Source organism: Anabrus simplex, chromosome 3 (assembly GCF_040414725.1).
Source record: "Anabrus simplex isolate iqAnaSimp1 chromosome 3, ASM4041472v1, whole genome shotgun sequence".
Lineage (NCBI taxonomy): Eukaryota > Metazoa > Arthropoda > Insecta > Orthoptera > Tettigoniidae > Anabrus > Anabrus simplex.
In genome coordinates this window covers 221846900-221918988 of record NC_090267.1, presented here as the reverse complement: position 1 = coordinate 221918988, position 72089 = coordinate 221846900, and positions in this window count along the sequence as shown.

The following is a 72089-nucleotide window of genomic DNA, read 5'->3' as shown; positions in this document are numbered from 1 at the left end:
AATATAGTAAGCAAGTACAGTATAGTGCTGAATCTGAACGTTAGATGACGCATAGGAAAACAGTTCATAGAATGAAGTCCAGATGGAAGCAGCAAGCATTGAATGTTGTTGCTGCTGTCTTATCAGTACACACTACACAGATGCAGTAGGATTGATGACTAATGAAGCGTGAATCGGATAAGTATATCGATTCAGTAACGTGTACGGAATCAAGTGAATCGATTCATTCATTAAAATGAGTTGAATATCCCATCACTACATGAAAGCCCTTGCGGGAGTTATCCGTAGCCTCGGCTTTACGTGGGATAGAATTATTAGCTCTATGCCCAGCCGCCTTCGCCCCCAGAAATTAACGTGGCAGTCACTTTTGGTGTGGGTCAGTAAGCAATATATACAGTACCGGTATATTTAGAATGGGTCACTTAATTCCTGAAATATGTTAAATTAACTGATAACATCTAAAAGAGTGTTAAACTGTCAACAATTCTCCTTCTAGGATCTTACACCAAGAAGTAAACGTGACCACCTTGGAGATCGAATGAACCCCGCATCGCTTCCAGTTACTAGTGGACCGGGCGAGTTGGCCGTGCGCGTAGAGGCGCGCGGCTGTGAGCTTGCATCCGGGAGATATTAGGTGCGAATCCCACTATCGGCAGCCCTGAAGATGGTTTTCCGTGGTTTCCCATTTTCACACCAGGCAAATGCTGGGGCTGCACCTTAATTAAGGCCACGGCCGCTTCCTTCCAACTCCTAGGCCTTTCCTATCCCATCGTCGCCATAAGACCTATCTGTGTCGGTGCGACGTAAAGCCCCTAGCAAAAAAAAAAAAAAAAAGTTACTAGTGGCTGTTCCCAGTTCTTCATATCTCATTTTCGACTTATCTTGGTCAATTAGTGCTCTGTCAGATCCCGCTGGCAATGGATTTGCGAATACTATGACATCTTCCTTTATCCAGTTCCCTCGCTTCTCGAAGAATTGAATCTCTTTATTTCTTCGCTGGACTAATTGGCTCAGACGGTAGAGTCCTGCCTTTCTGAACTCTTGTTGACGAGTCAAACAAAGTCAGAATTAGAGTGTGTGGGCCCCCTCTTCCGCTGTTGTTGCAGAGTTTTCTCTACACAATATCTTCTTGGTGGTCGTGATAAATTGAAGAGGAAGTACAGCTTGGCATCCATCTTCTCTTAATAATCATCAGATAGAAATAACAAGAGGTCCGAACATTCTAAGAATTAAGGTATCGGCAATAGAAAGAAAATGGCCACGAAGGGCCAGAAAATGAAAAACTCACTCGGCCTCACAAACCTAATACCGTCGGGGCCGGAAAAGAAGAAGAGTTGACCAAGAGAGGGTTGACAGGTGAAATGAAAGTAAGGAAGCTCGCACAAGTAAGGGGAAGCAATGCCAGACTCAGCTAGGATCACCGTGGTCGCCTACTCACGCTTTCAAGTCGATAATCCCAGGGGCACGTTTAGTCGCCTTTTTCGTCAGGCAGAGAATACCATGGATGTATTCTATCACCGTTACCCCCAAGTCCCTTTTAATCCTGTTCTCAAAAGTGGCTTAATTTTTCTGGAAATTGATCATCTTAAAATTGTAACAAATAAAATGTAATGTTAAATAATTGAAGGCGATTTGTTTGAAATGAGAGTGCTGAAAATCAACATATGAATTCATCAATTAACTGTGAACAGTTTATCAATCACTTCACGTTTGTACAGTATTTGGTTTGTCACTGTACTTATCTAGATCTAATAATAATCATATGGAAGAAATAATAATTCGTTATTAGTACAGTGAGGAAAAGTAGATTTATTATACGTGATATTGATTGAAACTTTGTGATATACCTTGCGTGATACTTGAGATTAAACACTATAATAATGGCGTGTGGCCTCCGGAGAGGCCTGGTGCAGGTCTTTTTCTAGTAGACGGCCTATTAGGCGACCTGCATGTCTGTGAAGATGAGGGCCCCACCTGGGATGATTTCTAAAGTTGAATACGCCACACACACCCAGCCCTCGTGCCATTGGAATTAACCAATTAAGGTTAAAATCCTTGACCCGGCCGAGAATCGAACCCGGGACCCTCTGAACCGAAGTCCAGTACGCTGACCATTCAGCCAGCGAGTCGGACGATTAAACACTAATAATTTTTATTGATATTGAGACTATTGCATAATCTGATGTAAAGAGACTTCGCTACATTTCTTATTAGCAAATGAGTTAAACATAACCTCAAAATATATATTCCTTAAAATGTCGCATTTTACTCTAATAATAGCTAGATAGTTGTGTCTATCTTCATTCATGGTGATTCGAAACCTATTTTTAATTTAATTAATTTTAATTTAGAGAAAAACATTTCACTACTGCTATTAGTCACCATAACTTAAGAATATTTTCAATTTTTATTATTTTTTTACTCACTCTTTCAAGTCGAGAATCCCAGCTGCCACGTTTAGTCGCTTTTTACGACAGGCAGAGAATACCATGGATGTATTCTACCACCGTTACCCACAAGTCCCTATTAATCCTGTTCTCAAAAGTGGTTTAAATTTTTTAGGGGCCGATGACCTTCGATGTTAGGCCCCTTAAACAACAAGCATCATCATCATCATGGTTTAAATATTTTTGGAAATTGATAATCTTAAATTTGTATCAAATAAAATGTAATGTTAAACAAAAAGGCGACTTGTTTGAAATGTGCTCTACTGCACCGTAGTAAAGCTACCCAAAATCCGGCCGTGGGTTGGATGTTTACTCACGCGGAACGTTTCACACTTTGAGGATGAAAAAGCATGTTGCTGATGCCATTGAAAGCCGAACACAACATGCACTTCGCATGTAAAATATTAGCTGGTAATGGAGAATCTTGTCTACCAGAGAGCGACGGAAATATCTTCGGATGATATGGAACGCATCAGCTTCTGAATATGAACATAAATGGGGTATAAATTGGTCATCGCCAGAGTTCACACAGTGATAAAGCAGGCTGTTAACTTGCACCTTGAACAATGAATGAAAAACGAGTCACTGCGTTTGACAAAATAATAATAATAATAATAATAATAATAATAATAATAATAATAATAATAATAATAATAATAATAATAATAATAATAATAATAATAAAATAAAAAATCATTCCATCTAAACCAAGAACAAACTCCTTCCGTGTGATATGCCATTGTAAACTGGTAGGCCTACTCCTCGAGAATGCGTATTGAATCACAAGTATGTAAATATGATTTACTGTAGTGAGCGTAGGATTACCGTACAGTTAGTTTTGTTACTCAGGAGGGGTTCTCCAAGTTTAATACGCTGATCATTGTTATTCATTAACTAGCAAATATACATGGAGTAAATAAAATTGGTTTAAAATTGAATGTCTCTTAGGGTTATCCAAGAAACAGCATGGGGAGGTCCCCATACGTTGTTTCCAATGTAAAGTGTGGGTTGCGGAGTTGTGATGATAACGGCAGGCTCACTTGCCTACTAACATTCACAATCGAGTTGGGAAAATTACATTATCATTGCAGGCCGCATTGCCTACTGTGCGGTCACAATCGATCTGGGGAGTTTTCGTTACAATGGCAGGCCCCCTTTCCTACTTCCAGGCAGATTGCAGTTGAGGAGTTTTTATTATAATGGCATGCAACTTACCTACTACCAATCAAAATTGAGTTGTGATGTTATCAGTATAATGACAGTCCCCTTTTCCTATTGACGGCCAGCTTACTGTCAGTCACACAAATTTCGTTTCCATTAAAATAGCAGGCCTCTATGCCTAATGCCAGTCATATTTTAGATTGTTTATAATGGCGGGCACCCTTGCCTACAGCCAAACACAATCGGGTAGGGGTGTTTTGAACAATATCGAATGCTCCCTTGCCTTCTGCAAGTCAAATCGAGAAATGAATTATTCATTACAATGGTAGGCCCTCCTTACTAATGCCAGTTACACGAGTTGGAGAAGAACCCCATTCCTACTGCCAAAGTCGGTATGGAGTACTGATTACAATAGCAGACACACGCTTTCTCGATCGCTAAAAATCTACATCAATGAATATATATAGACCTATATACAAAAGTATATGCATGTTTACAATATTGCAGACCTTCATTTACAGATTAACTGCTGCTAAACGGTACGTCATATCGACAAAGAATTGTACATACGACGCCTTATTTAGCGGCCTAAAAGGCTGGTCCTGTGATATTTTCTCGCCATGGGCGCCCGCAGGATCTTTTCCAAGGGGGGGCACATTAACAATTTTCTTGAATATAAATACCAATATCTAACGCCAGCAACATTAAATTGTTTACAGAAATTTGCGAATATAACAGATGCTAGATGACTGTCAGTAAGTTCAGTTTATGAAATAATCTGGTATGATATTAAACAATTGAACATCAACTTTTTAGAATTCCAGGGGGGGGGGGCAAACGCTCCCCCTTGCCCCCCTTGCGGGCGCCCATGTTTCTCGCATCTCATCTATTCTTGGGTCAGATTGAGTTAGAAACGTTGAGTAGGGTGAACTTTGTGTAAGATTATCTCACATTGTATTAATTTTCGGATATTTATGTGACAACTACATACATGGCATTTGGCTCAAATATGGCTACTGGGTGGGCCAATGTTCGTGTAGAGTTTGATGATTTTATATTTCCTATAAGTGACTGAAAGTATGAATTATGCATGTAAAAAGTCCAAACTTACTTAAAATCGAGAAGTAGGGACAAATCTAACGTATAAGTGATACAGATACGACAAAATGTCATAAGACCAAGGTTGTAGATTACTTCAAATTGAACGGAGATTGTGCCTTCCGTTATGTGATGTTTATCTCACGAAATACCTAGACACCAAGGTCTGCACCATCATTAAAGTTGTCTCCATATTTCGATATTCTTCGGGGATAAAAAGTTGAAAATGTAAAGATCTTGGAAATTTTCCTTCCGTTACGGGCTAAATTTTTCCAAATTTCAATTTGCTTGCTCGTCTAGCAGATTTTCGCCAGGGGGTAAAAACTAGAACATTCAGGAGACTAAACCAAAAAATATGCAGATGTTCATTATTACCGCTTAGACGGGTATCTGTACGAAAATTTCGCCAAAATAGTCAATGTACAGACAGACAGCCGTTACGATTTTATGTATATACACTGACTGACAGTGACAATGCAACACCAAGGAGGAGTGGTTCGAAAGGGATGAAAGTTGGGGAAAAAACAGAGACGGCACGGACGAATAATTGATGTTTATTTCAAACCGATATGCAGGTTACACAATGCGCACGGCATCGACTCAGTAGGATGTAAGACCACCGCGAGCGGCGATGCACGCAGAAACACGTCGAGGTACAGAGTCAATAAGAGTGCGGATGGTGTCCTGAGGGATGGTTCTCCATTCTCTGTCAACCATTTGCCACAGTTGGTCGTCCGTACGCGGCTGGGGCAGAGTTTGCAAACGGCGTCCAATGAGATCCCACACGTGTTCGATTGGTGAGAGATCCGGAGAGTACGCTGGCGACGGAAGCATGTGTACACCTCGTAGAGCCTGTTGGGAGATGCGAGCAGTGTGTGGGCGGGCATTATCCTGCTGAAACAGAGCATTGGGCAGCCCCTGAAAGTACGGGAGTGCCACCGGCCGCAGCACATGCTGCACGTAGCGGTGGGCATTTAACGTGCCTTGAATACGCACTAGAGGTGACGTGGAATCATACGCAATAGCGCCCCAAACCATGATGCCGCGTTGTCTAGCGGTAGGGCGCTCCACAGTTACTGCCGGATTTGACCTTTCTCCACGCCGACGCCACACTCGTCTGCGGTGACTATCACTGACAGAACAGAAGCGTGACTCATCGGAGAACACGACGTTCCGCCATTCCCTCATCCAAGTCGCTCTAGCCCGGCACCATGCCAGGCGTGCACGTCTATGCTGTGGAGTCAATGGTAGTCTTCTGAGCGGACGCCGGGAGTGCAGGCCTCCTTCAACCAATCGACGGGAAATTGTTCTGGTCGATATTGGAACAGACAGGGTCTCAGGGTGTCTTGCACATGCTGAAGAATGGCGGTTGACGTGGCGTGCGGGGCTGCCACCGCTTGGCGGCGGATGCGCCGATCCTCGCGTGCTGACGTCACTCGGGCTGCGTCTGGACCCCTCGCACGTCGCACGTGCCACATGTCCGTGCGCCAACCATCTTCGCCACAGGCGCTGCACCGTGGACACATCCCTATTGGTATCGGCTGCGATTTGACGAAGCGACCAACCTGCCCTTCTCAGCCCGATCACCATACCCCTCGTAAAGTCGTCTGTCTGCTGGAAATGCCTCCGTTGACGGCGGCCTGGCATTCTTAGCTATACACGTGTCCTGTGGCACACGACAACACGTTCTACAATGACTGTCGGCTGAGAAATCACGGTACGAAGTGGGCCATTCGCCAACGCCGTGTCCCATTTTTCGTTCGCTACGTGCGCAGCACAGCGGCGCATTTCACATCATGAGCATACCTCAGTGACGTCAGTCTACCCTGCAATTGGCATAAAGTTCTGACCACTCCTTCTTGGTGTTGCATTTTCTCTGTCAGTCAGTGTAGATAGATAAGGAATCTGCTCAACGTACAACACCTTTTGGACTATGTCCGCTGGACTTAACCTGAAAACTGACCGTTCATATTATCTCAGTTATCAATACTCCTGTCGAAAAAATGCACATGAGAAGAAAGTTTTAGAAATGGATTTCTATTACAATTTCCATTCATTTTGGAGGTGCATATTTTGAGGGAGTGCAAAATCATGGTTTCGGATTCGGATAAACCCCCAGTAAATGTAGGTATTCAGAAATAGTATTGGCCATGAAAACTACCCAAGGACAGGTGGATTATAAATATCAAGTTTGGTAGAAATATATTCAGTAGTTTTCAAGTTATAAGGACTCAAACAAGCAGACACCAAAGCTAAGAAACATGCAGATGGTCATTAATACACCTGAAACGAATAACTATGTGGAAATTCCGCCAAAATAGCCAATGCACAGACACACGGCCGTTACGGTTATATTTATATAGATGGCAGATAAGCTTGGGCACGTTTGTAAGTGCAGACCTTCATTTCGTGATTTACTGCTCCTAAACGGAAGATCATATCAACAAATGGTTTGCACCCTCAGACGTCCCTTTTATCGCCCTATAAGTTTGGTCTTAAAACATTTTCTCGTATCTGCCATGAGTTCGATTGAGTTACGATATTTCAATGGGGTGAAATAAATTTGGGAACATTTTAACATTTTTCACTACTTTTCACATACGTATGTGGAAGCTAGAATCATGAAATTTGGTTCGCATGTAAGTATTGGTCGTGTCAATGTGTGTGCCAAATTCGATGACTATCTTTCTTATAAGTGTGTCAAACTATGTAATATGCGTGTAAAAAGTACAACATTTACGAACAATCGGAAAATACAGCCAAATCTAACGTATAAGGGAGAGAGAGAGAGACGACAAAATGTCACAGGACTAAAGTTGTAGATCACTCCAAACTGAACGGACTTTATGTCATCCGTTTTGTGATAGGACTTACCGTTTAGCCGCGAAATACCTCGAAATGAAGGTCTGCACCGTCATTAAATTTGCCTCCATATTTCGATATTCTTCGGCATACAAAGTGAAAGATTTAACGATCTTGGAAGTTTTCCGTATGTTACCGGATGAAACGTCTAATTTTCCTAATTTCAATTTTCCAGATCGTGTGAAAGATTGTGAGGCAATCTTGATATTGGGCGAGGGGGTAAAATTTAGGACTTTCAGGAAACTATAGCTAAAAAATATGCACATGGTCATTATTGCCCCTCAACGGAAAGCTGTACGAAAACGCCAAAATAGTCAATGCAGACACACTGTCGTTACGATTTGATTTATATAGATAATTAAGAAATCTGCTCCACGTACAACACATTTTCAGCTGTGTCTGCAGGACTTAGCTTGCAAAACCGACCTTTCGTAATATCTCCGTTATTAATCCTCCTGTGTAAAAAATGCACATGAGAAAAAGTTTAAGAAATGGATTTCCATCAAGTTTAGTCGATTTCCAGTCAGGTTGGTCTTGTATATATTGTGGGAGAGTAAAATCACCATTTCGGTTCCCTATAAACCCCAGTCCGTTCTGGGAATTCGAAATGGTATTGACCTTAAGTCCTACCTATGGACAGATGGATGCTAAATATAAAGTTTGGTTCAAATATCGAGTAGTTTTCAAGTCATAAGAAATACGCTTTACACGCACCCGCTCTTGAGTTAAGTCCGGTGGGACTTGTACCGATAAACGGTCCGTTAATGATATCTCCCTTATTAAACCTCGTATCGAAATGATGCACATGATAAAAAAAGGTTTAGAAATTAATTTCCCTTAAGTTTGGTTGTGTATATTTTGTGGGAGTGCAAAATCACGGTTTCGGTTTAGAATAAACCCTCAGTGAATTCAGTGATTTAGAAACAATATTGGCCCTAAGACCTACCCAAGGACAGGTGGATTCCAAATATGAAGTTTGTTGGAAATATATCCAGTAGTTTTAAAGTTGTCCGCCTCTGTGGTGTAGTGGTTAGTGGGATTAGCTGCCACCCCCGGAGGCCCAGGTTAGATTCCAGGCTCTGCCACGAAATTTGAAAAGTGGTACGAGGGCTGGAACGGGGTCCACTCAGCTTCGGGAGGTCAAGTGAGTGGAGGGGTGTTTGATTCCCTCCTCAGCCATCCTGGAAGTGGTTTTCCGTGGTTTCCCACTTCTCCTCCAGGCAAATGCCGGGATAGTACCTTACTTAAGGCCATGGCTGCTTCCTTCCCTCTTCCTTGTCTATCCCTTCCTTTCTTCCCATCCCCCCGCAAGATCCCTATTCAGCATAGCAGGTGAGGCTGCCTGGGCGAGGTACTGGTCCTCCTCCCCAGTTTTATCCGTGACCCAAAGTCTCAAGCTCCAGGACACTGCCCTTGAGGTGGGATCCCTCGCTGAGTCCGAGGGAGAAAGCAACCCTGGAGGATAAACAGATTAAGAAGAAGAAGGAGAAGTTTTCATGTTATAGACAAAGAGGCAAACAAACAGACAAACAGACAACAAAGCTAAAAATATGCAGATGGTCATTATCATACGTGAAACGGATAACTGTACGGAAATTTCGCCAAAATAGTCGATGTACAGACACACAGTAGTTACGATTTTATTTATATAGATTCCTTTTGTGCATGGAAGAGAGCAGACGATTTCGTGAACTGTTTTTACCTAAACTAGTCTAATTTCACTTAGGTCTTCTCTTAGCACTAAAGAAACAAAGAACCAAGTGAGGTACAGACGTTTGAATACCCAATACCTCTCCACTAAAGCTCATCTTGCTTTGCCATTCAGGATCAAACAGCAGGCAACAAGGTGCGTTACTAAGGAAAAAGTCCTCCTCTATGAACTAATAATGCTTTTTCAGTATTTTATTAAGTTAAGGTCAACGTGACCTATGGGAATTGAGCATAGTGCAAGTATTAGTAGAAAGACATAGCCTATAAACTATCGATATATTTACGTCATTCTTCGAACCAGTGTCCGACTCGTAGGCTGAATGGTCAGCGTATTGGACTTCGGTTCAGAGGGTCCCGGGTTCGATTCCTGGCCGGGTCGGGGATTTTAACCTTAATTGGTTAATTCCAATGGCTCGGGGGCTGGGTATGTGTGGCTTATTCAGCATTAGAAATCATCCTAGGTAGGTCCTCATCTTCAAAGACATACAGGTCGCCTAATAGGCCGTCTACGAGAAAAAGACCCGTACCAGGCCTCTCCGGAGGCCATACGCCATTATTATTATTATTATTATTATTATTATTATTATTATTATTATTATTATTATTATTATTATTATTATTGAACCAGTGCAGACTGATATTATTACCGATCATAACTTCTAGCCATGCAGAAGTGCCTAGAGCCCACTATCGCTACCATGCGAATAGGCGACGTAGTTTAAATGGGATATGAGTCACAGTAAATTGTTCATTTATACAACTGGAATGAACTGTTCGACAACCATCGCCGTGAAATAGGACGATAATTGTACGTGGGAGTAAAGCCCTTTAAAGGGATGCATCCTTTCCAGGTAGGTAGGTTCTCGTTTGTTCTGTTCACTGGCTTTGCAAATTATATTGTCACAATATGGTTAATTTTAAACACGGTGACAATACACGGATGACAGCGAGAATTTTTACACCATTCTATTTTACTGCCAGTGCCTGTTTTATGTGGCTGATAGGTGTGAAAATTGCAAAACCTCATACCCTCTTTCACGCGTAGTGGTGAAAGTTTAATTATGGCACTGGCGCTGAAGTTTTTTAGTTACCTTCAATTGGTGCCGAAAGAATGAGACAGATATTCTGAAATATCTACCATCAAGTTGACGATTTAAGACACTTATCAGTCTTGAATTATGTTAACTTTGTATGACTGCTCCGTGAGAAGAATTCTATGGCTACCCCTCCCTCCATAGTCAGATACACATACACAGAGTCAGTGTGCATCGAATTAAGAATTTGAATGCGTTTTAATAGTAAAAGTGAAAATTGTGTGCTTTGTTAGAAAATTTGATTCGGATCTAATGACGAACTCAGAACTAGAAAAACAAGGATATTGTAGTTATGCTTCAGACCATTACATTAAATCTTGCGATAGCTTTCATACAAGGATGAATAATATGGGCCCTCCTATACTCCCAGTCAGCCCCACATTGATGAAGACCCGATGATTATATTGGTTTATAAATTTGTTATTCCTTTTACAACAACAGCGTTCAAAATTTAAGCAAAACTTGATTTGCTTGCTTTGTCTGTTGTTCACAATCCATGGGTACATTATTTTTAGCAATACATAATCAATCTCTCTATGTAAGACGTAACTCCAAAGTATTAAAAGAATTAAGAACGGTGGCGGTGCTTGACCTTCATCAAATTATTAGCACACTTGTTTGTAGAAACATGATAAAAAATATGAGTATTAAATATTAAATAGAAACCTGCATTTTTAAACTTACACAAATCAATCCTCCCCGTACATCTGCAGATATTACGTCTTGTAACACAGCTCTATCCGGCGATTTTTGGCAGAAAAGAATATCTATAACTGAATGAAAGAACTACGGATTCATCTTACGAGTTTTTTTCAGTATATTTTTCTCATCGAGCGAATTGGCCGTGCGGTTAGGGTAGCGCAGCTGTGAGCTTGCATTCGGGAAATGGTGGATTCGAATCCCACTGTCGGCAGCTCTGAAGATGGTTTTCCGTGGTTTCCTATTTTCACACCAGGAAAATGCCGGGGCTGTACCTTAATTAAGGCCATGGCCGCTTCCTTCCACTCCTAGTCCTAGAGCAAGAGACTCCAGCTTATACAGTTCGGAAAATGGTTGGTTATATGCCTGACAATTGTATCAAGTACTTTACGATACAGTCTGCAGTATGATGTCTTTTTGTCAATTTCCACATCACATATTCGCTGCCTTTTAACTATAACTTCATTTTCATTTGAGGAAACTGATCATCTGTGCACTTATTCCAAAACAAATCAAGTTTATCATGTCTATAAGTCAGAAATCTCTTGAATTCATCGATCTCTACAGCACAATATCTTATGTAATTTTTTTGACTCGTAAAATGTTGAAAAAGATTTTTGCTCGAGGAAGTACTGATGGGAATAAATTCAAAAGAAAAATTAATTCAAAATCATTCAAAGTGGCAAAGAAACCTCTTGAGCAGATTCTTGTTTCACTGACCCATTCTTAGGTGTTGCTTATGACTGACTTCAAGTATTTCTTCAGATCCCCTTTTATTTCTGCTTTTACTTAAACCAAACGCCCTGTACAATATATATCCAGCGGTGAACAAATAAGGCTGAATGATATTTGGCAAGAATAATTTGTTTTAGACCGCTATATGCTCCAGCCATAACAGAGCACCCATCGTACGTTTAAGCGACTAATTTGCCACCAAACTGGAATTCATTGATTAAACTGAAAACATTGCCAGCCAGAGAAACAGCAGAGCGATCAGAACTTACGTCAACGAACCTAATAAATCTTTCATGAATATCACCACGTGTAACATAACGAATTACAGAAAAAAGCTGGGATGTTTGTGTGGTCTCATCCCCTATCGCAGCTACAAATGGTGCTTCAATGATCTCTTCTCTTATTTCATTTAACAAAACAGCTGAGACTGAATCAATTAAGTCGTTTTAGATATCATAGGAAGTGCCAAGAAAAGGAGCAGAGGTTTCTAAATGGTTCTATAACTTTTCATCTTTTCGGTTCTGCAATGGTGCAATCCAACAAAATTTCCTCTATTAATTGAGTCGTGGTTTTCAGTATGGCCGCTAAAAGTCAGCTCTTGCTCCACCTGGAAACAAGCAGCATCTATTAGACAACTAACTATATACCGGTTTTCTTTATATTTTTCATTATGCTTGTCCCTATTGATTTTGAAGGCAAGACTTAGGAATTCCCCTATTCTAATGCTACCGAACATCAGTAAAGCTATTTTGGAATTACCGGTACCGTAATTTACAGACTGTCCAAATCGTTTCTTCAGTGCATAATAACTGTTAACATCACAAATTTCCTCTGTTATCGAAACATTTGTGTTTGTTGAAAGTTATCATTTGCGTACCAGGAATTATTAAAACGACGCACTTTTCCTCTTTTCTCTGTTACCATAGATGATATACGAGTACTAGGAGTGACTCCCCATTCTCTCTGATTTGTTTCTTAGCAGGAAGAGTTCAACTAGAGAATGAATGTGTTAATAAGTCCTCAAAACAGCCACATTCGTTCTCAATCATAAGTGAATCTTCCTTTAACTAAAACAAAGCCGTTGCAGGCACATGACACTCTCGTAACAATCACCACTGTTTTGTTTTTGAGGGCAAGTTCACGAGAGTCCCGGGACGAAATCTATGCCTCTCTACTAATCTGTTCCTGAGAGTGCTGATTAGGCGGAAAAGTCCTTGGTACTACACTGGCAGGGGAGAAACGATCTGGCTGAGAGGTGGCATTTTCCTCTCGTCAGAAAAGAAACCTCCTCTTCGCTTGTGGAATAAATCAAGTGTTGAGTCGGAGGCTATTTTTTTGGGGTGCTTCTAGGGGTTTAATTTGTAATTTATTTAGTGAGAGATGTGTTTAATAATTTGGAAAAGGCTTAAACAGATTCCTACTTCATATTAAAACAGATCGTAAGTGAGCCAAGGGCCGCGATGCTTCAGACGCTTCTTGGTTCTCACGACGTGCTTTAAGAGTAGGATGCCAGGGTCGGTTGAGTACTAGCTTTGGTTAACTTTACTATTGTATTTATCTGAGATCTAATAGTCGGAATACCGAGCTCGATAGCTGCAGTCGCTTGAGTGCGGCCAGTATCCAGTATTCGGGAGATAGTAGGTTCGAACCCCACTGCCGGCAGCCCTGAAGATGGTTTTCCGTGCTTTCCCATTTTCACACTAGGCAAATGCTGGGGCTGTACCTTAATTAAGGCCACGGCCGCTTCCTTCCCACTCCTAGCCCTTTCCTGTCCCATCGTCGCCATACGACCTATCTGTGTCGGTGCGACGTAAAACAACTAGCAAAATAAAATGTCGGAGTACGAAGTTTAGTTGGTATCCACCTGTTAGATCTCATCATTCTTAAGGTCTTATTTTGAATCACTTGTAATTTTGAAAGCGGAGTTTTAGCAATATAGCCCCAGGCCGCACAGCCACACAGCAGGATGGGCCTGATACATGCCAGGTAAATATTTCTCTTAATACTATAGATATATTTATTTCCTAGCAGAGGTCTCAAAGCTTTCACCCGTGCCATGGAACACTGTCGGGGCTGTTCAATATTCTACCTCGAGGACATATTTCTGTCCATAGTTAGGCCGAGTTATTCGATTTTGTTTGTCCAAGACAGGGGGACATTGTTAATGGTAAGGTGACCAAATCTAGGCTGACGTTTGGTGAAAATAATTACCTGAGTTTTTGTGGCATTTATTTTCACCTTGTTTCGGATGCACCACTTCCAGAAGGATAAGATCCATTGTTGCAACGCACGTACAACCTAGTAATTTCTTTTAATACTGGTATAAATGGCTATGTCGTCCGAGTATTGTTGGACTTCCACTCCTCGACGGGTTGGAAGGTCGTTGACATAAAGGCCGTATAGGGTAGGGCTCAGCACTCCACCTTGTGGGACTCCAGCTCTGAGCACCCTGTTTCCTGTTCGTCAAATATGCCTGTAAAAGTTTAACTAAATATTTTGGAACTTCGTATTGTTCCAGGAGTTTAATAATCAGATTATATAGTAGAAACGGTGGCCTCTCAATGCTTTAACTATTGCCAGCTAACCTCAAGACATCGGACTCCACAATGAGATTATCGTAATCAACACTGCAAATGATTACTGTTAAGTTAGCTTCTCGACTGGGACAAACACGCGAGCCTACTAGTCAGCATGTTATGTTTTCGAGTGGATCGAATGCGCAAGCGCGCCCCGAGCACACAGTCGGCATATCTTCATCGTTCGACGGATGCGAAGCTTTCGACACTTAATATGTTGAAATGGAAATGGCGTATGGCTTTTAGTGCCGGGAGTGTCCGAGGACATGTTCGGCTCGCCAGGTGCAGGTCTTTTGATTTGACACCCGTAGGTGACCTGCGCGTCGTGATGAGGATGAAATGATGATGAAGACGGCACATACACCCAGCCCCAGTGCCAGAGAAATTAACCAATTTTGGTTAAAATTCCCGACCCTGCCGGGAATCGAACCTAGGACCCCTGTGACCAAAGGCCAGCACGCTAACCATTTAGCCATGGAGATGGACACTTAATATGTTATTTATATGAAAGAGAATTAGGCTTTTTTGTGGTTATTATACAGTATACGGTATGAAATAAACAATTTACATCCCGTAATATTATGCAGTCATACTCGTTCATTTTTCGTTTTGGAAAGTGTTAGCCCCGCTAACACGGCAAACATAAGGCTGCCACGCCTAATTCAGAATAAGATTAAGTTGGATGAAATGGTCACTTTTCCTAAACATGTAAATTGCATATATCAAAGTGGACCTAAGGAACAGCTGCTGCAAGGATATCTACGAGAGACAGCTGTCTGCGGCGTCGACACACTGGACCTTCACCAGGAGTAATGGTCTGGGGAACGATTTCCTTTGACAGCAGGAGCAGTCTGATGGTTATCCCAAGAACCTTGAGAGCGGATTTGTACGTCAGACAGTGAATGAACCGGTTGTGCTGCCATTCATTCGTAGTATTCAAGAGAGTATTGTCATACAGGATAATGCTCGTTCTCATACCGCTGCTGTCACCCAACGTGCTCTACAGAGCGTCGGCCAGTTGCCTTGGTCTGCGAGATCACCAGACTTTTCGCCCATTGAGCACGTATGGGAGATTACGGGACGACAAATCTAGCGTCAACTAATATCGGTATTAACCGTTGCTGATTAGACTGACCAAGTGCTACAGGTGTGGAACTTCATCCCATAAAATGACATACGGCTCCTGTACGACACAATGCAGGCACGTTTGCAAGCTTGGATTCAAAATTGTGGCGACTTCAGTGATTATTAATGTACCACCATGTCGTTCTTGCGCATATTTGAACCTATGATCTGGAAACTTAAATCGAATAAAAACGGTATGTTACCTAGAGAATTGCTTAGCCTTAATTTCATACCCCTAAACTAATGTCTTGTTCGAGTTGGGAATTCATTTTCAGCCAATGTATACATAGATACATCATAATTGCTACAGTGCGTCTGCAAACTCACTCCGTGGCGAGCGCAGCAAGCTCGACCTACTAGCGGGAAAAGTTAGGTTGGCACCACTATCGTCCGCAGCGAGGAGGCGGCGCTATATACGCCAGAGGCTACAGTTATGTCGGGAGGTGGAATTCACCATTATTACGATTAAAACAGTAAATAAAATTCACTGTACTCACTAATATCACACTAGGTGGTTCAAGTGTTTTCACTTTCATGAAGACATAGTTCAGCAGCCCGTTTACACTTATTTACGAACACTTTTACCAATATTTCACGTGTACTCGAATGCATATAATGAATTATTTCTCTCTTCAGGTTTTGTAGTGTCTTTGAGTTATTTCGATACACAAATGATTTACCCGTTAAAATCGTTGACCTACCAGTTCGTGGTGCATTATGAACAGAACCTGTTGCACGAAATTTGCTCAATAAATCGCGTAGTGCCACGATGGCGGCACCTTGAATCAGGAAAACTCAAAAGAAATCGCAGCCTCATATTTACTGTAAAGTTTCTAGCAGCATGGAAAACATTTTCCACGAAAAACACTCTGTCTTCAACAGTAAGCATTTTCACCTCACTAAGCTTACACAAGAACTAGACAAGAACACAACTTAAAGCATCAACGCACCGGTACTCACTGTCGGCAATACTGTAACGGTCGACTCCAATATTCTACCCTTCCCCAACTAACTCAACAGGAAGGTCAACACTGGACACGTGCGGACGATAGTGGTGCCAACCTAACTTTTCCGCTAGTAGATAGAGTTCGCTGCGCTCGCTGCGGAGTGAGTTTGCGGACGCACTGTATTATACGGTTGACCGTTCAGTCTGCTAGACTCTGTGAATTAACGAAGCGCCTTCATAATCATATACTTGCGACTAGCTATATGGTGCCTTCTTCTCCGTGGCACTCCGAGCATCCTCCTGCTATAGTTCTCACCTACACACATACCCACAAAAACCATAACACCTTGAATGACTAGAGATGGGAAGTTTATATTCACAGGACATGTGCATTAGTATGTTCTGAAGAAATGATTGCGAGAACCGCACCGTCAAATGAGTGAGTTTGAAAATGGGCACATATTTGGCATGAGAGAACGTGATGCATTCTTCCGGGAAACTGCTGCTCGTGTGGGACGAAGTGTGTCGGCAGTGCAACGGGTGTGTACAGAATGGTTCACAGAAGGCCATAGAACACGACGAGATGGGTCTGGTCGCACCCCCCAGACCACCCCCCCAAGAAGATCGACACCTCATCTGAATGATATTGCAGGACAGATCTGCGTCCTTATCGGCTCTGGCGCAACAGTGGAACAGTGTAGCACATTGTACGCTATCACGAGTGATAGTCCGTCGCCGTTTATTACTAGAATGCAATGGTGTATGGAACAACGTCACTGGGGACAGGAATGGCAGCAGATAGTGTTTTCGGAAGAATCTAGGTTCTATTTGTTTGAAAATGATGGCCGCATTTTAGTCCGCCGCAGAGAGGGGGAGAGACATCACATTGACTGCATTCGCACAAGGCACACAGTGCCAACTCAAGGCCTTATGGTGTGGGATGCTATTGGATACAACCACAAGTCACAGTTGGTGCGTGTCCAGGGCCCTGTGACCAGTTTGACCTACGTGAATGACATTCTGCGACCCGTAGCCATACCCTTTCTGTACGACACCCCAGACGACATATTTCATCAGGACAATGCCCGACCACATGTTGCTGCACGAACACGAACAGGACGTCAGACTGTTGCCCTGGCCCTCCCCATCACCGTACTTGTTGCCAATCGAAAATGTGTGGGATATGGTGAGACGACGGATGCAGCACTGTGACCCAATGCCAACCACCAAAGATAAACTGTAGAACCAGGTGAATGCAGCATGGATGGCTATACCCTCAGGACGCCATTCGCGCCGTATACGCGTCGATGACACCACGCATGAAACAGGTTATCAGTGCTTACTAGGCAACAGGACACATGCTGAATGTAGGTGACTGAAATGCTAATCGTCTCTGCAGAACATACTAATGAACATGACCTGTGAATAAAAACTTTCAAGGTGTTCTGTTTCTTTATGAACATGAGTGTATTTGTATGAGCAATGATTCTCGCTACAATCATGTTTCTTTTTACAAGTTGCTTTACATCGCACCGACACAGATAGGTCTTATGGTGACGATGGGTTAGGAGTGGGAAGGAAGCGGCCGTGGCCTTAATTAAGGTACAGCATTTGCCTGGTGTGAAAATGGGAAACCACAGAAAAGCATCTTCAGGGCTGCCGACAATGGGGTTCGAACACACTATCTCCCGAATACAAGCTCACAGCTGAGCGCCCCTACCCTCACGGCCAACTCGTTCGGTAACTCTTTCATGTTTTTACTTCCAATTTATGAATAGGAGATCTTGAGTCCAGACAGCTTTCACTCCCGTACGGCGAAGTTGGTCCTGAAAACAGATTGTTGTATAGATAATTTCGTCCCAGAATTCATTATCTTAGTTATGATGACCATAACAACAATAATAAAGTAAACTCGTGTCCTCGTCCCGAGGGGAAGCAGCTCTTTTCAGGCACATCCCATACGAAAGTTGAGCTGCACGTACCATTTTCTCCACATACCAGCCATTCTGTCATTCCTGAATCTCTGACAATACCGAGAATCGAACCCGGACCTCCGAGGACGGCAGCTAATAGTGCTAACCATTACACTACGAAGGTGAACAACAGCAACACAAAATAATAATAATAATAATAATAATAATAATAATAATAATAATAATAATAATAATAATAATGTGACCTACCAAGCAAGGTGGTTACACGGTACGGGCCGTGTAACGATCAGCTTGTATTCAGGAAATAGTGAGTTCGAACATTTCTGTCGGTTGCCATGTAGAACATTTTCCGTGGGTTCTTATTTTCAGACCTGGCAAACGCAGATTATGTGCCTTAATTAAAACTGTTGCAGTTATTGTTTCCTTCCCGGTACGAGGCCTCTCCTGTCCCTGTGCTGCTGAAAACCGCTGTATTAGTGCGACATTAAACCAGTACCGTAAAAGAAGGCGAAGGTCTAAAACCAAGTCTGGATGAGCGACCCATACATTACAAATAGCTCTGACACGCACTGACCAGGACTTGGACCACAGATGCCTGGGGAAGAAATCACCGACAACGGCTGCGACCCAGTTATCATGATTTATCGCATGAACAATGGTGAAATGATTATATTTATTCTGGCACCTGCCTAAGGAATCTCAGAATTCAATTCCTTTCAATTATTATTTTAAATATTTCACTCTCTAGTGACATAATGCCCGTAGATTTTTATGGTGGCCTCTTACATTGACAGCACTTGAAACGATTGTTCTAATAACGGTAAGGAATGGGTCTCTGGTTTTAACTGGCGTGTGTCTTCTAAATATTTATATTCATTTATTTTTGTGCGCCTTAAATTGTAGATGTCGAGTTGTAACAACCTGAGTATTATTTATAGCCCAGTTAACGGCGAGGGGGGGGGGGGCGCTACAGTATGTAGTGGACGCTTTCCATGTGCTGTGAGGAAGGGTAGCAGGGGCATATTTTTTTGCCAAGGTCTTGGATACTGAGGTATGATTCACCCGCTTGCCTTGCGCATTCGTCAGTCTGGCAGTCTCTTTATTGTCTATTAGTTTCGTAGTGTGCAGTCAAATACGAAATTATTTTTAATTATATAATCACGCCAGACTTCTATTTCATTGCAGTACATGTTGTATAATATTGTTCCTTTGGTGAAAGTTTTATAGTACCGTATACTGAATCAAAATCTCAAAAAAGCTATTATTACTGCACTTATGTTGGTGAACCGTCCACCTTTACCCCTGTGTCGCAATTCACTCAGAGAACATCAAAGGACTTTCAATTTTGAACGTTTCACTTTATTGTTTAATTTTTACTTTTGATATATCCAACAAACCCGGATAGTTTTCGGTGTCTGTGCAGTTTTTGCCACCTCACTTCTAATTCCCAAGCGCCGCTACTGATCATAGTATCACTCCATTAACTGAAGTGAAGCGTGTCCACTGTCAGAACATAGTCTAATGATATTGCTACTGTTCACTGAATACCATATCATTCTTCATCCATCACACAAATGCTGTAGACCTGCTTTGTTGTTGTATTTCTTTATAAATCATAACACTGCACGCTAGTTCAAGGACGTCTCAGAGCAAAATCACTGGGCTGACCCAGTTTGGCTATGCCTGGTCTACAGTACAAAGAGAGTTAAATTTCAGGACAGATTTTTGTGTGCAATTTTGCTATTTAAAATAACTGCTTTGTAAAGCATTTATACACATTCTTAATAACGAATGAATATTATCGATGGCTATTTTACTATAGTACTTTGAAAGTCTCTGAACTGACTCTGGCAGCCACCCCTATTACCCCGAGAGGTCGTCGTAACCACATGTTCTGTAGTACTTGCCGTACGGGAGTTTGGTTATGATGTGCGTTGGTGAAGTGCAGTGAGTTGGTTTTCCAATGGATATTTCTGTGGTGATAAGTCTTTGCGAGTTTTTCTTGTACTCTGACAGAATGAAAGTGGGAATACGGTGTGCAGTGGAACGGCGGAATGCTGATGTGCTGATGATATCAGGTAAAACGATTCAGCTTGCTAACCATCACTGGTCATTCTCTCAATTGATATCAATTCAAAATGTTTAATTTAACTGCGGAAATTCACATTATTAAAATGGAGCATTATCAGGCGCGTGGTTACGAGCAATGCCAGATGCGTATGGAAAATAAATTATTGTTGCAAGCACATACTGTACGTAATTGTGTGGTGGGTGAGTAAAAAATTGTCCTCGATAGCTGCAGACTGGCAATAGCTGACACTGTGCAAGTATAATATATTATTTTTTACATACTGTTAAAAATGCATTCCCCTAAAACGCTATAGCAATGAAGGACCCTTCCCCCTCAGAGGATGTGAGATTGGGAGCGTGAGATGATAACTTCCGAGAGCTCAGCTGAGCCTGGCATTGTCTCCACTTACTTTCACCAAATTCATTACTTTCTTTCTTGTTCATTTCAAGGCCTTTAATGTTATTAGTTTGGGTCAGCGAGCACCGGGTCCTTATTTGAGTTCATTGTTTCCGCTTCCACCAGGCTCTTTATTATCTGCGCACTTTTTAGTGATAGATTTACACCCTAGTGCTGAAGCGGTCGACTTTCGTTATCTTCGAGATTCGTATTGGCAACCTTTGAAACACAAACTAAGAATCGCTTATCATCGCTGTGCGCCATCTGGCGTACACTTTAAGTACTCGTACTGTTGTTGTTTACACAGCAAAGCCAAACTATAGAATTCATGCTAGGAACACTTTTCGCAACGGGAAATGTTATATAGTATTAAATATTGTGTGTGTGACACAGTTGTTTGCTTAAAATAATAAAGGTTTATAAAATTCATAACGATCGATCATATTATCGATTCAATTCAGATTTCATTTCCATTCAGTTGGCAGTATTGACGGAACCCTTCTTACTTCTCCAACGAGTACAAAAATCTATCACTAAAAAGTGCGCGGATAATACTTCCCTTCTTCTTCATTTCAAATGTACCGGGCGATGGCGTGCGGTTAGGTGCGCGCAGCTGTGAGCTCGCATCTGGGAGATAGTGAGTTCGAATCCCACTGTCGGCAGCCCTGAAGATGTTTCTCCGTGGTTTCCCATTTTCACACCCGGTAAATGCTGGGGCCGTACCTTAATTAAGGTCACGGCCGCTTCCTCCCCATTCCTAGGCCTTTCCTGTCCCACGATGGGATAGTTGGAAGGAAGCGGCCGTGTCCTGAATTAAGGTACAGCCCCAGATATAGTAGTGTTGGGGGCAGGTACTGTAAAAGTGTAGTTGGTTAATAACATAAAGCATCGCTTCTCTCACGTGTTACCCAGTTCCCTTATTACTTTTGTCTCAAAATGTCTGTAAACGGTAGATGATATATATTTCTTTTATTCTCTTAAATATGCTCCAAATGTATGTATAGTACGTACGTAAATAGAATAATGACTAATAGTCTACTTTAAATGCACGTACTATTTGAATTACTTTTGAATACGACTTTCTGAATGTTGTGGATAACAATAATGCTATCTGCTGATAAGCGTAAACCGGTCTAGTTCACAGTGCTAAAGGACTATTCGTCGACAATTGGAACAAGTTTTTTTTTTCATTCTTTTTAATGCTATTCGTTTTATGTCGCACCGATCCAGAAAGGTTTTCAGAGACGATGGGATAGGACTGGGAAGGAAGTGATCGTGGCCTTAATTGCTGTAAGGTACAGCAGTTGCAATTTTAATTAACCTTCTCAGGGATAAATTCAAATTGTATTTTTGAACTCCTGAAGAGACTACTTCATTTCGTGGTTCTATACAGCAAACATTTGACGAGTGGTACTAAGGTACTGTGGTTGTATTCTTGCACCACGCTTATTAGACCTCCCGCTTACTCTTCAACCACAACGAAGGCGCTAGTTAAATGACCTCACCTATGCTTAGCTGTTTTTTGTCCGGGATCTCTACAATCACGTCCGGCTCCATGGCTAAATGGTTAGCGTGCTGATCTTTGGTCACAGGAGTCCCGGGTTCGATTCCCGGCGGGGTCGGGAATTTTAACCATAATTGGTTAATTTCGCTGATTCAGGGGCTGGGTGTATGTGTCGTCTTCATCATCATTTCATCCCCATCACGACACGCAGGTCGCCTTCGGGAGTCAAATCAAAAGACCTGCATCTGGCGAGCCGAACTTGTCTTCGGACACTCCCGGCACTAAAAGCCATACGCCATTTCATTTCATTTTTTTCTACAATCACGCCTGGTAGAGGTAGGGAATGTATCTCCGAATGATGGTGTTACTACAGCATATCCTACTCCAATCCTAGAAGCATGTGATTTTTGTTACGTAACTGCAAATTCAGAGCCTCCGTGGCTCAGACGGCAGCGCGCCGGCCTCTCAACGCTGGATACCGTGGCTCAAATCCCGGCGACTCCATGTGAGATTTGTGCTGGACAAAGCGGAGGCGGGACAGGTTTTTCTTCGGGTACTCGGGTTTTTCCTGTCATCTTTCATTCCAGCAACACTCTCCATTATCATTTCATAGCATTTATCACTCATTAATAAATCACCTTGGGAGTGGCGACCCCATTGTAATAACAGCCTATATATGTTTCATTCATTACATCCCTGACCCGGTCAATGACTGGAAAACAGGTTGTAGGTTTTCAACTGCAAATTCAGACATAACAACACATAAACATGTATAATAATATGCATACAATTTAACTTCAGAATAGCTTAGAGTCTGTCAGTTGATAAGCACTTTTTAAAGGATATTTATGCAACTTTCTGGTGTACTGAACCTGTCCTGCATATGGACATTGTTGTAGCGGAGAAGTAGGCCTACTGAACGTTGCATCATCATCATCATCGCAGTCGCCATCGCAGCGGCTATGCTCTGGGGAGCCTCAGGCACTCGTCAGCCACCCATTTCAACTCAGTGTGTCACTGACATAGACTGTCAGATTAGTTCTACGAGAAGGTCTTTGTTATCTTCAGAAGTACCGTACATTCGTCACCTAGGAGCATATCTGCGTCTGCCCGTCTACCAGCCTTTAGTAGTTCGAAATGCATAGTATTAATGCCTCATGGTGCAGGCCAGAACAAAGTGTAGCTTCCACCCAATTCCCAGCCTCATCCATGAATCTGACAATATGGAAGCTGCTGGGGTATGGGCTGTGCTGAGCAATGGCATTAGAGCACAACCAGTGAGTCTGGGTGTTATGAAAGGTGTTGCTTGTAGCGTTAGTCGTGCTACAATAGCACTTTCTGGCCCAGTGAGGAAAGCAATGGCAAACTACCTCACTCCTCATCTTGCCTAGCACGCCTCATTTTGGTGCTGCCATTGGTTTTTGTGCTTTTCCTATAACTGCATCGCCTTTGGTGGTGCTATATGAGGATCCAACCAGCCTCTCGGCTGATGACCTAACAGACAGACGGTATTAATGCACATAGATCCCAGGTTTAGTAATAAGAATAAGCTGCCTGCTTCTGTTCGCTGTGTCTAATATTACTTCTAGTGCTGCGATAGTATTGGAGCGTGAAATGGAGCCCAATCATTTCGCGCCGCTTAACACGTCTCTAAAGCCAGGAATAATTTCAGTCCTGAAATTTTGTAGATTTTTCACATTTCGTGCTATATGTACGTAGATCCTTTTTGTTAAGAAGTGAATACAAACTTTGTTCCCTCAATCTGTTACATTTCGTGCCATATGTACGTAGATCATTTTTGTTAGGAAGTGAATACAGACTTTGTTCCCTCAACCGTACTCCTACCTCACCTACACCGGCTTTTCGTTATAGGCCTATCGCCATTCTTCTAACTGTAAGCTGACTTACGGATTGCATACCAGAAGAATAATTCGCAGCATTGTCCCTACCGGTGGCTTAGGTGATAAAGAATCTAAGCATGTTGAAGTCTGAAATAAGATTGTAACGCATGAAAATAGTCTGTACTTTGTGAAGGGAGTGAGGAACTGAATTTTTTACAATGTGATTTACGTCGCACCGACACAGGTCTTACGGCGACGATGGGACATGGAAGGAAGCGACCGTGGCCTTAATTAAGGTACAGCCCCAACACGTGCCTGGTGTGAAAATGGGAGACCGCGGAAAACCATCTTCAGGGCTGCCGCGACGGTGGGGTTCGAACTCACTATCCCGTGAATGTAATATGATAGCTACGTGACCCAAACCACACAGCCACTTGATTGGTTGAAAACCTGTTCTTATATTCTCTTAGGAGCCGATGACCCAAGATGTTACGCCTTTAAAATAATAATAATAATAATAATAATAATAATAATAATAATAATAATAATAATAATAATAATAAGAATAATAATAATAATCGCCGGGGTGAGTGGCTCAGGCGATTAAGGTGCTTTCTGAGCCGAAGTTGGCAGGTTCGATTGTGACTCAGTCCTGTGGTATATGAAGGTGCTCAAATACATCATCCCCGTGTCGGGAGACTTACCCATACGTAAAAGAACTCCCGTGCGACAAAATTTCGGCACCTCGGCATCTCAGAAAACCGCAAAAGTAGTTAGTTGGACTTTAAGCCAATAACATTAAGATTCGTCATCATCAACATCATTACCATCACCATCATCATCACCTTATATGTTTCCTTTCAGGATGAATGGTTCGTGTGATTATAACAAAACAAGGTAAACGAAAATAATTAGCACCATACCTCAATCAGATCATTACAAGGTGGTCGACTGTTAGTACGCTAGTGTGTTCTATCTAAGATCACCGATTTGATCCTGCCAACGTCGATAAATCTTAGAAGACGGGAAAATCCACAGCGCACCATAGTCCGTTCATGCCAGCTTGTGTAAGGTTCGAAATGAATTAGATGAGCATCTAATCAGTCTAATTTGAACCCTCGTTTCGCTACTACGAGCGCAACAAGGCTGTGTGGCTCAAACGGTAGAGCGATGAACTTGCAAGTCCTATTCAGGGGTTTCGTTACCTGCCGGTTCAGTCCGGTGCTATTTGTACGCCAGCCTCGTGGTGGTAGATTGTTGTTGTTTTTATTTGTAGAGACCTTGTACGCTGTGACCATCACGCAGTCCCCCACCCGTCCGAGCGACGAATTGACGTATATCTTCTTTTTGGCCTTTATTGTGGTTTATTGGCTTCGGCACCAGGTATTGATGTGGCCCAATTTTTCGTTCGGATGCTCTTCCTGCCATCAATCATTTGCGTGTTTCTATCATGGTTTTTAGTATGGTGTGTTGTATGTGTATGGAGATGAATACAAACACTCAGTTCCCGTACCAGTGGAATTAACGTTGTTTGGTTACTTCCCTTAACTCGTGGACTGGGTTTTCGTGTTCGTCTTAATACGCATCTTCATTTCCATAAAACAATGATGCAACAGACCACCGCAGAAACACGCAATAATGAATACATCCTCCCAATACGGTTGGCGTCACAGAAGACATTCAGCCATAAAACTGTGCTCAATCCGCATCAAGTATCAAACTCAAGTAGTTGGGAAAACGCTAGGAAGGAGAAGAGTATATTTTTAATATATTTAGTACTTTGTTTACTATTTTTGATGCTGCATTTGTTGATATTCACTGTTGTGTACCATTTCCAACAAATAAATAAATAAATAAATAAATAAATAAATAAATAAATAAATAAATAAATAAATAAATAAATAAATAAATAAATAAATAAATAAATAAATCTACTTATGGAGCGCACACAGTAGCTGCTGAGATGACTTCAACATCTATCGCACTTGGAGATTTAAATTCATGTATTTATAACAGCCATCCTGAATGTCGATCTTGACTGATCTCCGCGCTCCGGGAATATTCAGCTTTCCACAATTTCTTTCCAAACTGAACAAATACACACGGGCGCGTACACGTGCGGTGGATGACGACAGATTGTATACTCGCAAGATATTTACATTTCTTCCCAATGTTATAACCATCTTTAAATGATGACGAAGTGTACTGTTCATGTGCGCGTAGGTGTTGGCTGCTAGCTAATGAGGGGACGGTGATATAGTGTAATATCATGCCCGTCTCACGCTAATTGAATCCTTAGGCCTATTTGGCGCTCTGTCAGGTGACCATTACAGTACATATATCTGGGGTGCAGCTACAGTATGTCATGGCTAGTGTTGGACAAGTACAGTGCGTTCGCTTACGGGTGGGGCCGGGAGAAACCTCACTTGCCTGGCACTAGCCACTTGCGGGCTTGAGACGCCCCAGTCAAGGTCGGAGCATCGTTTGCCGGGCACTAGCTACGCTGTTGGGCGGGAATCAGCTATCTGTAGCTTCCACTGTCAATATTACAGTGCTGCCAAGATTGTTCTGTGGGCCAACATGTCCTCGCAGATGAAACCATTCATCATAAGAAAATCAACGAGGAACCACACTACCATCCACTATACTTTGTAACATCCAATTACCAATTACAAAACTGAACTCGTTTTTCATCGTCTCTAGGCCGTAATTCATGCACGATAGCCACTCTATATGGTTTTAATTTTAGAAGTCTGGTGGCAGTAAAAACTGATGTTTTTGTAACAATAACTTCCCGTGAAACACGTCTTAGGCCCGATTGTATAAAGCAGTTGATCCTAGATCAAGACGTAAAACTGATTCTAGATCACGTTGATCCTCAAATTTGTGTTATATAAACGTTGATCCGAGATCATGTTTCCTTAATATTGAATCAAAATTGATCCAAAACATTCCTTGGATCAAGACTTGTGATCCGGATCAAGTAGTGTTCTTGTACTGTAGGCCACATTTATCAACGTGAAAAGAAGAAGACTTTTCTAGTGAAAAATAGTGACGTAACAATAATCATGGTAAGAAAATTATAGGAAGGGGTTCTGCATTATTATCGGTATTTAATCTGATGGGATTTTTTAAATCGCGATTCTGTCTTTGAATTACAGATGCCTGACTACTTCTCTTATTTTTCTTCAGATGACGATAATGAAGAATTTCGGCGGTCTTTTCTAGTATTCCAAGAAAGGGTAAACCCATTCTTAGAACTTAGCGACCAAGCTTTATATTTTTTTTATTTGCTTTACGTCGCACCGACACAGATAGGTCTTATGGCGACGATGAGGCAGGAAGGGGCTAAGAGTGGGAAGGAAGCGGCCGTGGCCTTAATAAAGGTACAGCCCCAGCATTTGCCTGGTGTGAAAATGGAAAACCACGGAAAACCATCTTCAGGGCTGCCGACAGTGGGGTTCGAACCCACGATCTCTCGAATATTGGATACTGGCCGCACTGCAGCTATCGAGCTCGGTAGCTTTTAAAATGAGATTCCGTCTAACCAAACACACTGTTGAAGTTATGGAAGGTAGACTTCGCGACTCTCTAATGAGACGATCGAATAGAAACCAGCCACGTACTACGATGTTCCAGGGATTTATGGCCGGTTTCTGTAGATGCATAATTATCAGTGACTTAACATGGTGATACGTTTAAAATGAGTTTCCGAAACAACAGTTATCAGTGCGCAACGAGTGGTAACTGCAACTAGTGCTGTAGTTATCTCTGTGTTAGAAATGATGCCAACAAATTAGTTTCGTAAGTGATAATGAACTGACTATAGTATATTTACAGTCATGCATTGTAGTTTTAACGTGCTTGGGTGTGCTGGAGTTGACAATATTTCGGTCAGTACGTCACTGACTTTAGTCACTGATTCCAACTGTATGGTGTCGTCTGTCCCAGCTCTTTCGGTTACAATATTTTCGTAGCATGATGCCTTCACTGTATTATCTGCACACTTTATCTTGGTGCATTTGTGTACGGGGGTGAGGACAAATACAGTAGAGATAATACGCGACACTTACGGATTTCGCCTTGCTAAAATGGGAGACAATTCGACGGTGGCGCTCCTAGTGACTTGACCTGAACAAATCGCGCTAAATTCAAATATCAATGGAAATGTATATACGGAAATGGATAAATAAATTACGTCTAGAAATAAAGTGTTATTGAGATATTAACTTCGAAGTTGCTAAAGCAATTCTGGATACATGAATGAAGAATTATGTAAAAGGTTATTATTCAAAGACTGAAATTAGACGTATAAACAGAAAGTGAAATGGACTGGTGTGAAATGGCTTGATCTTTCATTTATGCATAACTTTTTTAGCTTTAGCATTCCTGCCTGAACTCTTACGGTTGGATTTGTCTTTTTTTCTCATTTAAAAACATTGTATCATCACATTAAGACACTTGTCAATAAAAATATCGGCACATTCCTTACCCATATGATGCAATGAATTAACATTTAATAGGTGGACAATTTTCCTCTTAACATGAAGCCTACTAATAGAAAGATATTTCTTACACATATGATGCAATGAATTGACATTTAATAATGACAATGATAATAATGTTTTTTGTTTTACATCCCACTAACTACTCTTTTACGGTTTTCGGAGACGCCGAGGTGCCGGAATTTAGTCCCGCAGGAGTTCTTTTACGTGCCAATAAATCTACCGACACGAGGCTGACGTATTTGAGCACCTTCAAATACCACTGGACTGAGCCAGGATCGAACCTGCCAAGTTGGGGTCAGAAGGCCAGCGCCTAAACCGTCTGAGCCACTCAGCCCGGCGAATTAACATTTAATAGCTGGACAATTTTCCTCCTAACATGAAGCCTACTAACAGAAAGATAATCTATAAAATCCCGGCTTTAATCTGAGAAGAGGGATAAAGAAAGAAAAGTATGAAAATGTTGTCGATAGTGATGCTTTAAGGAATATTTACGTACAATAAGAGCGAAAATGTAACATACTCTTGGCTGTATTGTCGAGGATTTCTAAAGTCGCTGGCCTGGAAATGATCTGGACAGATCTTATAATTCTTATATAAGCGTAACGTCCCTTCTTTCTTGTACACCTTATCCAAATCGCTTCTGTGACATTTCAAAACAACCCACAGATCACACCTACAACAACACATCGGTATTGAAGGTTAACTGCTGCACTATAGAATAAAATATGCGTATTCAATTTTATGCCAGTTAAAATATGGGTCGAGCAGGTCAGAAGATTATGAAGTACTATAGAAATCTCTGTCACTGGAAGAATATATATGCAAACACAATATTACTTTACATGTTCTTGTCACGAGGGAACCTGAAGAACGATCCGCGCATTTTTCTCTACTTCGTAATTACTGCAGCCAAACACAGCACATACCTTTCCCCTCATGTTGAGAGGAGATACCAAGGAATGAAACTCACTACTTTTTATTTATGTCAGCTCACTCAAAACGCATAAATAACACCAAAAACTTCACACAAAAATACACGTGCTCTTATGAGAGAATCAGTACTGTTCAGGTCTATCCGCTAGAGTGAGCTCCAGTAGCTGTCCCTCGATATCTCGCTCAGTGTCGCGTATTATCTCTACTGTATTTGGTGAGGAGTAAGGAGGGAGCTGTCCCGGTATCGATAGTGCTGCCTGGTGCTGCCAACTGAATGAAAATGAAATCTGAATTGAATCGAGAATATGATCGATCGATATGAAATTTCTAAACCGTTATCTTCTTAAGCCAACAACTATGTCACATACACATTATATAACATTATAAAACATTTCTCGATGCGAATCTTGTTCCTAGCATGAATTCTATACTTTGGCTTTGTTGTGTAAACAACAGTACTAGTACGTAAAGTGTACGCCAGATGTCGCACAACGATGCTTAAGCGATTCATAGTTTGTGTTTCAAAGGTTGCCAGTACGAATCTCGAAGATCGCCGAGGTCGACCGATTCAGCACTAGGGTGTAAATGCACCAAGATAAAGTGTGCGGATAATAGATATATCTTCCAACACGGGAAATGAATCGTCAAAGAAAATAGAACTCGAATCAAACGGATTTTCATGAGGCTAATATTGATCTTTCACTGCAGCTATAATGTTAAGATTTCTTTCGCCAGGCTTTGAATCATGAGTCCCACCAACAGTCAGTGAACACCCAATCTGAAATTATGGAGTATTTACCATTAATATTTACATTTGTACTAAATAATAAGTATCTTAGGTACCGGTATGCATTTAATATAAGCCTGCTGAATAATAAATACAGATTGTTAGTTGGTTTTTTAGTGTGATATCTTTTAACCGGTGACGTGAGGTCTTATAGACCTTGTAGACGATGTCTGCGAACTTCGAAAAATAAATAAGGGGAAATATAACTAATAAACATAAAACATCTGGACTTCTTTCATAAAAAATTTCGCAGGGAGCTGTAGTTTATGTTACCTTCTTATCTGTGGATGGTTTTTTAGTGTTAAATCTTTTAACCGGTGACGTGAGGTCTTATAGACTCCCAACAAACATAAAACATCTGGACTTCTTTCATTAAAAATCTCGCAGGGAGCTGTAGTTTGTTACCTTCTTATCTCTGGACTTCACGTCAGCAGTTATGAGAGTATTTTTGTCAATGCATGTTGAGTGGTCAGTGTAAGTAAAACATCTCAAATAACTAGTCCGTTGCAGTTATTAAGAAATACACATCCTCAGTTCGAGGAGTACCTACATTAGGGAACTACTAATGAAAATGTAGTGTTATGGCTATTTTCTTTTGGCTATTGGAGATTGCAGTTTGTAACGATTTCGTGTTATTCAACTTGTACCATGCACGTTTTTCATTTATATTAGTATTTTGTTGACGCTTGTGTTCTGGATCAGTGAAAAGTGATCTATTTGGTAATTGCGGTGGATTTGTATAATTTCACTGACGACAACGATCAAGGTGAAATTTAAGACGATGTATGCGTACTGCGAAAAATAAATAAGGGGAAATATAACTAATTTTTGAATTATTAGATCAGATATATTCATAATATGAGAGATTATTACATGCTGAATCAGATTGATTGAAATTACTGTGTACATGTTTGCCAACCAGTTCTCATTATAGAAAACTTCTGCTATGGAAATAAGGTGACTTTACTCTTGATTAGTACTAATTTCCCACGCTGTTTACGACGTTGCCAAGCGAAATTATATGATGACTGATCAAAGTTGATCCGGATCATGAGATCCGAGATCAACGTTATACAACACAACGAGCACCTTGGAAAGGATCATTTTCTGATCTCGAATCAAACTTGATCTGGGAACAGCTATGTTTATACAACTGGCCCTTAGAGATTTATTCAGAGAGCGTGTGAATGATGCACGGATTTCACCAATTTTGTCCTCCGTCAAAAATCTTCATTTTCGCTTAGGAATTGAAGCATTTAGCAATCATTTTGTCCTTAGTTTGTTAACAAATCCTCTAATAGTTTCTCTACCCTGAACTGGAGCCCACGGATATTTCACTGAATTGTCTGCGTACCTCTCTACATGACTCTGTCTTTACATATGTATCGTACATAAAAACTCTCTGTTCAAGCGAATATTTATCCTGTTGCATTTCCAGCCACTGCGTTACACACGCCGTGCACAGCTTATGATGTTTGAGACGTCACTGCATGTATTCAATTATTGAACTATATAATTAATTGATAATATGTATATATTTAATCACTGGTAGATCATTTTTAAATGTATATATATATATATATATATATATATATATATATATAGGGTTTTAATCATCCACTTCACATCATCATTTCATTTATTTGTATCGCGGCTATAACGTATTCTGAACGAATCACATATTGTGTAAAGTATTTCAACATCATTCATATTAATAGCTTGCAGTAAATTTTCCAATAGCCGTTGTGAAGTGACCAGAGTCAGCAGGCTAATTTCAGCCATTTACCAGGAAATGTACGTCATCAAGGTTACGAGTGACCTTACCCTCTCCACCTTATGAAGAGACAATTGAAACATTATGAACGCCTACTTTTCGAAGTTCGCTACTTGACGCTTTGATTTTGCGGGAAAGTTCAGCCTATGTGAATGGACGTAATGCAGCAACATGATGGATTCTTAGGAATACATAGGAGAAGGGATGAGACCTCAAATCTTACTGGACCATGTGGTATGGTTGATGGAGGGAGATTTTGACGGCTATATACCTGCCGACAAGAACTGGAGAGGACATTCTTAGTTTTACTCGTATTCAGATTCACACTGGTACTCGTACTCTTGGAAGACACTCTTACGACGATTCTACGTCTGCACATCGGAGAAGATTTTAACTAAGTTCACTTCGCATCTGAGTATATACTACTCAAAAGTTACTCTCATTGGGACCTGTTATCTCAATGACGAGAGGTAAAGTCAACGGGAGACCGGTTTTGACTAGTATAGGGGAGGAGAGCTTTTATTATGAATTTAGTTACGCTACTGTTCCGCAATACGGAAGAATACAAGTGTATTCTCTCGATGAACATAACCCATGGTGGTTTTGCATTTAAAATTAGGACTCATTACGACTTTATGTAAGGAGTATAGTAGGAAGTGTTAAAGGCAGCAAAAGCAGAAGTAGGACTGGAATGCAACAACAGATGACGCAGCCGGTACGAGAGATCCATAAATCATCAGCTTCAAGATAAGAGTCTACAAATGGTGAGCTAATGACATAAGTTACTGCAAGTCTTCGCGCAACAGTTCATTTTCTTACTGTAGAGTTAATTTCATTCAATTTTTCTTTTGCTTCCGTAAGTTCAGATTTCGTTAATACGCCGTTACGTCACGTTTTTCACCCTAATAAATAGCTGTTTTAATTTGTATTTTCTGAAATTATTATTAATGATCCTTAAATTCCAAGTTAGTGTACTTAATGATTTGTGTCCCGTCACCCCATCCCTGGGAGTTTTTTGAGTCTCATGACGTATTAGTATTATTATTATTATTATTATTATTATTATTATTATTATTATTAATTATCAACTATCGTTTTCAAGCCATAAGCTTGAAGGCTGGCGCCCATAGGATATTGTTTATGGAGAAACAATGAGATATCATTTATTTATAATAATATTAAGGTGACCTGCCACGTCATAAATTTGTCACACATCTGTGGGCCGAGTGGGTACGTCACAAGCTGGCTGGCTTACAACTGCCGCCTTTTCGACCTTGACTACTGCTTCTCAAGCCCGCCCGTGGCTAGCGAGATTTCTTCCGGCCCCACCCGTAAGCAGACGCACTGTATTAGTGCGTGCTTGGAATCTGTGTTCCGAGCTGGATGGCGACTGTTGCGACAAGGAATTCACTGCTCGAGACAGTGACCGGTATAGCTGGTGCTGAGAGGCAAAGAACTGCTCAAGCTCTTGCCTGCTACTGTAGTCAATACGCTGCTGAGTGTAGTACGCCAAAAGATGAATCTACACCAGGGGTTCTTAAGATCGTAATCACTACTCACATGTAATACTAAGTATGTGAGAACCCTGACGTCGATTGTTCACCAGGTTAAGGGGAACCGGGAGCATGAATGTTACTCATTATTTCAATGATGGCCAATATATGTACACAGCTGTGCGGACGTAAATCAGTTGACTGTGATCGTACTTTGTTCTTAAGGTATTTCTTAAATGAGCTCTCTCTCACAGGTAGGTCGTCCCAAGCATATCTAACATTTGGGAGGAACACTCCGCGGTATCTGGAACCGTTTGGTACTTTCTGTTACCTTTTGTTACTTTTTTTACATTCTGCTCTACCAAAATAGATTAATTTCTCCTTTTTGAATAAATATTTCAGCGCTAAAGAAGCCTGGAGATCTACTAATTCAGTTTCCGCACAAGTGAACATATTAGGCCCTACTCGTATTTCAAATATTACTTAATTCAAAACACAGACTGCAAGTAGCATAACAGACCTAACAACTTTCAACACATTATATGCTAAAACATATTCGATGGCTATCAACCAAGGGCCGCTTATAGGGTAGTGCCATTGTGCCATGGCACCACCAATTACGGAAAACATGGGCAAGGGCTCTTACGGCTGTAAGTCTTCTGGGCGTATAATGTATCAAAGCAGAGTACAAACATACAGGCATGTATATCAGTTGAGGAGAGACTAGCGTGAATCTGACAAGCGAGATGGGGCAACGTACCGGTACGTTAAATGAGAAATGAAGAACTAATTATGAAAACAATAAATTAATGTTATAAATGCCCTTATTTTCTGGTGTGAGAGCACAAGATCGTCCGAGATGACGGACTATATATTTTATACTTACGGACTGGCACTCGGATAGTTTACATACAAGGTAGGAGAAATCAGAAAATCCACAAAATTGTCAATTAATCATCTGAGCTTAAAACTCCCACTTTTCAAAGGTTACTTGAGCAATATTGCCCAATCCACTCCATAGTCAAGGAGACAGGTCTCCCAGTTTCATTTACAAGGTATACTAACTACTACTACAAAAATAGAAACAGCGTCTATACTCTATGGAATTATTTCGGAGACTACGCTCCAAACCTTACACCTTTACTGCCTTATCACGACAACCTTCAACAATCAGAGCCTATTTGCTCACTAAAGTTCACACTTTCCAGGCCTCTTGACGCATAGGCTACATTTTACAATTCAAAATAATTCACTGTCTTAAACCCTGAACAGTTTAAGCACTTAACAGAAATAACAGGAGTATCGAATACTCATCCTACCGGGCCTTTGTGGGGAAAAAAAGAGCACAGGTTAAAGTTACTGGGCCAAAAATCAAAATGATGTGGGGGTAGACACTTGCACTTCTTGAAATTTGTACAAAAGATTAAAACCCTATTTGGGCTTCTGGCCCGAAGTTACAGAGGCTAATCCTATTCTACTGAGGTGACTAGATGGAGAAAATTTAAGTTACTGGCTACAGAGAGAAAACAGTTACAAAAACATAGTAACCTTAAATTCAAGTTGATGGGGAACTCGAGAGGGTGTCGCACTCTCTATTCCCGAATTTCGGCTGAGTTTCAAGGCTACTTTTGAAGTTTATATTTGAAGATGTTTACATTATATAAGAGTGGAGTTTAAAGGTTACATAATTAAAGACTGGAACCTTCCCCTCGAGCTAGCTTTCGGAGGTTATCACCTAGTTATTAAATGGCTGTCGTTACCTTATTGCGCTGGACTGTTTGATGAAGGGCGAGACGTCCCCGCCTCCACTATTAGCACACACTCAGTAAACTGGACGATCAAGAAGACAAGGTGGCTCGAAATATTGCCAGCTTGTATACCCGAGAGGAAGGTTCTAGAAAGCTCTGAGCTAAGATCCGACACACTCCCAATTTTTTGTTGGGTAATTAAATATGAAGAAGGAAACGGTGATTAGTGGACATACAAAGTTTTTAAGTTGGCGGAACGAGATCGAAGTGTTGGCAACTCTAACACAACAAAAAGCAAATAACAATCAACTAAGTGTAGTAAACCTTAAAATAACAAATTACTTTGCAGTCTTAATCGTTCCTCTTCACACTAGTGGGCATAACATGAGATCTTTGTAGAGACATCTGTGAAGAAAAGTTCAAACTTCTTGCACAGGTAGATGCAAGTTTATACTGAAAACGTTTTTCAAGGCGCTTTATTTGAATGAACGGGGCAAGTGTACCCTCGTGGTACAATGAGAATAACCCAGAATATGGCTTCAGCTATTGAATATCTACAAGACCAACTGAAGATAGGCAAACAGTCAGATCCTGAGCCTGACATCCTCCGAGATGAAGCAGAAATGGCTTTGAAAATGCTGAGAACTGGAGAAATGTGTGAACCTGATGGAATAAGTGCAGAAGTTTTGAAAGCTACAGACGCTGCTGGAATTGAAATGCTGTTGAAAATCTGTCAAGCAATATGGAATTCTAGAAGATGGCCCGAGGAATGGGTACAGTCAATCTTTGTCCCAATCCACAAGAAAGGATCGAGGTAAAAGCATGGAAATTATCGCTTATTTGCTTTGATTTCACATGCCAGTAAAGTTATGCTTCATATCCTGCACAAGAGACTCCGGGCATTCCTAGAGTATCAAATTCCTGAAGTACAGACTGGATTCATAAAAGGAAAAGGCACTCGAGAACAGATCTTAAGCCTAAGACAAATCATAGAAAAGGCTAGAGAATTCAATGTTCAGGTATACCTGTGCTTTATTGACTACCAAAAGGCCTTCGATATTGTCAAATGGAACCACCTTTGGAAAATTTTGCATGACATGGGTTTGCCACTCCATTTGATTGATCTCCTCAAGTCCTTGTATAAGGAAAATACAGCCACTGTGAAGATTCAAAACAAACAGTTTCAGCAGTTTCGTACAAGGGCTGGAGTTCGCCAGGGATGTATCCTGTCACCGTTACTTTTCAATCTGTATGGTGAATATGCAGTGAGAACTGCATTAGATGGCTGGGACAAAGTTGGGGGATGCAAGATCAACAACTTGAGATTTGCTGATGACACCACTTTGATAGCATCATCTGAAGAGGAGTTGAGAGAGCTGATCAAGAGCGTAGAGGAAGCAAGCCTAGAAATTTGATTACGCCTAAATCGACAGAAAACCAAAATCGTGATTGTTGATCGTAAGAACAACAGTCCACATATCAAACAGATTGGAGGGTGTGAAGTTGTACATCAGTATGTATATCTAGGCTCCTTACTATCCAATTCTGGTGGTTCCAAAGATGAAATTAAGCGAAGAATTGAAATAGCAAAGGTAGCAATGATCCACCTGCGGAAGATAATAACATCACCATCAATACAAAAAGGAAGCTCGTTGAATCTCTAGTCTTCTCAGTCTTCTTGTATGGCGCAGAGACGTGGACCATCCTCAAACGTGATCGTGAACGGATAGAAAGCTTTGAAATGTGGTGCTGGAGGAAAATGTTAAGGATTCCTTGGACAGCTCATCGCACGAACACATCAATCCTGAACCAACTTCAGATAAAAATTCGTCTATCGTGTAAGGTCTCTCAACGCATTGTATGCTACTTTGGGCATATAATGCGCCGAGATGGTAGTCTTCAAAAGCTGGTTGTTGAGGGCAAAGTCCAGGGAACAAGACAGCGAGGACGAGTACCAATGCGATGGACTGACATGGTGAACGGCCCCCTACAGAATTCTCTCAGAGCAACCACATTGAAAGCTTTAGATAGGGAAGAATGGCGGAGCATGTTTCATCGGCTAGAGGGCTGAATATTATGATAGTCACGACGCCTCAGTTATGAGGCAAAACGAAGAAGAAGAAGAAAAAGAAGAAAAATGAATATCTGGCTAAGAGCAAAATGTAAACGGACCCGCACCTGGCATCTCGGGAGGCCACATATTATTGTTATTATTATTATTATTATTATTATTATTATTATTATTATTATTATTATTATTATGTCCGGCTTCATGGCTAAATGGTTAGCGTACTGGCCTTTAGTTCAGGGGGTCCCAGGTTGGATTCCCGGCCGGGTCGGAAATTTTAAACTACTTAGGTTAATTTCCATGGCTCGGGGGCTCTGTGTGTGTGTGTTTTCCGTCTTTATAATTATAATTCACCAAACGCAAGGCCCTATTCTCATAAGCAAGCAAGTCGCCTATGCGGCGTCAAATCGGAAGACCTGCCACTTTGGAGGTCACACGCCATTAGTTGTTAATGATTATTTATAACTAGCAAAGCCCCGTGTCGGTAGGTTTACTTGCACGTAAAAGAACTCCTGCGGGACTAAATTCCGGCACCTAGGCGTCTCCGAAGACCTTAAAAAGTAGTTAGTGGGACGTAAAACAAATAACATTATTATAACTAGCAAATGTACACGTGCTTCATAACGGTATTCTATATTGTATACGGATTTCTCCGTAAATTAGTGTCAAGGCAGGGAATAAGATTGTATTAAATTGCATGCCTCTTAGCAAGGAGGACGGAATACGTTGTTTTCGATATAAGGTAGGCATTGGGGAAGTTTTGAGGATAACGGCAGGGCATATTTCCTATTGTCAATCACAATCGAGTTCGGGAGTTTCTACTATAACAGCAGGCTCACCTGGCAACTGCCATACACAACATATATGGAGAGTTTTCATTATAAAGACAGGCACTTTTTCGAAATGCAAGTCGCAGTCGAGTTCAAAAGATTTGATTATAATCGAGAAATGCAGCGCTATCTGACGTATCAACAATCGAGACACGACAATAAGTCATACGTTCAAAGTTGTTGATCTCTTCAAATAGAACGGCGATTATGCTGTCTGTTTTTTAATACGACTTACCGTTTAGTCATCAATTATCCCGAAACGGAGGTCAATCAATCAATCAATCAATTAATCAATCAATCAATCAATCAATCAATCAATACTGATCTGCATTTAGGGCAGGCGCCCAGGTGGCAGATTCCCTATCTGTTGCTTTCCTAGCCTTTTCCTAAATGATTTCAAAGAAATTGGAAATTTATTGAACATCTCCCTTGGTAAGTTATTCCAATCCCTAACTCCCCTTTCTATAAATGAATATTTGCCCCAGTTTGTCCTCTTGAATTCCAACTTTATCTTCATATTGTGATCTTTCCTACTTTTATAAACGCCATTCAAACTTATTCGTCTACTAATGTCATTCCACGCCATCTCTCCGCTGACAGCTCGGAACATACCACTTAGTCGAGCAGCTCTTCTTCTTTCTCTCAATTCTTCCCAACCCAAACATTGCAACATTTTTGTAACGCTACTCTTTTGTCGGAAATCACCCAGAACAAATCGAGCTGCTTTCCTTTGGATTTTTTTCCAGTTCTTGAATCAGGTAATCCTGGTGAGGGTCCCATACACTGGAACCATACTCTAGTTGGGGTCTTACCAGAGACTTATATGCACTCTCCTTTACATCCTTACTACAACCCTTAAACACCCTCATAACCATGTGCAGAGATCTGTACCCTTTATTTACAATCTCATTTATGTGATTACCCCAATGAAGATCTTTCCTTATATTAACACCTAGATACTTACAATGATTCCCAAAAGGAACTTTCACCCCATCAACGCAGTAATTAAAACTGAGAGGACTTTTCCTATTTGTGAAACTCACAACCTGACTTTTAACCCCGTTTATCAACATACCATTGCCTGCTGTCCATCTCACAACATTTTCGAGGTCACGTTGCAGTTGCTCACAATCTTGTAACTTATTTATCACTCTATAGAGAATAACATCATCCGCAAAAAGCCTTACCTCCGATTCCACTCCTTTACTCATATCATTTATATATATAAGAAAACATAAAGGTCCAATAATACTGCCTTGAGGAATTCCCCTCTTAATTATTACAGGGTCAGATAAAGCTTTGCCTACTCTAATTCTCTGAGATCAATTTTCTAGAAATATAGCAATCCATTCAGTCACTCTTTTGTCTAGTCCAATTGCACTCATTTTTGCCAGTAGTCTCCCATGATCCACCCTATCAAATGCTTTAGACAGGTCAATTGCGATACAGTCCATTTGACCTCCAGAATCCAAGATATCTGCTATATCTTGCTGGAATCCTACAAGTTGAGCTTCAGTGGAATAACCCTTCCTAAAACCGAATTGCCTTCTATCGAACCAGTTATTAATTTCACAAACATGTCTAATATAATCAGAAAGAATGCCTTCCCAAAGCTTACATACAATGCATGTCAAACTTACTGGCCTGTAATTTTCAGCTTTATGTCTATCACCCTTTCCTTTATACACCGGGGCTACAATAGCAACTCTCCATTCATCTGGTATAGCTCCTCCGACCAAACAATAATCAAATAAGTACTTCAGATATGGTACTATATCCCAACCCATTGTCTTTAGTATATCCCCAGGAATATGATCAATTCCAGCCGCTTTTCTAGTTTTCAACTTTTGTATCTTATTGTAAATGTCATTGTTATCATACGTAAATTTTATTACTTCTTTGGCCTTAGTCTCCTCCTCTATCTCGACATCATCCTTGTAACCAACAATCTTTACATACTGCTGACTGAATACTTCTGCCTTTTGAAGATCCTCACATACACACTCCCCTTGTTCATTAATTATTCCTGGAATGTCCTTCTTGGAACCTGTTTCTGCCTTAAAATACCTATACATACCCTTCCATTTTTCACTAAAATTCGTATGACTGCCAATTATGCTTGCCATCATGTTATCCTTAGCTGCCTTCTTTGCTAGATTCAATTTTCTGGTAAGTTCCTTCAATTTCTCCTTACTTCCACAGCCATTTCTAACTCTATTTCTTTCCAGTCTGCACCTCCTTCTTAGTCTCTGCACCGCTATTGAAACTGCATTCATATTTCGATATTTTCAAGGGCCAAAAGTTATACATTTGCATAGCTTGAAATATTTCCTCAAAGAAAAGAGTGTCCAAGTTTCGAGATTAGCACTCGCATGTATACGGAGTAATTAAGGAAGAAAGCAATACAGTTAAGAAAGTTGAAATTAATGGAAAATAGTATTATGACTGAGGATAGCGGATAGGACGAATATGTAAATACCAAGTGAATGTATTGGAAAATCTAAAGACACTCAATAAATTATGATGGTATGAGTTACGGATATAAGAAAGCAGTAACAGTGGAGAAATTTAGGTGCAAAGATTCTTAGGCAAACAGATAAGAAGATGACAAATGGTGTTATTCTTTAAGGTATTCGAGGACGGTTATAACCTCGAACGATATTCCGTCAGTATCCTGCAGAATGGCGGATTGACGTCTCTCTTGCTTTTTACCCAAGGAACAACCACGAATTTACTGGAATGATGACGAAAATGGCAATACGTTACTTCCCTGCTGGCAAGCAGTGAGAGACGTTGCCATGGTAACCTGTAGGTTCGTTGTCGGTCTGTTGGTTACTCAATGCAGATCATGATACCCGCAGAAGATAGTAATTTTCTCCGTCGTTTGAAGAGTAAACTAAAATATGAACATAACACAAGTTGTTTATAATGAAGAGGCATTTCAAATACAGTTCACGGAGTTAACTAAAATTCAACAGTATAAGAGAAAATGGAGGACAATTGTTCTGGGTTTACTATAAACCGCCCGTATATTCAAAGATGTTTAAATGATATGCATATTAAAACCTTTCCCGGGACGAGCATACTATAAATATGACGTTAGGTCGAGATATATCCAGTCGTTTCGCCGTGATGGTGGAACAAACAGACACGAAAAATAAAAACCACTGATTCGGTCTTGAGTTGAGATAAAACAGATGAATATCTGAAAAATTGGCAAAACTAACGAAATTACAGACAGCGGATCCCCTACAACTTTATTTATATAGGTAAGCAGGGACACGTCTAGAAGTGCAGACTTTTATTTCGAGAGTTACTGCTTTGAAACTATACGACATATCTACAAGCAGACTTTACCATCAGACGCCTCGTTCAGTATTCTACATGGTTGGTCCTATGACATTTTCTCGTATCTCCTATATTTATGGGTTAGATTGACTTCGAGTCATCGAATGGGGTGAAATTTGGTACAGTTTTCACATACTACTTTATATCTTTGATACTCATTTGAAAGATAGAATCATAAAATTTGCCTGTCATATGGCCACTGCTCATGTCAATGGGCGTGCCGAATGTCATGATTCTGTCTTTCCTACAAGTGTGCCAAACAATAACATATACGTGTAAAGGTACAAAATTAACTTGAAATCGAGAAATACAGATCTATTTATCGTATAAGGGATAGAAATACGACAAATATTCAGAGAGCCGAAGTTATAGATCTCTCCAAATTGAAAAGCGATTGTGCATTCTGTTTTGTGATACGACTTACCGTTTAGCCAACAATTATCCCGGAACGATGGTCTGCACCTTCGTTAAAATTGCATCCATATTTCGATATTTTCTGGACCAAAAGTTATACATTTGCATAGCTTAGAATATTTCCTCAAAGAAAATAGTGTCTAGGTTTCAGGATTAGCACTCGCATACATACGGAGTAATTAAGGAAGAAAACAATACAGTTAAGAAAGTTCAAATTAATAGAAAATAGGATAATAACTGAGGACAGCCAGATGGGACAAATATGTAAATACTTAGTGGATAGGGGTATATAGTGGAAAATCAAATGCCCCTAAATAAATTATGTTGGTATGAGTTATGGATATAAGAAAGCGGTAACAGGGGAGAAATATATGGTGCAGGGATTCTTAGGTAAACAGATAAAACGATGACAACTGGTGTTATTACTTAAGCTATTCGAGGACGATTTAACCTCCAACGATATTCCGCCAATATCCCGCAGAATGGCCGATTGAGGTCTCTCTTGCTTTTTACCCATGGAACAATCACGAATTTACAGGCTGCATGGCTAAATTGTTAGCGTGCTGGCCTTTGGTCACAGGGGTCCCGGATTCGATTCCCGGCAGGGTCGGAAATTTTAACCATCATTAGTTAATTTCGCTGGCACTGGGGCTGGGTCTATGTGTTGTCATCATCATAATTTCATCCTCATCTCGACGTGCAGGTCGCCTACAGCCGTCAAATAAAAAGACCTGTATCTGGCGAGCCGAACTTGTCCTCGGACTTTCCCGGCACTAAAAGCCATACGCCATTTCATTTCTTACAGGAATGATGACGAAAATGACAACACGCTAATTCCCTGCTGGCAAGCAGTCAGAGACGTTGCCATGGTAACCTGTAGGTTCGTTGTTGGTCTGTCGGTCACCCAATGCAGAGCATAATACCCGCAGAAAATAGTAATTTTCTCCGTCATTTGAAGAGTAAACTAAAATATGAACATAACACAAGTTGTTTATAATGTCTATTCAATGATTTTAACATGATATACATATCAAAACCTTACCCGGGATGAGTGTACTCTAAATATGACGTTTGGTCGAGATCTATCCAGCTGTATCGCCGTGATGGTGGAACAGACACGAAGAATTAAAACCACCGATTCGGTGTTGAATTGACCTAAAACGGATAAATATCTGAAAAATGGCAAAAGAAACGAAATTACAGACAGCGGACCCCCTACAACTTTATTTATATAGATAGATTATTATTATTATTATTAGTAGATTGGGAGTAGTGAGAGTAGTAGTATTACTACGCAGTAGATAGATCGCGAGTGCTTGTCATTAAGACAAAAAATGCCATATTGAAATAAAACAACTTGCCGGGCTGAGCGGCTCAAACGGTTGAGACTCTGGCCTTCTGACGCCAACTTGGCAGGGTCGATGGTGGCTGTATCCGGTGGTATTTAGAGGTGCTCAAATACGGCAGCCTCGTGTCGGTAGATTTACTGGCATGTAAAAGAACTCCCGCGGGACAAACTTCCAGTACCTCGATGTCTTCGAAAACCGTCAAAATGTAGTTAGTGGGACGTAAAAACAATTGCAGTATTATTATTAATTTCAAGATAGTTACAAGTACACTATCCGTCAGTGGATAAATGTCCTCCTCGTCACTTCCCCTCTACTGCTCGATGGCTCCGGCAGAGTGGGAGATGTATTGCATTATGCTACAGAAGTACAAGTTAGTTGAATCTGAATAGAACAACGTTGACTACATCTTTTCGGTGAAATTTACGAAGCGTTAAATATCTCAGCGTGATCATGGTCCTCAAAATATCCTGCGTTCGTTTCTTTTGAAACTTTCACCAAAATTTGTTGAAAATGAAAAGGAGAACGCATAGTAGTTGATGATAATTATGATGATGATATCTGATTTCTGGAGATCCCTGGTACAGGTCTTCCTAGTTGACGTCCATTGGCGACCTCCGAGTCTGGGGATGGTGTTGGTGGTCGTGGTGAAAATGCTGCTGCAGCGGCAGGTGATGATGATGATGTAGCAAATAAACGATCTGTTCAATTATCACCATCTTATTCCATTCTAATTCGTACTTTTAAGGAAGTTAGAAAGGAGGAACATTGCATATAATATATCAGAAAAAATATAAAAGTTAGACTCACTAAGTGTGACCAGATGCAAATAGATAGAAAATAAGAGAACAAATCTACGGTATATAAAAAGGAGGGCAATGCCGGAAGAAAAATCCTCCATTGAGAGTCAGAATTTAGACATATATATTCTAATTTTCACATACATAAACAAAATGTTTCCATTTCTATATTACACAACAAATTCTGATCAAATGTAAACAATGAAACTAATTTACACGCCTTGCTGGTACTTTTATGCCGGGTTGAGTGGCTCGAATGGTAGAGGCGCTGGCCTTCTGACCCCAACTTGGCAGGTTCGATACCGGCTCAGTCCGGAGGTATTAGAAGGTGCTCAAATACGTCAACCTCGTGTCGGTAGATTTACTGACACGTAGAAGTCATCCTGCGGGACTAAATTCCGGTAACTCAGCGTCTCCGGAAACCGTAAAAGTAGTTAGTGGGACGTAAAGTCAATAACAGTATTATTATTGTTACCGGGATTTCGTGGATCACAGAGAGGTGAAAGAAGGTGTGGGCTTGAATGAGTCTAACTACAATATCAAACATTAATTTAAAGCTTTACAATAAAGGTTATATTTCTTTCCAGGAAATCAAACTTAACAATATTCTTCACTTAGTGAAAACAACAAAGTATCAGGTACAATGATAATTTCGATATAAGAATAGAAAACCCCAGAATAGGGAATTTAACACTTTTGAGCTTCAAGCCCCTAATTTACAATGTCGTCAATGTAGCGTTTACTTCGACACAAAGTTCCAGAGTACTTTGCTCCAACCGTTACAATGTACAGCCTTCCAGAGGCACCGTCAATATTACAGCAATCTCAGAAAAGAGCTTACATGCTCTCCAATTTCAACCAAGGAGGCCGTGCTCCCGATTTCTTACAGCCTGAAAAATGAAAACCTACAACCTGTTTTCCAGTCATTGACCGGGTCAGGGATGGAATGAATGAAGCAGATATAGGCTATTAGTACGATGGGGTCGCCACTCCCAAAGTGATTTATTAATGATTGATAGATGCTATGAAATGAGAATGGAGAGTGTTGCTGGAATGAAAGATGACAGGGAAAACCGGAGTACCCGGAGAAAAACCTGCCCCGCCTCCGCTTTGTCCAGCACAAATCTCACATGGAACGACCGGGATTTGAACCACGGTATCCAGCGGTGAGAGGCCGACGCGCTGCCGTCTGAGCCACGGAGGCTCCCTTCTTACAGCCTACTCAAGGCAAATATTACACAGAAAACTTACAATTTCTGGCCTCTCTAGGCCCAACCTATAAGTAACAATTTTGGTACACAGGGGTATCTATTAGGGGCTGCCTGGTCGAGGCGGTAAAGGCGTGCTCGGTTCACCCGGAAGGACGTGGGTTCGAATCCCCGTCAGGAAGTCGTAAAATTTAAGAAACGAGATTTCCAATTCCGGAGGTGCATATGGCCCTGAGTTTCACTCCGCCTACACCAAAAATGAGTACCAGGTTAACTCCTGGGGGCAAAGGCGGCCGGGCGTAGAGCTAACCACTCTACCCCATCACGTGCCGAGGTTAACAATGGTGGAAGCTTTTACCTTCCACCCCTACGGAGGTAACTTTGCTAGGGGTATCTGTTACCCAAACTACTGGGCCTTCGTGGAAAGAAGAACAGGTTAAATTACTGGCCCAAACACAAAATGTATGGAGGCGTACACCAGTGCTCCTTGAAAACCAAGTATAAAACCCTAATTGGGCTCGCGGCCCGATCATACAGAGGATAATCCCAAGCTATTGAGGTGACTAGAATGAAAGGTTAATTTCATGCTTTGCAGGAAAAGAAACAGTTACAAAATCGTAGTCACCTCAAGATAAATTGAAGGGGAACTCGAAAGGGTAACGCACTCTCTATCCCCGATTTACAGTTTAAGACCTTATGAAATTAAATGAAAACGAAGAAGTTAGAAATCAAACGGTTACATAGATAAAGCTTAGAACCTTCCCCTTGGATAAGTTTGCGGAGACAGCTACAGAGATAGTAAACTGGTGGCCATTACCTGATCGAGTGGTGCACAGGGCTGCCTAATTTTGAACTTACGAATTAGTGGTACATTGTTAGGTGAAAGCATGCCAGCTAATGACAAAACCATTGGTTGGATAGGTTAGGTCCAGCTAGTGACAAAACCATTGCATTGTGATCAAGCAAAGGGAGTCTGGGACCTAAGCCCAGATTAGGGTCGCTAAGTAGCTGTAGCATTCCGTAGGGTGATTTCAAGATGCATTTAATTGTCCTTCTATTGTGCGCGGGTTGGTAATGAAATGCATTTGTCTTGATTGCTGGTTGTTCTGCCTGCCGAAGAATGAGGCACCCCGCCTCCTGTGTTAACACACACACTCAGAAATTCGGCGATCTATGACAAGGTAGCTTGAAAAAGCCGAAGCTTACATACCCGAGGGGAGGTTTCGAGAAGGTTCTGGACTAAATCCGGACACACCCTCTAATTTTAATTGGCCGAATAAAAAGCTACAAGAAGCCTGTGATAGGCTGAAAAGTAAATACAAAATTTTCTAACTGGCCAGATTCAAAAACTGACGGGATGAGAGAGAAGTGTTGCAAACTTTGAAATAACAAAATAAATGAACGTTGAATTAGTTATGAAAACCTACAAACACAAAACTTCTTTAAATCACAAATTCTTCCACCTTTCACCAGAGTGCATGAAGCTCAGTTTTTTGTAAGGACATCTAAGGATAAAAGTTCAGACTACTTCCTGTGCATCAAAACAAAACAAATAAATCCAGTCAGTTGTCATTAATGCTTTCACGGCCCGTACTTAAAAACATGATACCGTATAGGCTTTTGGGCTTACGCCGTGACAAGAAAATAAGGTGAAATTCTTAACGTTTCGCAGGGAACATCATCTGAATAATGTCCCAACTTCGTCCAGTAGCTGTTTCATGTTTTGTTTGATAGATAGAGTTCCCTAAGGCGCTTCTTTTAAATGTGTGGGGTTGAGGTGTACCTCCCAGTACAATTATTATTATTATTATTATTATTATTATTATTATTATTATTAGGTACTCTTGAGAAAATTCAGTTGCCTTCAGGAGTTTTGGCGTGTCAATGATATACTTATAGAAAGATACACATGTAAATTCGTTTAGATTAAATTGAACCATTAAGAGGATTTACACAGATTCTACTTTGAAACGGTTCCTAGTATCAGTCCAGTGTGCTGAGATAGTCTTTCTACACTTGCATTGTGTCCTGGTATAGAAAAAAAGTATTCTGTAAGGTTTAATAACTATGAACTACAATCAACTGACTTACGTGACTTGAAATACTTTGCCCATTTCCGACTACAAGGTAACTTGTTAACTTCATTACTACTCTCATTCAGGAATTGTTTGAAATTGCAGAACTGATCACATGATTTCACATCAACAGTTTGAAAGGATTTATACTTATCTTGCAAATATCGAATACGCATGCACTGTATATTCGCAATCACATTTCTGTATATCGATACGATATTGACAATGCCGTTGCGTAATGAAGAATACTTGTAAAAAACGAAGTAGTAAAACAGATTACCACCGGGCGAGTTGGCTGCGCGGTTAGGAGCGCGCGGCTGTTAGCTTGCATCCGGGAGATAGTGGGTTCGAATGCCACCGTCGGCAGCCCTGAAGATGGTTTTCCATGGTTTCCCATTTTCACACCAGGCAAATGCTAGGGCTGTACCTTAATTAAGGCCACGGCCGATTCCTTCCCATTCCTAGGCCTTTCCTATCCCATCATCGCCATAAGACCTACCTGTGTCGGTGCGACGTAAAGCCATTAACAAGAAAAAAAAAGGACACTTAGTCACCCTAGACTCACCAGCCTTTTTACCCGTTCTTTGCACGGGCATTTGCAATGGATTACATGTTTTCTTCACAAATTTATGTGCAGTTTCATGCCTGTATTCAAACGTTTAATACGGCATGTTTAAACTGATATTTTTCTGCGAAAGCACGTGGCAGTAATGTGAAGTGCGATAAAGATGAACAAAGTCGAGACAAAATGAGGATGATTACGTAATGTATAATATGTGATATCCATTTATTTTGGAAATACCTCCTGTATTTACAGGCTGCCGCTAAGAACAACGTAAAAACATGTAAAATGATCAAATGATTAATTAAAGAAAATTCAAAATTAGCTGTAGAGGTGGTGTCTCAGGATCTTGATGGAGCATCGGAGGACGAGGGTCGCGATTTCGGGGATGAGCTTCGTTGGAAGTTGGAAGCGCTTCCATGTGGCGACGAAGTGACGAGGTATGGTATCGCGAGTTTCGACCATTATCCCTATTATTTGGTTGTTCTGAAGTGGTATTTAGATTTGTAGTAAGGGATAGTGGGTTTGTATTTGTAAACCTTTTCAAGATTAACATCCTCCGGCTGACCGCGAAATTCTCCCTGCTTCAGAGTCACACATTGTTGTTTCTCTGAACACTGAAATGGCGCTGTGACTGAAGACTCATGAAACCCACCGTTGATAATAACCACCCTTAATTTTTGTTCTATCCAAAAGGGTAAAGTAGCTCCTTAGTTCTTCCTGTTAACCCACCTTGAAGTGACATGCACCAACTGTTTCACGGGACTTGACTAAAAATTCAATATTTCGTCAGCATCTCCATTCTTATCCGTCGTACGATAAGTAGGTATACCGCATAATATAACGGAAAGAACGTATACTTAAACGTTTGTTCTGTAGTCTTTTGACAGATCTAATTTAACGAATATATTTGGAAATAATCTTACTATAAACGCCGGCTCTGAGTGGTACCTTGACGTCATATGAACATAACACCACAATCCTGAATGAGTAGATTACGAATACGTAGTTTATTTGAAGTACTTTGAAGTATATCCAGCAGTTGTCCAGTTTTAGAACACAGATAGATAACCTCACTGCCTTTCACCAATCCACTGGGTTTGATTCTGCGTCGTTTCAATAGTATGTGAAAAGATGACGCTCGTGGAAATCTGAAAGTATGCAAAGTTCGTGTCGGTAGGTCTACCTTTCCATAAATGAACTCTTGTGGCACAAAATATTAGGCTCCTTGGTGTCTTCGGAAAATTTTGGGACGTAAAACAACATTATGAAAAGCATATCCAGACGCCCTAGATGCTGTCAACATCGAACTCGAAATGTCTCCCTAAATCTGGCCGCATTCAAGCCGGTCTCATGTTCAGAAGCATTATCAGACGCTCTAGACTTCAACTGGTAATTTTTAGCTTTGAACGGCAATTTCCTAAGGGCAACTTGTTATTAGTGGCCATAGTAAACGGCACCAACTCTTATGTCACAATCTACCTACTGACTCTTAAGTAAGATCCAGTTAACGGTATGTTATGCCATTTAATCAGCGCATTCACAGATGGCGCAGGAAAAATGAACGAAATAAACAGTGCGTAATGTCCCTCGAAGATAGAGTACAGGTTTCGGGATTAGCTCTCCCATACATACGGAGAAATTATGGCGGTTGAGAAAGTTGACAATAATTGAAGGCATGATACTATCTGAGGTCAGCCGAATAGGACAAATATGTAAATGCCATGTGGATGTATAAGAAAAAAGAAATGTCACCCACTAAATTTTGATCGTATGAGTTACCGATGATTGAAAGCGGGAACAGAAGAGCGGGTTAGACGCAAGCCATGTTAGGTATTCAGATAAGATGATGACTTACGATAGTATTGTTTAAGCCTAAAGAGGCAAGGGAGAGGTAAAAAAATACAGAAGAAAATGGAAAAAAGAGGATAAATAATATAAAAATAATAGCGAATGCCAGAAAACAAATTACAATGTGAAATAATGGTCTACACTTCGCGGTACTGTTCGAATATTATCAACCATTTTAAAAATAGATTTCCATTAAGGATGGTAGATTTCCATTCAGGTTAGTCATGTATATTTTGTAGGTGAGTAAAATCACCAATTCGGTTTCCTATAGGAGTAAAATCCCAGTGCATTCCGGGATTTTGAAATGGTATGGACCTTAAAACCTACCTTGGACAGGTGGATTGTAAATATGAAGTTTGGTAGAAACATTACACTTGAAACGGATAACTCGACGAAAATTTCGCCAAAATAGTCAATGTACAGGCATCGGTCGTTATGATATAGCGAGTTAGCGAGCGAACCCCAGGACCATGTGCCTTTCCAGAGGTGGACGTCTCGTTTCTAAATGTTTCCACCATCTAGAGGGGAACTGAACCCCCATCTAATGCGGGTGAGCACATCCTTACCACCTCGAAATATATTTATTTTGTAGGTTTTGTACTTCATGAATAAACATACGGTTGTCTATCAAAGTTAAGGTTACCATGCATTTTGCCTCATGCATCTTCTTCACAAAATTCGCTTTTAATGATGCAGATCACCTTCCAAACTTCAGTTCAATGCAGCCTTGTGTAGCCTATTCCATATCATTACCCAATGATGCTACAAGACCGCAGAATTATTTAGAAAGTATACTTTCTCAATATAACATTTATTGTCTTCCCTGATTGGGCAAACAAAGTCACATATCTACATAAATAAAGTTGTAGGAGGTCCGCTGTCTGTAATTTCGTTTGTTTTGCTAGTTTTCAGATATTAGCCCTTTTAGGTCAGCTCAAGGCCGTATCTGTGGTTTTTAGCTTTCGTGTCTGTTTTTCCACGATCACGGCAAAAGGGCTGAATAGATCTCAACCAAACTTCATATTTAGAGTATACTCATCCACGGGAAGGTTTTGATATGCATATGATTTAAAATCACTGAATAGACTTGAAAACCAGAACAGTTTTCTTCCATTTTATCCTGTACTATTTATTTTCTGTAAAATCTGTGAACAATATATGAAACACACCTTCATTACAAACAACTTTTGTTATATACATGATTTCGCTTACTCATCAAATGACTTAGATAATTACTATCTTCTGCGGGTTTCATGAACCGACCGGTTACCATGGCAACGTCTTCGGCTGCTTGCCAGCAGGGAAGTAATGTATTGCCATTTTCGTCATCATTCCTGTAAACTCGTTGTTCCTTGGGTAAAAAGCGAACGAGACGTCAAGCGGCCATTCTGCGGGATATTTGCGGAATACCATTGGAGGTTACAATCGTCCTCGAATAGCACTGAGAGGCGCTGTTAATATTTGAACAGTACCGATGAGTTTAGCCCATTATTTCACACCGTAAGGTGTTTTCTGGGATTTGCTATAATTTTTACTGTATTTCTTTTCTACTTCTGTTTTCCGCTTTAATTTCTTGCTTCTGCATTGCCTCCTCAGGCTTAAGTAATAATACCATAAGTCATCTTCTTACCCATTTACCTAAGAATCCCTGTGCCTGAATTGCTCCTCTGTTACCGCCTTCTTATATCCGTTAACTCATACCATCACAATTTATTAAGGGACATTTCATTTTCCAATCCCACTTGTATTTACATATCTGTCCTATTCGGCTGTCCTCAGTTATGATCCCAATTTCTATTAATGCCAACTTTTTTCGTTTATTACTCTGTATGTATGCGAGTGCTAATCCCGAGACCTGGACACTTTTTGCTTTGAGGAAAAATTACAAGCTGTTCAAATGTATACATTTTTGGTTACGAAAGATATCGAAATGTGGATACAATTTTAATGATGGTGTAGACATTCGTTTCGATGTAATTGGTGGCTAAACGGTAAGTCGTATCACAAAACAGATCACAATCGCTGTTCGAATTTGGAGATATCTTCAACTTTAGTCCTAAGATTTATTGTCGTGTCTCGATTCTTGATTCGTTAGATAGCCCTGAATTTGTCGATTATAATCAAATCTCTCCAACTTGAGTGTGACTGGCATTAGGAAAAGGGGCCCGTCTTTATCGTGATAACTTTCCCCCTTTACTGTGAATGGCAGTTGCCAAGTGAGCCTGCCGTTATAGTAGAAACTCCAGAACTCGATTGTGATTGGCAGTAAGATATGTGGCCTGCCATTATCATCAAATCTTTCCTAATGCCACCTTACATCGGAAACAACGTACGGCATACTCCCTGTTTTGTTTCTCGGATAGCGCTAGGAGACATGCAATTTAATATACGGTAATGTTACTCACTGAGTATACAGTAATTTACGGAGAAATCCATATACAAGTTAGAATACCATAGCAAAGCACAGGTACATTTGCTAGTTTTCTATAAACATCTCGAGCTAACGTGAATGATGCATTTTTTAACATTTAGGCGTACTATACAACCTGCTACATTTTTACATTTAGATTACTAGCCTATATTTCAATTGACAGAGATTGTGATTATGTCGTTAATGACTTGAATAATTATAACTATATCAGTCCTGAATTGAAAATAAAAAGAACGTATTAGCGTATGCCGGTAAAGGAAACTGTAACGGTTCAAATCCCGTTACAAGATGATATCTGTATTTTTATTATTGTATGATTTTATCTGTATTTTTTATTATTATTATTATTATTATTATTATTATTATTATTATTATTACTATGTCAGTATTATTATTATTTTATCTGTGATATTGTTACTATTATTGTAATTATCCGTTTTATTCAATTTTGCAATTGCCTGTTGCTTGCAAGATTGCACTTAGATGAATACACATATACGTATGTGTAGTATAACACTCAATACCTGTACAGTGAGAATTGTTGTATATATCAGAGATTGGAAGTGACGTTGTTATATTGCGACACCACTGGCGATTCTGCCAAGTCATCGCCGAGCCATGGCTACGTCATTGTATTTATTTAGAATATGCGCTCAGAGAGTCAGCCTCCGGGCTATTTCACCACTGGATGTAATATCTGTCGCGTAGGTGGGAGTATGTCATTGTTATTTCTGGAGATTACGTAGTTGTGTCAACCAACGTCTATATAAGGTAGCTCCATATTGTAGCGTCAGTCATTACTTATACGGATGCAGTACAGTGAAGTAGTCTACTAGATCAAGAGGCCTTAAGTGGTCAGCCAACCAGTGTGAACGAGAGATGGTGAAGACTCAGTGAGCCATTATTGGTCATTGAGAGAGTGAGACCAAATGGTTGATCTGTCACTTAGTGGAAGACGCGGACGCAAGGCTTACCAAGGAGTCAGAGAGGGCAACCCTGGACCTGCCAAGAGGTCATACCATGTTGACTTACAAAGAAGTCAGATGATATGGAGAAGAAGCAGTCGCAAGGATGTATCACCACGTTAGGCGTGACACATCTACAGTAAACACCAGAGCAATGGATTACGTCGTAATTACACTCAAAGTGTTGAAGGTACAGTCAAGTGAATCAGTGAGGGAAATATTTCGTATAAATTGTTAAATGTCCGGTCAAGAAGAATTCAAATTCATGCCTAGTTTCTTTTAGTTGCAATGTCATAATTTCATATTCTCATCTGTTTTATCGCAACAAGACTCACTATTTTTTGATATATTATTTAAAGAATATATATTGTTCTATCAAACGAATTCAGAGTTTCATTTCATTGACAGTAACATATCTTAACCTCAAAATTAATGGGGAAACCGAACGCCAATCTCCTTTTCCCAGAACTTATATGGTATGTTGTCAAAAGTAAGCTTATTACCCCACACCCTGTTAGTTTTTAGTAATAAATATGTTCTCATTTTGGCCCCGCAACGTGGTGCACGAAGAAATTCAGAATTTGGTCTGAATGACAGCATATCATAGGTTCATTTGGGAAGAGTATACGCATTTAAGCCAACGGAATTTATTACCGGTAAATGTCAAGAGTGTAATTTTGTGATATATATTTGTATTTTGGGGATATGTCAAGGGATTTGAAGAGGGAAATTAATTTGAGATCGCGTACTATCACTAGTGAACCAAAGATGGACAAGGAAGACAATAACAAGTCATGTGACGACGAGGTCATTGCTTCTGCGGACATCCAAGGTGAAATTCAGAGTAGGGAGCAGGTGAATACGATGGAAGCTTCTGAGATAATTCAGGAAAGTACAGAAATTGAGAAGCACACTGAAACTCAAAAGGAAATCGCGGGGGGAATGAACCAAGATTTTCTAAATTTGCTGATGGCCAAATTTACCGAGATCAGTAATGATAATAAAAAAGAGATGAAATAATTTTTTAGTAGTAGTGAAAATAGTCAGAAAAGTATGGAGGAAAAGATTGATACTAATAGTGAAAATAATATGAAAGAGATGAAAGAATTAATTGATAGTAGTAATGAAAATTGTAATAAACAGATTAACTCTCTAAGTAATAAAATGGAACAAATAATTAGTAGTAACGAAAATAGTAAGGAAGAGATGAAAGAATTAATTTGTACTAATAATGAAAATTGTAATAAACAGATTGACTCCATAAGTAGTAAAATGGAGGAAATGACTGGTAGTTGTAACGAAAATCTTAATGTGATCAATGAGAAAATAGATGCTCTAAGTGAATCACTAAATTATAAAATAGATACTAAGATAGTAGAGGTAACTAATCAAATATCTAAGTTAGAAAATAAGGTAAATGAAGAATGTGTTGAAATTGAAGGTGAAATGAAGTTGAATCGGAGCGATTTTCATACTCAAATTAAGCATGATAAAGGAACTGGTACAGAGAATATCGTAGAATTAAGTGATAAAAGTTCTAGTAATCGGAAAGAAATTCATGAGGTAGTCGAGAAAAGATTGGACAAGAGCTACAATGCAGTTGGGGAAGATACGAGGGAACAGATTAGTAGAAATGAGCAAATTGAAAGCAAACTTGTGGAGGTCACTGAACTACGGAACGAACAGGAAATGCTATCACAGCAGGTGAGAGAGAGAGAGGAAGAATTGCAGGAAGACGTGAGAATAGTGGAAGAGAATTCTGAGAGAGCAGCGGAAGAAGAAGAAGAAGAAGAAGTTGTGAACTGCCAGGGATTGATTCGGCAGGAATTTGAATTTGCAGGTGAGATGACGGGAGAAATGATAGTGGTGAGTGGTTTGTTCAGTAGGGATCGTGATTTAACCAAGTTTTCTGGAAAACAGTTTAATTCTATAGAATTTGTGAAAGTAGTTGAGAAGAGATTTGCAAGTAAGTTGAGGAATAATGTTATTGAATGGGAATACGTGCTGGAAATTTTGTCTAATGTTTTTATCGGTGAAAGTAGAATATGGTTTCGAGTATACTGGGATAATATGTCTAATTTAGGAGAATTGAAAGACAAGTTCATTGACAGGCTTTGGAAAGAATGTGTGCAAGGGCGCGAGAGAGAGAGAGAGAGCGCATGATAGCTGAGGAAAGTAGTATAGTAGAGGGAGAGGGAAAAATGTTAGCCGTGTATCAGAGGAGAGGGGGTGGTCATGATCCGCAGAGGATTAATAGTTGTGTTGATCGTGATAGTGGTCAGAAGAGTAACGAGAGAGAATCGGAAGATGGGAGGCGTATGTATTTGAGTTATGAGAGAGAAGGTCAGAGGAGTAATAAGAGAGAATCGGAAGATGGGAGGCGTACGGGTTTGAGTTATCAGAGAGACTATGATAGTCTTAATATGAATGTTATCCAAGTGTCTTTATCGAGCCAGAGTATCTCAGATTCACAGGGAATCGGGTAAGTTAAGTAGACAGGCTGAAGGTAGTAGATGAACAGGTATTTAGTATAAGTAGTTATATAGTGAAAGTAAATTTAAGAGTAGTGTGAGTGTGACCTAAGTAATGTTAAGTGAGATATTTAAGTAGTGCCGTAGTCGTAGATCATGAAGTAATTAATAGTAGCAGTAAGTTAGACGTAAGAAGTGTTCTGGTAAGTGATGTAAGTACGTATAATACTGAGAATATGATGTAAGTAGTGAGGTAGTAACTCCGATGATGGAAATTGTGATATGAAGAAGATAAGTGAAGGTACTATCAGATCTTATAACAGCCGTTGGGTGAGTCAAAGTGAGTAAATAAAATGATAGCGGTACCAATCATAATTGAAGATAATTGTAAGTTTCAGCCACGCCTTGTTGTACCAGATCTTGTGTATCCAGTGATTTTAGGAGCTGACGTGGTTGCAAATCATGGAAGTAGAATAGACTTTAATTTAGGTAGTGTGTGTTTGTTCTGTGAGGAAACTAGCAAAGAAGTACGTGTTAATTATGATGGTCTGAGGTAAGTGTGTTGGTGACGTGTGTTCTTTGAAATATATGAGAGGTAAGTGAAGTTGTTCCTAGTGAGAGGAAATGTGTTGTTGGGTGTGTTACGTGTCTATACGACCAGGATCTGAGGGATCGTCGGTATGAGGCAGTGACGTGAGGTAATTTGAGTGAATTACAGGAGGAGTACTTGTATGCGATGTTAGGTAAGCATCGAGAGGTATTTAGTGGTAAGTGAGGAAGAACACGTATATGAACATAAATTTGTAGTAAATGACCATAGATCGTTTGTGGGAGGTAAGTACCCCAGTCAACTTAAAAATGCTAGTGACGTTTAAGAACAAATAAACATTATGCTGGATTACGGAATAATTGAACCATCTTGTAGCCATAGTATTGATCCTTTAATTATTGTTGCCAAGAAGGATGTGATCTATTGAGATATGTAAGTTAATAAGGGCAAAATTGGACGAATTCAGTTTGGGTGACAAGGTGCTACTCAGAGTTCCATTCCCATCATCTGCAGAGGCGGGAAATATGTCTAAATTCTTTCTTTTGTATCAGGGGTATTTCACTATTGTGAACCGTATCGGGAAGTGTGCATATTCCTTAAAAGATCAGGAAGGGGATATTGTCCGTATTTGTAGTATTATATATGTAAAGGAGTATTTCACGTGAGATTTGTTGAAATAAGAGTAAGATGATTAAATTTTTGTAAGAAACTGGCAAAATAAAATTAACATACATGAATTAGCGTGTGAACCAAGTGTCGTATTGGTTCATTGGAAGAATAAGTGCTACATTGTCATGTTCTGTGTGACAAAACTGAGAACAGGACATTGGACAGTTATCTGCGATAACCATATGCGAGAAAAGTTCTCATATAAGTGATATTTCACAAAATATTTTGATATGTTAAAAAAAAAAAAAAGGAGAAGAATGTTGTATATTGATTGAAAATTATTTGTGTGTGTTAAATCAAGTGCTATACTCTTGTGATTTGTATGAGAGAAAGAGAGAGAATGGGACACTGGACAGTTATCTACGATGGCAATGTGCGAGAAGAATTCTCATATTTGTGATATTTTATAAAATGTATGGATGTTGAAAAAGAAAATTATTGTTGTATACTCATTTAAAGTGTTTATCTGTGTCAGTGTTATATATATATAATTTTGTTCATAAATCAATCGATTCTTTGTTCTTCGATTTATTTATGAGGGAGGCGAATTGTAACGGTTCAAATCCCGTTACAAGATGATATCTGTATTTTTATTATTGTATGATTTTATCTGTATTTTATTATTATTATTATTATTATTATTATTATTATTATTATTACTATGTCAGTATTATTATTATTTTATCTGTGATATTGTTACTATTATTGTAATTATCCGTTTTATTCAATTTTGCAATTGCCTGTTGCTTGCAAGATTGCACTTAGATGAATACACATATACGTATGTGTAGTATAACACTCAATACCTGTACAGTGAGAATTGTTGTATATATCAGAGATTGGAAGTGACGTTGTTATATTGCGACACCACTGGCGATTCTGCCAAGTCATCGCCGAGCCATGGCTACGTCATTGTATTTATTTAGAATATGCGCTCAGAGAGTCAGCCTCCGGGCTATTTCACCACTGGATGTAATATCTGTCGCGTAGGTGGGAGTATGTCATTGTTATTTCTGGAGATTACGTAGTTGTGTCAACCAACGTCTATATAAGGTAGCTCCATATTGTAGCGTCAGTCATTACTTATACGGATGCAGTACAGTGAAGTAGTCTACTAGATCAAGAGGCCTTAAGTGGTCAGCCAACCAGTGTGAACGAGAGATGGTGAAGACTCAGTGAGCCATTATTGGTCATTGAGAGAGTGAGACCAAATGGTTGATCTGTCACTTAGTGGAAGACGCGGACGCAAGGCTTACCAAGGAGTCAGAGAGGGCAACCCTGGACCTGCCAAGAGGTCATACCATGTTGACTTACAAAGAAGTCAGATGATATGGAGAAGAAGCAGTCGCAAGGATGTATCACCACGTTAGGCGTGACACATCTACAGTAAACACCAGAGCAATGGATTACGTCGTAATTACACTCAAAGTGTTGAAGGTACAGTCAAGTGAATCAGTGAGGGAAATATTTCGTATAAATTGTTAAATGTCCGGTCAAGAAGAATTCAAATTCATGCCTAGTTTCTTTTAGTTGCAATGTCATAATTTCATATTCTCATCTGTTTTATCGCAACAAGACTCACTATTTTTTGATATATTATTTAAAGAATATATATTGTTCTATCAAACGAATTCAGAGTTTCATTTCATTGACAGTAACATATCTTAACCTCAAAATTAATGGGGAAACCGAACGCCAATCTCCTTTTCCCAGAACTTATATGGTATGTTGTCAAAAGTAAGCTTATTACCCCACACCCTAGAGATGGTCAAGAGTCTCATTCTATTATTGCTGTACTGAGCGACAGCTGGCGCCCTTCAAATAACGTATGTGTAAGTAAGCAGGTAACAAGTAAGTGTGAGTACAGGGTTCGACGAGTGTGTATTTTATTTAATTAATGTTAATTTTCAGATTTTCCATTATAAATGCAGATATTCAGATTTTCCAAGTTAAATGCAGTTTTATATGTTTGTAAATTCAGTCAGACAGTTAGGAAGTTCTCAAAACATCACACCGAGATTAAACAAGATTTAGTCAACTAGTGAAGAAAAACGTTGAATTTAAAGGGTAAGCATCTCTAAGGTATTGAATGACTTCTAGGTATATTTTTATTTTGTGAAGAAAGGAATGTAAATATACAACTTGGGTTTGATGATTAATTTTGTGAAGTTCTCTTGTTATTTTTATTGTTTTCTTCAAGCGAAGGACAGGTGATCAGTGTCACTTATTGGTTACGTACACAGTGGGGAGAATTCACAGTATTCATGAAGAACAAATGATTTGGCAATCTTCTATGATTGATCTGTGTCCCGATAATATCCAGACAAAATCTGCGTTGGTTCACAATGTTTCCTCCATAAACGCAAACATACATTTTAATCTAAATCACGTTTCTCCGAAAACACAAATCAACGGTTGAAGTTTTCAAATGCAAAAATATGTTATACAAAGGTGTACTATAACGCTCAAATTAGTAACAACTATAAACAAAGTTTGACAAAGAAGATAAAAGCACAAACCTATTGCTAATTTCTCTTCTAATTCCTCAAATATACAGAAGAATTAAGACATGAGAATTACAGGCAGTTACAGAGAGTTATAGATATCTATAGAAATCAATAAACCATTAAAAACTAATCTTTATTTTATATTTTAGGTTTAATGAACTTAGAACGTCATTAAACAATTTTAAATACTATAAAATAATTCATAAATTAAATATGATGTTAAAATAAATAAAATAAGATAGTTCCACTCTAATTTAATTACTATTTTACAAACGCAAATTTAATTTAGTATTTAAGAAATTAAATAAAGTTCCAACCAACGAACTAGAATAACATACAGAGGCGGAAGCGCTGCCTGGCTGAAACTAATTGAACGTATGTCCGCCATATTTCCAGTGGTCACACAAGCAAGGGGACGTGGTTCTCGAATGACCAAAAAATGTTGAAAATATGCATTATAGAATCACTGGTGCAAAATAAAGACCGTTAGCCAAAATCTTAGAGCATTATAATCATAGAGTGCGAATAGCGCCACTTCATCCTTGTTGCGACGCGAGGTCAGCTGATTGTAGTTCGAAAAGGATATAAGGAGAATCGTGACATACGGAGAGGCCATGAAATCGGAACCCTGCTTGGCTGTTGTGTTTAAACGTAAATTACAATAAAAACCGTGGACGTAAATTAGTATTTATGACGGAAATCCTTAAAACGAAAGGGATATACGATAGGTTACAACCTCATTCTAATCATATTTTTAAACTATTGCATCCCAATGAATGGCACTATAATGGTATAATGTAATTATTTTTTATAATGTAGGGGACACATAATTATTTCTCATTACGGTATTGTACTGGAATTACATTTATTTGCTACTTGTTTAACGACGCACTAACTAAAGGTTTTTGGAGACTGAGAGATGGAAAAGGGCTAGGATTAAGAAGGTGGCGGCCGTGGCCTTAATTAAGGTACATCCTGGTGTGAAAATGAGAAAGCACGGACAATTATCTTTAGGACGGCCGGCGGTGGGATTCAAACCCACTACCTCCCGAATGCAGCTCATAGTACCCTCAGTGGTTTGGGCGATAGAATAACAACCATGGTATTCCTTGCCTGTCGTAAGAGGCGACTAGAAGGGGCCCCACGGCTCTTCATTTGGGAGCGTGGGTTGTCGAACTCAGGGCCCTTAGCTGAGTCCAGACACTGCTTCCACTTACTTGTGCCAGGCTTCTCACTTTCACCTATCCTATCCGACCTCCCTTGGTCAACTCTTGTTCTTTTCCGACCGAGCTCGATAGCTGCAGTCGCTTACGTGCGGCCGGTATCCAGTATTCGGGAGATAGTGGGCTCGAACCCCACTGTCGGAAGCCCTAAAATGGTTTTCCATTTTCACACCAGGCAAATGGTGGGGCTGTACCGTAATTAAGGCCACGGCCGCTTTATTTCCACCCCTAGGCCTTTCCTGTCCTACCGTCGCCAGAAGACCTATCTATGTCGGTGCGAAGTAAAGCAACTTGTAAAAAAAATGTTCTTTTCCGACCCCGACGGTATTACGTTTGCGAATACTAGGGAGTCTTTCATTTTCATGCCCTTCGTGGCATTTGTCTCTTTATGGCAGATATCTACAGTTATCGAAGTGTCGTACCTCTTCCATTTTTCCCTTTGATTAGTGTTAGCAGCTGTACTTCATCTTAAAACAACAATCACTACCACCACCACAAAGATTACAGATGTGAGACCTTAACAGCAAGGTCAACTCGCTCTGTACTGGGTTTGCTAGGTGAAAGGTAACCCTGAATATTGTCCATTATGAACTGTAGCCTAGGTTTAAATATTAACGCGACTGGTATCTACAATAAACACTTCATAAATTTCACAAACAACTGTAGATGACTGGTTTTACTATGCTTGATGTACGTTTGACTGAAATAGGCCTCCATCAAGCCAATGCCCAAGCACAAGGCATAGGGAGTGACACATATCCTTCAGGACTATTACGAAGTAAAGAAAGAACCTGAATATCAAACTTTAGTGAATCACACACGAACGACAGATGGCAACAAAAATTAACTCTCAGGGATAGAAGATAAACAGATAGGCTACCAAGAAATAATCATTCATGATAAGTCGAGGAAAGAGAACATTATCAATCACCACACATCGCAAGCATACGGCTGGCATTCTTGAAAGCGAGAATCTTTTAATTTTTCTTGACACATATGTTGATCAATCGCCACGCGCAATCTCCTTGTCATCTGATCATAATGTTCTCGCGCCAACTCGCTTTGTTTTGACACTCGAAACATGGCTGGCCTTGATGGACTTGCCTCCGTTAGTAGCGCTGATGTCAAGTATACAGCCCCTCTATGTTATTCTAGCTCATTGATTCCAACCTATTTCAGCTAATATTTGCAAACGTAAATTAAGTTTAACATTTAAAAGAATTAAACAATAAGGTTCAAAGCTTTATGAATTAAAAAACTAACTATATTTCCCTAAATTATGTTCTTTCTTCGTATCCAATCTGTTCTATATTGAGTGGGAGGCGTGATTGACTTAGTAGCTTGACTAATACTACACTCGGACGGCTGATTCTTGCTCTTTGATTCCTGGTCGATCTCGGGCTGGAATTTACACCCGAAAAATCATGATCTCATGAAGCAAATGCGGTCTTAAAATCCCGGTCAAAACCCAGAATGAGCCACAGTAGACTTTTCTGTCTTTGTGCGCATTGTAGTGGGGATACGAGGATGTTATAATGAAAAAAAAAATCGTAATCAGAGTTACGTGACTCTTGATGTAAAATACTTGAAGTAAACTTCTCAGTTATTGTTACCACCCAATGGAGACGCCATGAATAACTTAGTGAATTTTCGCACTTACTGAACTCGTTGATAAAATTGTAACCCTCGATTTTCCGTTGTTTACGTGTACCACAGGAGGTAGGCTCATGTTTGTTCACCAAATATCTTTAAATCTGTAGAACATGTTACCTCGATCTTAATTTTCCTTTCAAATTCAATAACGTTTGGCTTAAGATTGAGCCTGAAGGGAGAGAGAGAAAGAGAGAGAGAGAGAGAGAGAGAGAGAGAGAGAGAGAGAGAGAGAGAGAGAGAGAGAGAAAAAGCAGGGGAAGCTGATCTCCGGTCGTTGCCTAGCAACTGGCGCCTGGCTACTTGTTGATATTCCTGCCGTGCTGTAAGCCATGCGAATTGGGCTGCATCCTCTCTTGTGCCTCATAGCCTTATACCGCTAAATAAACAAACACGGCAATCCCACATTTATCTGCGGCTGTCCTCACCGAACTGGCTGCAGATTTCTCTGAGGCCAAGTAAGTGACAAATCGTCACGTTTTTGTTTTTTGCGTTTATGAGTGCCTGTTCCATTTTGTTTACGTGTAACGTATTTATTATTTTGTACACCTATACCCTCAGCTACGGAGCGAGTTAGCCACGTAGTCCAGGTCGTGTGACTGCAGATTTGCAATCGGGAGGTAGGTCGAATCCCGTCGTCAGCAGTCCACGATTTCCTATTTTCACACCAGGGAAAAGCTGCTACTTCTCCAGTCTTAGCCCATGCCATCACCGCTGAAAATACATATGCAATAGTGTGAATTTAAACATATAACGAGTCACAAAGTATATTAATACAGCCTAAAGGTGACGTGACGGCGTGCTTGTGCGCCTTGTACTTAAAACTCATCACCAAATAATGGTAATAAATACAGTAGTTACATGAAAAGCAGATTGTGGAAAATTGTATCAGTCGTCCTTTGCAGACCAGTGTTAGACCCCATTCACAATGAAAATTAAACATTAATATAATAACATAAAAATTACATGCATGAAATTATTGAGATAAAGATATTCACAATGAGCGACGCAAACATAAGTATTAGCTTGTGACCAGATAGCGAAATAGGTTCATAAAGCTGATAGGAAGAAGATTGAGGCGCTGGAAATGCAGGTTTATCACCGACTTCTAAAAACATCCTGGACCGAGCACCGGACGAACGCTTTTGTACTAGGAGTGCTCAAGATTAAGGACAAGCTCATGACAGGCCTATTTCCGATACTTTGGCCACTTATCAAGGAGGACTGGAGATATGGAAAAGGTGATCGTAGAGGGCAAAGTGCAATAAACAAGGATCCGAGGAGGAGCTCCAACAAGGTGGATTGACCAGATGAAGGAGTTGGTAGGGAGGTCTCTACATCAAACGATCGGGCGAGTTGGCCGTGCAGTTGGGGGCACACAGCTTCGAGCTTGCATCTGGGAGATAGTGGGTTCGAACCGCACGGTCGGCAGCCCTGAAGATGGTCTTACGTGGTTTGTCATTTTCACTCCAGAAAAATGCTGCGGCTGTACCTTAAGTAAGGCTACGGCCACTTCCTTCCCACTTCTAGGCCTTTCCTATCGTATCGTCGCCATAAAACCTATCTGTGTAGGTGAGACGCAAATCAACTTGTAAGAAAAAAAAATCGAGCGACGCATGTAGCGCAGGATAGAAGAGCATGGCAAAATCTTCACAAGCCACCACACCCTGGGAAGGGTACATGGACAGAAGAGGGAGCTAAAACAGCTGATATAACTCACATTTACATTTAATTATTATTTTTAAGTCAAGAATTGTTCTTAGAAGTATGTAACCAAAAAAATACATAGAAATAACTAATATTATTATTTTACACTGTCCCTTTTTCTGGGGTCACTCAGTCGGCGGAGCGAGAGTCCCAAAGGGTGGAACGTTCGCAGGGCCAACTTTACTGTTTCGGGACATACCTTCTGAATTATTTGTATTTGCAGGGCAATAGGTGACTGATAGGTGACACAGCATAAAAAAATCGGAACAAACTAACAATAACATTTATTAAATAAACAACAGTCTGTACAATGCAGATGCCGAAAGGAAAAAAAAACTATTTACACAAATACAACTCAAATCGACTGCTTTCGATCTGTAACATGAATATATGTACACAGCATGCTTATGGTTTCCATTTGATTCAACCTGTCTTCATTTAAACACCATCCGAAATCATGCTTCAGGTCAAATCCTCGATTTATGTAACTGTAACATTGGATCAATCATAATGTTAGCGACAATGTCATTATGACCAATAGTGTTACATTATATCATTAAATTATACGATATTCCCAAGGTAACTAGAATATAAGGTAGGCTACTCCGACGGTTGAAGCTTCCATTGGCTGGAGCGCTCTGACGTCACGCGGTATGAACGATAGCGAGTAAGGAACACAGTCGCAGTACAGCAAGCCTGTGAATTCTCGTGACTGTGAAACATCTTCTCAATCTTTCATCAAATAATAGTCTGGTTTAGTCCGATTAGTAACGACACTTCCAATAGATTTAAAAACGTGAAAATGCGTTAAATTTCGTCACATGCTGAGCAGGTAGAACATCAACTATCAAATACATGACGTATAATACGATAAGAAATAAAATATTGCCATGCAACTCAAAATAATTTATTTCCTGATGAAGTAAATATTTAGATTAAATGGCATAGAAAAATATGCATCATATCGACATCTTTATGGAATTATATTAAATTAATAAAACGTACGTGTCAGGAGACTTAATTACTTGATGAACCAGCCCAAAGCTTAGCCTTCTTATTGGCATATTTTCTCAGTGCTATCTTCTTACTCTTTGCATTAAAATGCCATATCCTAATAAATGTCCTGGTCCTTACGTAGAGACAAATTATTTTGTCATGGAATACTGGAAATTTTGACTTAATAATAGAAGTAAGAGTTTTTACTTTTTTGCATCTGGATACAGTCTTACCGTGAAACACACCAAATGAAATTTCGAACTGGGCTATATTTTTTAACCACTCATGACGGGATGTGTGAGGCCTCCTTTTGAAATAACCGAGATCCAGTAACAGGTCTCTTCTCGCACGACATTTTTGTCTCTTTCTTCGTATTTACTGTATATCGGATCACGGATACTGTATTATTTCACGAGCTTCGAAATATATTCAGAAATATAAGTTATTAACACATAATAATGTTATTGGATTTTACGTCCCACTAACTATGTTTTTGAGCACCTTCACCACCGGACTGAGACAGGATCGAACCTGCCAAGTTGGGCTAAGAAGGCCAGCGATCTACCATTTGAGTTGCTACTCAGCCCGGCTATTAGCACATAACAATAATTATAGAAAATATGATTTTCATTCAGTCGTTTATATCTGACACCTTTTTATCGTACGAGCTGTAATAATGGAGATATTCAAGAGTTTATTACAAAGTGTTTCAATAACCAAGCATTGCTGACGAGGAAGTATTGTTATGCCATCACAGTAGCAAACTAACTGGCTATGATGGTTGTTGTCGTTATTGTCTTTATAATAATAATGTTATTTGTGTTACGTCTCACTAACATTTACGGTTTTCTGAGACTCGAGGTGCCGTAATTTTGTCCCACGGGGGTTCTTTTACGTGCCGACAATTTATAGCGCCACACACGTTTCCATAATATGTTGACTGAATTTTAATCAGTACAGTGGTTCTACTTCAGATACTGACAACACGAACACTGTTCACGTAGTGAACCACTATAAAATTACTATATATCCGTGACCCGATATACAGTAAATACGTAGAAAGAGATAAAAATGTCGGTCGGTCGGTCACTTGGTTTCTTGGCTTACGCTGCGTGAACCATTAACGATAGACCCCAAGTGTAAGCGTACGAAATGTAGAGCATAGAATCCTCTACAAAAAAGTCCGCGATGGCACATACCTATTTCCAACCGGCTGCCCTCTAGAAGCGATTTTATGCTACAGTCCGCGGTAAAAGATATAACTTCTTAAAATTAAATACATATTTCGATATTATCCTCGAGTTCCTCATCAAAATAAATTGTTTGACCTCCTCCAGTATTTTATAATGATTACAATAACCTTGTCAGGACATTATTTGCATGAATGGTTCAGAAGTTATGACCATTCTAGACTGTAGTGGTAATACGTGTCAGCAGGACGGGCGACCGCTGTCTCATACCACATGACGTCACGCAGAAGGCGGACAGGGAGAGAAACAAGTGAGCGCGATGCGGGAAGAGACCCCTGTTTGATATTCCCTTGAGGGATAAACTTTTACCAATTTTACTACCCCTTCATATAAGTTCTAGGTAAATACCCATCAATTAATTCTCACTAAATTACCACGTCTTTTTTGGAAAATCATTTTTTTAACTTTGTAGAAATTTCCTTTACCTTATTTTGGAGAATTCAGCAATATTTTTATTTCTAAAATTCTTTCACAATACTCAGAAAATCCGCTTACAAAATACTTGGAAAATCTCTGAACATTATCGTAAGAAACTCCTTTCAACATTACATGAAAAATTCTTTACAATTTCATTGGAAAATTCATTTAACATTTAACTTTGGAAATTTATTAACATTTAATTTGGAAATTCTTTGGCAAGGTTCCCTTTCGTCACAGATTACGTTCGACTGTATTCTTTTATAGACAATTTTAAACGATTATTCACTTACTAATACACTGTGGATAGATAGATTATCACGTAGCGAAACGCGCAACCAAGGGAAACCAATACTTCATCTGACAATAAACCACATGAAAAATCACCAAAACAATAACACTTGTTGAAACACATGGGTAAGCTGTCACACAATTACACAGTCTTCTCCAATTATTTATCAGCAGATGATATCATAGTATCAAGATTATTATTATTATTATTATTATTATTATTATTATTATTATTATTATTATTATTATTATTATTATTGTTACCGTGTTTTGGTGGTAGTTATGCATGAAAGAAGGTGCGGGGTGGTGAACGGGTCTCAAGCTACTAAAGTGAAATTAATATTAAAATTTAACAAGGTTATATTTTCTTTTTAAAATTAGGTAACAACAAATAGAACAGGTACTTAGTAGCCGAAACACGATTGACAAATACATTTACATAGGTATCCCATTTGGGGCTTCAAAAGTCAGAAACATAATTCTTGAGCAATGAGCCCAACCTTACAATGAACACCATACAACAAAGGGGCCGAAAACCCCCAAACATGCCAGAAACATCTGCTTCCAATTACATCCAAAAGCCTCCTTGAGGCAGAAACACAATTTTCAAAAAGGGCAACTTCCCCCTAAAATACAAGCCTATCATAGGCCACTCCGAACTCCACCTTTAAGCCGTCCTCAAAGGACATATACACAGGGGCAAAATACCCAACCTACTGAGGTCTGTTAAATGACAAGAAAGTTAATACATGACCTCTAAAATACAATTTGAGAGGAGGCGAATTTGCACTCCTAATACACTTTGCTTAAGACCTACTTGGCACTAGGCCGTTAATACAAGGGCTAATCCCATACTACAGAAGTGACTTAATAGCAATTTACATTACATTACGGAAGAATTGGTTGAGAAAAATAAGTTCACCTCAGGACAATGTGAGTGGGAGCTCGAGAGGGTTAAGCACTCTCTATCCCGATATGTCGTTTTAAAAGAGAATATATGAAAAGAGTAGTTACATTTTAGGAAAAGGTTACATGGTTGAACGCTTAGAACCCGCCCCGAAAGTTAAACTGCTGAGCTAGCAAAGAAAGAAGTTATTAATCGGCCATTACCTTGTGTTGAACGGCTGGAGAAGAAAGAGGCGCTTCCCGCCCCCTGCTATGTACTTAACACACTGAAAGATGGAACAGAAGTGGCCCGGAGACCCGAAAATCAGCAGTTTATATCCTCTCGCGGAAGGTTCTAGGCGTTAGGGGAAAGAAAACACCCTCCCACAAACTCTTTATTGGGTAGGACCCCGCAACAGATTCAAGTTGGGGGAAGATACACCAGATTGGTCAGAAATTAATAGAAGAAATTCGGGATTGGATACATTCATAACAAGGGGAAGAAAGGGGTAAATATTGCCAACTTAAACAATGACAGAAAGAAATTTAACAAAGAACAAACTCTTGAAATTAAATTTTCTCCAAAAATATAGTTCTTTGACTCCGCACTAGGTTGCACTATTGTAGATCTTCAGTAGTGTCCTCTAGAAGAGAAAGTTCACACTTCTTACTTCAAGCGAAACAAAAACACATCAAAAGTGACATAGTTCTAAAACTCCAAAATTTACAGGTAGTGACATCTTCTGAGAAGGTAGAAAATTAATAACGTCAATAAAGTTCAGACTTCCTCCAGCAGAGGAGTTTTAACTGGCGCGCATTTAAATTAGCGGCGTGGAGGTGTACCACCCGGTACAGACCTCCCCCTCCCCCAAAAGTTCCTCCAAGGGGTAACACAGAAGAACATAAACTTTTGTTTGAAAATAAGGTCCAAGTTTTGATGTTGATATTGAAATAAATTGCAGAAGTATTTGAGAAATTTCTTAATTCAGTTCCAAAATTTTTGTTGTAATTGGTAACGTAAGGTATTTATGTTTGTAGAAGGCGAATTTCTGAAGATAATCTTTTAAAAGGTGATGAAAAATTTTGCAATGTCCACCAACTATTGCTTGTTGGTTTCCCAAGTGTAGTCATTACTTATAGTAACTGTTCATGTAGTTGAGGTTAATGAAGTTGGATGGCCAGACCGGCCGTTGCAGCTTGCGTCCAAAGGAGGCCGCTCGGACCCCTCAAGTACCCTGAGATACCGCTCGCCCGCACTATGAGGGGAGCAGAGGTGTTGAAGCACGCCGCGCCCGCGGTGAACATATACAGGCTGCGGGCAAGTAGCAGGTCGTGTGCCGCACATCAGACTTGGCCGGGAGGAGAGCTCCGGCTCGCCGTGCACATGTCGTCCTCGCTGGGGCCGAGGGGGCCCGTCCTCGAACCCAGCCGCGGCACAGCGCCGCGCGGCTGCGGGGGCACTGAAACATAAAGCTAGGCGGCAGAATTGTGTTGGACCATCATCTTTTTTGAGGGCACAGGCATTATGGAGAGGTTGAGGGGCCAGCGGCGTGTAGATATCCATGGCATTTAATCTAATTCAGCCACAGTGTGTATTGGAGCAGGAGACGGGAGCGTGGTAATGGCCGTGGCAAGGACAGGATGGCAGTTTAACAGTCGGGGGAGGTTTACAAGAAATACTTACATATAAAACAAAATATTATAGAAGGAGCAGAATGCCTTAAGTGTGGAACTCAAAAAAAAAATATAACCATCATATTCCTATCAAATTATATGAAGCAAGTTAACACAAAATTTACATCGGTTTCACCTGGGACAGGTGAACCCTAAATATCCTCTCGGTGGCTGGATTACTTACTAACAATGTAACCGGGGTGAGAAAATCGAGAATGATGCATGGCCCATGAAATCTGGGGGCAAGCTTGCCCGCGGGAACAAAATTTTTGACCATAACCTGGTCACCTACCTTCAAAGGGGTGGGTCTCCGTCCACGATCATACCTTTCCCTAACCTTTTCATGAGACACTTTAAGATTGGCTTTAGCCTTCTTCCAAAGATCTTTAATGTTATCCGGATCTATTGTCTCGGGTAGAATGTCATTCAGAGACCAGAGGTTAGAGAGCGGCGAGTTGGGAACAAACTTGAACATCAAAGAAGCTGGAGTAAACTTGTGAGATTCATGAACCGCCGAATTCAAAGCAAAAGCTATCCAATGCAGGGACGTGTCCCACCTGGAATGATCTTCATGATGATAGGCAATAAGTGCGGACCTGAGATTACGGTTAACCCGTTCAGCCAGGGATGGTTGAGGGTAATAAGCAGAAGTAGTTACATGAGAGATGGACAAGTCAAAACAGAATTTACGAAAAAGATTAGATGTAAAAGCCTTAGCATTATCAGATACAACATATTGGCACGGACCAAAAGAAGCAAAAATAGAATTTAAGCAAGTAATTGTAGACTGAGCGGTAGCCAGCTTAGTCGGAAATAACCACGAAAATCTTGTAAAACCATCTACGCATACAAGGATGAACTTGTTGGCATTACCCTTTGACTGGGGGAAGGGTCCTACATAATCGATATACAGGCGTTCCATGGGGCGCGACGCTTGATGCGAAGACAAAAGGCCTACCTTGGTGGACATGGTGGGTTTACTGAGCAAACAAGATTTACAAGCTTTTACAAGTTCACGAATTTCGCCGTCCATACCTTTCCAGATGAACATTTCACGAATCTTTTCACGAGTTTTAAAGATTCCAAGATGCCCTCCTAATGGGGTCTCATGATAATACTTGAAGATCATAGGTACAAGAACCGCTGGAACAACAACTTTCATCAACTTATCATGCCTCGAAGGGCAACATAGAACACCATTCCTCAGAACATAAGGGACAGCATGTTCCCCAGAAGAAAGGGTTTCCATTATCTGAGCCAGCGTCGGATCTTCACGTTGGTATTTCTCAATATCCCTAAAAAGCATGGGAGCATCTGTTAAGATGGCATTAACACCAGATAGTATGGACTCGGAAGGTGATGAACTATCGACCGATTCGTGGGTCTCGACGTCGTTATGAAACATACGGCTGAGTCCATCAGCAACAACATTTTCGGTACCTCTGATATGTCTAACATCAAACTGGAAGGCGGAAATACGAATAGCCCAGCGGGCTATACGACCAGTACGACGCGGCCTACCTAAGACCCAGCTTAGGGCTTGATTATCTGTTTCCAGGTCGAATTTGACATGTTCCAGATAGAGACGGAACTTTTCTAAGGCAAATAAGACTGCCAACCCTTCGAGCTCATAGATGGAATACTTGGCTTCTTGAGCCGATAGAGTCCTAGATGCATAGGCGATGGGTCGCCTCCCTAGTTCAGTCTCTTGAAGAAGGACTGCAGCTACAGCTGACGATGACGCGTCCGTTTGGACGATGAATTTCTTTGAGAAATCAGGCATAGCAAGGACAGGGGCATTACAGAGAGCTAATTTCAGATCTTCAAAAGCGGCTTGTTGAGAAGGTCCCCATTCGAATTTGATGCCTTTCCTACGAAGAAGGTTTAAGGGCGCCGCTCTATTAGCAAAGTTAGGAATGAACTTTCTGAAGAAATTCACCATACCAATGAACCTGGCGATACTTTTAATGTCCTTGGGAGGTTTAAAATCACGGATGGCCTGTGTTCTAGAATGATCGACTGCTACACCCTCGGGTGACACAATATGCCCTAGGAATGACATAGAGGGCTTAGCAAAGGCGACCTTGGACAACTTAACGGTTAACCCAGCCTTACGAAGGCGATCGAGAACTTCTCGCAGATGATCTAGATGTTCTTCAAAAGTCTCTGAAAATACGACGACATCATCTAAATAGTGATATAAGTACTCGAATTTGATGTCGGAGAAAACTCTATCTAGTAGCCTAGTGAGCACAGCTGCTCCCGTAGGGAGCCCGAAAGGCACGCGGTTGTATTCATATAAATTCCAGTCCGTGGCAAACGCTGTAAGGTGTTTAGACTCTTCGGCAAGGGGAATTTGATTATAGGCCTGATTTAAGTCCAAGATGGTGAAGAACTTGGCCTTACGAAACCATGAAAAACAAGAATGAAGGTCAGGAAGGGGCACAGATTGCAACACC